We start from the raw sequence: 72,089 nt of genomic DNA on the forward strand, positions 1-72,089 counted from the left end.
TCCAGTACTTTGATTTATGACTAAATACTTGCTAAATCTGGCCTCACTTGTTTTTAGTGCTAATTATCAATATTATGTGAGCATGCTAGTTCTGTATGTACTAAAACTGAGGTTTGGCAGGCCAGTCGCAGTGTCCATAGGGGACTTTATTAAAATGAAAATCCACAATAGTGTTATAATTTTCCTCATATGTATGTTTTATTTGAGTAATAATTACATTCAAATTAAATAATTTAATTTTCATATAACCGTATGGGTATGGGTTATATAATACAATGAAAATGCAATATAAACAATGTTACTTGACATTTTCCCAAAACAATTTGGAAATGAAAATTAAAAAGCATTTGACATTTCATTTTCAAAGACTTTACCTGCTGTACAGATGACATTATTTAAATCTTTATAGAGAGGCAAAGTCTCTCCCCTTTTCCGGTTCACCTCAATTTCCTTATTCACGTTTTTTTATCCAGTTTGGATTGCGCCAATCTAGGTCAATTTATACCCCTCAGGCCAGATTATACACCCATGATATCAGTAGTGTTGAGTAATATACACAAGAATTACTGAATTTTTCAACATTTTATTTGGGGTTGAGCTTTGTCAGGTAAGTTAAGTGAGAAAGCTAACTGACTTACATTTTAAAACTCTAAAACATTGACTTGTATTACTTCAACCAGAAAAACAGAACAAATATTAGACTTCCACAAAGATCAAAGATTACTACGTCCTGAAACTTCAACTTCTAAGACTAGCAAGTCCTTGCTACAGTATAAATGTCCAAAGTTAAACACTGATAACAACACTAAAACATCCACAAAGATCAAAGATTACTACCACACTTAAAAGGAAGCTACTGTTACTGGTAGCGTTGCGCAGAGCAATACACAAGTTGGGATATATTTCTCTGAGCTGCTTTGCATGTATGAAAGAGTTGTCATGCTCTTTGATGGCCAGTAAGGTACATTTTCTAACTCCTGGGCCAGCTTATTTAGTTATTAAGCATTTTGGTGTATTTGGACAGCCTGCAATTTTGTTCATTCCAAGATAGCTGTTGATTAGTTGAATCAGATCTGATTAAACTGTCTAGCTCGCCACACCAATACTAACGTTGTTATTATTAGTCAAATTTCAACTTCATGACACAACGAAAATGACCCAAAAAAATTGTCTGATGACAGTTTTGACTGAATGGCAATAACAAACGTCACACCACACTTCACTGGCTAGCTAACGTTAGCTAACTATCAAGATTACCTGACATTAGATTCAAGATATTTGTATTGTCATATGCACATATTACAGACAGATACTCTGTACAATGAAAAGCTTATTTTCCTGGGTCCTCCCAACACACAGAATTAGAATAAACTTACGGTACAAAATAAATCAATAAACTTAAGGTAAAAAATAAATATAGATAAAGCACAAAATATGATTCAGTATTTCACAATCAGTGTATAAAGTGCACTATGCATTAATACAAATATACACCCTGGGGTATACTCTGGCATGGAGGGGTATAGTATGGCCTAGGCTATTTTACACCCCCGGGTATACTCTGGCCTGGGCCAAAGTATACCCAGGTATACTCTGGGCGGGGGTTCATTTGGCCTGTTACACCGGGATGTATTCACACGAGCAACAGGTCGAGCTCGTTCTTTCACATCCCGGCTGATAAAAAGTCCAGGTGTTGCTGGATGAGATACATTGACCAGATCATTTTACATTTGTGTCTGGAGCTTTGCTAACTTACCCTGCTAGGTTGGTGGTGTTTATTGTGCGACACGAGATGCAGTTCACTGAGAGCTTTCACACGAAACTATACGGTACTACAAACCTAGTGTGACTTTATTGGAAAATACAACTTTGCAAACTTTTGGCTGTGTAGTCTTTTTAATTATGCATTTTCACAGTCTCAAACCTCAAAAGTTTTACGTCAAACTGCAACTTTCTCGATGTGCAAAGCTATCTTTTAAATTAACAAACATCATAATACATGCCACATGCATTTTCCAATAGGTCCCGGAGGGGACATGGGAAAGGGAGGGACTTTGCCTCTATATTCTAATTTCAAAATGAAAAAGCATTTGTCTAACAATTTTAAATTAAAAACTGCAGTTGAAATTTCATTTTCAAAAACCTAACCTGCTGTACAAAGGACAATATTTAAAAACAATAAGCCAAAAAAACGCTAGGAAAGTAACGTGTAACGTTAACTTAGAGTTAGCCTCTCAGAGGCAGCTATATATCAGTGCTGAGTAAAGTCTGAACGACGTTAACAGTGTAGCCTACTGTGATGGAAATAGTCTGTCAAAGACCATATTAATACACTCTATTAGTATTGCGCTGCACATATAAACACGTTCCATCAAGCGATTGTCACACACTGCATACACAACATTTATTGAGTTATTTTATTACTTCATCAGCATTTTGTATTGGCTTCAACACAGTTGCTGCTTCAGTGTTGTAAATGACTAGGACAATGTAAATATATTGTCATGTGTTTTCTTTTATGACCTCACAGGACATCCAGTCCATCAAGGTTTGGCCTGGTGTTGATGAAACAATCCATGACATTGACATCCCAGATTACACAGAGCCACCAGCGGTTGAGGCTCCAGACATTGTAGCACTGAGCTTCCCAACACCACTCCGGCTGGAATGTGAGGAAATGTGCCATCATCCTGTATGAAGGAAGTCTGCGGCTGCTGAAACCATGACCCAACTCCTGAAGGAGCTGAAGATGTGACGAATGTCTGTGCACAGATTGCACCACTCATGGGTAAACACATTATCATTTTCTTGGTAGTCGTTCTAGCTGAGAAACCAGACTTATATAAAAAAAAATGTCAGTGTTTAATTTTTTTTTAAACATTCTCAGGAACTGTGGCTTTGACTCTGACATGTGGTGAACAAGTACAGCTGGGTGCTCAGACGATGAAGCAATGTCACTACAAGACGCTCAAGCAGCTCTCATGAAGGTCAATGGGTCACGAGGCTCGCGCTGACATTGTCATGTACAGACTGTGGTTGACGACTGTACACAAGTACCTGACCTTCCGGTGAGTAAGATAGAAAAGCTTTGTGTTTAAAAAATGTCCCCATCACATAGCTCAGATAGATTGCAACTCAAACTCTTAACTTGTCCCCTTTCCTTCACCAGAATACATTAAGTCATTCAAGGGGAAACAGATGGATTTTCTGTTTACAAAATGTTATTTTCTCCTCAGCATTTCCACATTTTGTATTCAATATGCCTTAATAGCATGATTAAGTTAGAATATTTCAAGTGTATGTTATTGCAGAACACGAGACCCTGGCTGTATGGGTTGTAGCTGCTAAGGTACTGTGCGCATCACAAGTCACATTACGGTGGTTAGCTGCAAGTGAAACCATACCTCGTCTTTTTTTTCTACATCTGGGCACAAAAAGGATCGACTGCAGGTATCGTTTGACTAGTTCCGATACTACCTGGCAATGGGCTATTCAGGTTGATATAGCTGTCTCAACCATCATTTAGCTTGTAGATGACGTGTGGTAATGTGAAATTGTGTGCTGTCTTGTCACAGCGGGTATAATATGCATGGTCTAAAGTTCCTTAATGCTAACAAGCCAAGCTTGAGCAGTTTCCTGTTATAGTGTGTCTTCGTGTGCAACATTGGTGTAACATATTGGAGAAGTAGATTCAGCCTAATATTCATCTATTTGTGTGCTTTAGAGTTTACACTGAATTACAACTGTACATTTTGCAGCAACACATAAACTGAATTAATAACTAGTAGCTAGCATTACAGAAAATCCAAAGGCTTTGTTATGTACTAGTTATACGGAAAATATTCGTCATATTGCCTATTTGTATTGCAGTTCACATGGTGCTTTGTTAGTTGAAATGATTAGCGAGACTGGTCAGCGGGGTATGACTCACGTCAAACAAGCTGTTCAATTCTCATTATAATATGGTCACAGAACAAAGATTGTGAAATTGAAAACGCAAATTTGGTATTTATTTTTATTTTGTACTCAAATAATACTGACATGTTGAAAATTGAAATACAATTATGGAAGTTTACATTATCATTTTTATGAAGTCCCCTATGGGCTTGCACAGTCAGCCATCTTCACCTTACCCACTTTATTCTCTGTCGTCCACTCCGTCACTCTCGATTCCTGCAATATTATAGTGACATCACTTACTACTAAATGTGATAAAAATGGGATTACAACGAGCCATCACTCTCAGCAGCTCTTCATCGGCTGCATCTAACTCATCATCGTCATCCTCACTGTTCTTGTCGGCGTCTTCCTCTCCCAGAAAAGCATCATCATCGACATCCCCTGCCCCACGGATGTCCTGCGTGTTTCCCGAGTTTGCCGAGGGCCTCCTGTCCTGAGACGGACTGCCGGCGTCTGAAGTCCCACCGGGGTCTTCTGATTGCTCTATCTGGTCCAGTGACGTGGAAGGTTGGTCGACCTCTGTGCTTAGATCCATGGATAAACGCTCTGGTGTTACAGGAGGTGAATCAAGGGGAGATGTATCTATGTGTACAAATTTGGCTTTTAAAGGAGCATGCTCGGGGGTGGGTGGGGGCGTGCCTGTTAGCTTGGGGAGGGGTGAGGACAGTAAAGGTGAATACGGTGGTGTCTTCACACGAGGTTTGCGGAAAGGTTTGTCTATTTCTGCTGAAGCAATACGGGTATAACTCCATGGAATACTGCATTGAGAGGAGGGGCTGGTGACAGGGTCCGCAGGGTCATCGTTGGTGTCTGTTTCTGTAGTTTGTGAATCAGGAAAGGTGAACGGTGGAGTGCCAGTGGCATCAGGGGTTGCAGGGCTAGGACTGGTGTTAGGTAGTGCCTCGGAAGGGTCAAGATATGTATCAGTTGGTGAGTCAGGGTTTTCTTCGGGTGGAGCCATATGTGTGGACCTTTCATCCACAGTAGCTGAGTGAAAGTTGAGTGACCAAGAAGAGCTTTTAGTTGGTGTAGAAACATTATTGTTGAAGATCACAGGGCTGAGCGCAGTTTCATTGGGGATGAAGCTGGTGTCGGGTGCAGCAGCCGTTCTGGGTGGAACAGGACCTCGGCATGAAGGGAGGTCTTGGTGGGTGTAGATGCCAGGATTGTCCTGTAAGCTGAAGGAAGGGTTACAGGTTCCATGTTCTTCATTGTTTTTGGGGACTTCCTCTGTGTGTGGCATGCCGCCACGGTGACTCACCTGCAGAGCAACCACAGTGGAAGAAGTAAACCACTATTGTATTGCAGAGAGAAAGTTAGCAAATTACCCTGATCAGTGATGAAAGCTAAGAGATGTAGTCAAAAGCTTCAGAAACAGCTAATTATTTGGACTTTGGAATTGTTTTGTCAAACTGTATGAACTGTAAATTTACTTTAAATAGGATTCGCTTAATGTGCAGACATTAATTAGATAACTATAACTACTCAGGACTAGTGTACTGTTGAAAGTTATTTCAGGTAAGGAAAAGGATGATAACTTCAGTAGTTACTCACCAGTTGGAACCACCGTAAACTCTGTGGGGGAAAATACAGTCAATATTATTTTTAAAACTCACTGACGAACACATTTGAGTAAATATGAATATAGATTCTAGAGCATCTCACCACATTGGGGTGTTTGCCTTGAGCCACACAGCCTCTTTGCAGTGGGTTCCGCTTTCCCTTGTGCTTTTTCTTCAGCCACATCACCAAAGACAGGATACATCCAAGTACAGTCATGAACACCATGCTCAGAAACAAGGCTTTGCCCAGAGTGCAGCTTGTCGGATTTGCATCTCCCAGTGGACTAAGAGGGACTGAGGTGTGAACAGACAGACATACAGATACATGGTTTCAGTCTGCAGGCTCATCAGCAATCAGTAATGCCAGTATGTAAAGGCCTATAGTATACACACAGGAAATACTTGCCGACAAATATTTTACATCCAACTATTCATAGCCATAAGAGTTTGCACTTTTTAAGGAAAAAGTTTGAACAGGTAGAGGACCAACTACCGGGATCCTATTTGAGTTCCCTTTGGGAAACATTTATGCAGTGTGCTGTATATATCCAGGCCTTAGATATATATACAGCACACTGTGTAAATGTGTGTCCTATATTGAAAGGCCTAGATCATAGGGCTGTTATTGTGTAAGGTAAGAACGGCAGGAGTGGATATGGTATGTGCTGCCTTTGTCAAGGCTGAAGTGAGTAATATAATTGCTGTCTTTGGAGCATCCGTGTTGTTGTTTTACTCATAACAAAAATGCTCTATAACAAAGATGATGCATTACAAGCTTCACCAATCGTTTGATATAGTCTGCACTTCCTGTCTCCTATTGTGTGTGGTCATTACATGTTTCATATTCAATGCCCTGTGTGTGAATCATGCCACCGGTGTGTAAAAGCCTTGAGAGAGTGTCCTTACTTGATTGTCCTTCAGATAACACCTCCACCACGACAGTAGCAAAGGTGGCATCTCCCGACTCCTGGTCTCTGGCCATTACCTACAAAGTATTTAGACTTGTTATCACATCTTCAATAATAACTATGTCTTTACTTGTTATGAGATTTTGAGAAAGACAAAGAGGTTGTGCAACAACTGGCTTAACTGCAAGATGTAAAAGTACGTATAATGTTTCATAAGGTTTGAGTTGTTGAAACTGGAAATGTTCATCAAATATCAATGCAGTCTTGTCTTTGATAAGATTTAGCACATACAGGTTGATTTGCATGTTTTAGCCAATTGACTTACATTGATATACTTTACACTACTGCTGATCATTTTCCAAAGCACATCAAACGTTTTTTAGTTTGTTTCCACGAATCTAGTTCCTCTGGGATGGAAACACTGATGATAGCCTGTTGACATTCTTTGTTATTTGTGTAATTATAGTACATAAACACAATACTTCATAGTTATTTTGTTGTAAATGCCAAAACCTTTGTTTTTGTTTTTTTTTGCCCTTATGCCGCCAGCCTAATGAAGGACGTACTATCTCAATCAGCTTTCAGGCAAGTTAGGAAATGTATCGAAACACTTATTGTATTTCAAGGAAAAAAGGCTGATATTTGTAAGCTAACATAATATAAATGTATGGTTACAATTTGTGGTGGTTTAGAATATGAAAAATCGCTTGTATGTTGTTTTCAATGAAATGATCAAAGTGGGTTTTCTCTGAGGCTCACCTCTAGAATGTATTTCTGATTTGGTTGTATCTGATTGGTCCTGGCGATCAGAAGACCCTCCTGTGTGATTTGGTAGATTTCTGTGTGATTGGATGTAGGACTGAAGGTGAAGTGGATCATGGGATTAAAGCCCTGTTTGTGGATAAAAAAATCAGTGATGGGTGACAACATAAATCAAAATACAGATTTGCTTTGAGCATTTTTGGACAGTGGGTATGTATCGTATGTGTGTGGAATAGTTGTGTAATACCTACATGATTAAAGTCTTGATCTTGTACATATAACATCAGTGCTTTGCTGCCATAAGTATTGACCAGAGAGGCAGCGCTCTTTCCAACAGTTACAAAGCCTTGATATTTAGCCATATTAAACTCAGGATAAAACTGGTTCACTGCCAGAACTCGGACCAACACTGAAGCAACAGCATACTTCCTGGGGTCGTCGTCCTGATATGCCTGGGTGCAAGACACACAGAGAGACAGAAAACAGATCAGTACGATTGGTAAGAGTGGATGTCTTTCAAGCCTCCCGTAAACACTGAGAGGGTGAGTCTCACCATGACCTGTAGATGCAGCTCTGGAGTTGTGAGTCTGTCTCCAACCAGGCGAATCAGTTTCACCTCCCCCGTTTCTCTGTCCATCAGGAAACGCCCATCATCGTGTCCTAGCATGAACACAAACACAGTTACAGACATAAGCACAGCACATTATTAATATGAAATTGAGTTGGTGTGTATATGGTACCTGAGAGAATGGCATAGCTAAGTGGAGAGCTAAGTCCTCTGTCTCCATCCACTGCATGAATGGGACCAGGAGAGAAGTCCAACACAACCCCCTGCAACATGACACACATTTGTTGGTCCTAAACCTTGGTTATTAATATCCAAAACACAACCACGTTTTGCAATGTTAAGTTTAGCAAGGTAAATCCAGTGTATATTATATAAACATCATAAATGGACATTCTTGTATAGCACAGGTTATGTGTGTGTGGTGTCATTGAGGGGGGTTAGCATCTGACCTCTTCCACCTCTGTGACATTGACTGTGTACACAGGGCTGGTGCAGATGCGACTGGTCTCGTCCTGGAAAAGCAGCTGGCAGGGCATGAACTGTGGGTACTGGTCATCTCCATCCAGGATGTTGATGGTGATGTTGGTGCTGGTATTGAAGTGCTCAGCAGTGCTCATTTCCTGAGATAACGACACGTTAAGCTTTCTTTAGTAGGACATAAGTCTGGTCGTGAAAGTTTGAAAGAGAAAGAAATTAAATATAGTTCATCTTCTCTATCATGGAATCAAATCTTGGGTGATAGTAATGTAGAGACAGCTTTAATTTAGATGTATGTGTGGATACATTTATATTAAAACAGTTAAAAATTCTCATCTCACAGAGGCATGGATGGTGACAGTAAGCAGGGTTTTGGTCTCATAGTCTAGAGGCTTGGACAGGATCACCTCTCCACTGTTTGGGAGATCGATCTTGAAGTACTCTGCATCCGGCTGAAGAACACACAAACACACATTAACAACGGTTCTTTTGGTGGTGGTGTTTTGCTTCTTTTTTTTTTTTTTTACGAGTGTGAGGAGTAGAACTTACTGATGCCGGGTCAATGGAGTAAATGATCTTGTCATTATCTGCATCTGTGGCCTGAACAGTAAACACCACAGTGTTCACTGGAGTCAGCTGGAAAACACAGGCAGAGAAACACTTTAGCACTTTAGTCTTGTATGTGTTGTGTATGCATGCACCGATTTGTGTTCTTTTATTTGTGTGAGTGTCTCACCTCACTGATGGTAAGAGAATGGACCATGTCCTCTGGAAACACAGGCGAATTATCATTCTCATTGAGAATCTCCACCATGATCCTGTACACACTCTACTCCAGCAAAAAAAGACACATAGAGGTTTGCTGTGTGTAATTTCCTCAAATCCCCTTAAAGTGGGTCTATGCTTGGCTGAGAGAGCAAACAAGCTGAATAGTAGTCCACTATCCTTTTTTCTTTACGTGTTTCTCTGACCTAACAATACTTAGAGTCGACACTAAGATTTATATTCTTCCTGTATTTGTGGCTTTCTCGTGGTTGCATTTTCTACAAGCACAGAGAAGAGAAACGTTGACTCCTTCTAGCAGTATATCTGCCGTAGAGACAACTGCGTGGATCTTGGCCATAATAAATTTTCACCACAATAATCAACATCAGTTATATTTCAAGTGAATTACAGTGTGTGACTAGAGGTTTGAATGTGGGATGAAGAGTAATAGGCAAGATGAAGGTTGATAAAGTGTACCTGAAGTGCGTCGTCCTCATAACATGATAACTCAGCCATTAGAACAGGACCCTGAGCCTAACGGAGAGACAACAACAGATGTGAGGAAACAAAGAAATTATTTATTCAATAGGGGTGACCCCGAATACTCAACTATTCGACAATTGGCTCTGATTTGACTGTCAATCTCACAGTCGAAAGGTCTCAGTGAGAATAAGTGGTAAATATGGAAAATATGGTCACAAAATAAAGGATAATTTATCATTCATAAATAACAAGATAGCTATTTCAAAATCAAAGAATAGGCCTATATGTATTAATCAAAGCACTCCCATGAGAACGTTTAACTCTCAGAGCGCCAGATATATTTTTGCATTTGTGAGCAATTCTCTAAAATCAGGTGGGGAGGCTTGAAATGTTCACTTCACTTTGGATTGCTACAATTTGGAAAATGGAATTAGGGCCGAATGTTCTATTTTTCAACCAGGAAAAGCAAGCTGGAAATAAAACCTGTCTCTCTGTCTACTGATCTCCACTCTGTGTCAGTGCTACAGACAGAGCTGCAACTACACAATACACACACATGCAAACACCCTACACACAACAAACTGCACCGTCCATTTAAAACATCAGCTAAGCGATAGTAATATTTATCTCGGCAAGTAAAGTTGCCAAGTTGTTGTTTTTACCGTTTTTTTTGGAGATACATAAAGCTTTAACATAACCCACATGATTTGACGATAAGTCTACAAAAGGAAAGACTTGACCAATCAGGAACGACTATGTAAATTCTCAGTCTGGTTCATCCCTAATTCAATATATTAAAATATTTTAACACAAATACTAAATTATGATAACCAAAGGGTAACTTTGTGATGAGGCTACTGCCAAGACATTGACACAGGGAAAACTCTCTAATACTCAATTCCATAAACTAAACCCAGGCTTCAAAGCCTTTTGTATTGGTTGTGTACTTTTGCATGTAGAACAAACATTTATGAAATAATAGCATACACACCTCATATAATCCTTATTTTTAAGAAATGCACATCCCAATATTTTATCACAGCATTTCTAGAGGGAGGAATTGATGTCTCTCAAACAGACTGTGTTTAATATTATGAATGTTATGGACCATCTTGATCATATGCCAAGAATACTTGATGAGGATTAAATGTTTTAACTTTTTAGCTGTATTAAATGGTTTTAAGTCCTGAAATATTTCCTTTTTAAGGATATAGAGACAGAAGTAGATTGACAGATAGAGAGAGAGAGAGAGAGAGAGAGAGAGAGAGAGAGAGAGAAAGAGAGAGAGAGAGAGAGAGAGAGAGATTGCTAATCTGGTTGAGCTCTTAGCATCTGCCATGATGTAAGTCAGCTGGCTGGGAAGAGGATGACGGTAAGAGATTGTGTTTGGTCCAAGGACAAGGCTGTAAGGTTCAATCTCTGATAGTTTGCTGTAAATTTAGATACAAGTTCCTCATTGCAGTCAGACTCCATCCATCCATCCATTATCAGCCGCTTATCCGGGGCCGGCAGTCAGACTCGAAATAGCAAAATAGAATTGCACACATAAAATCTGTAATCTTTATACAAGCATTATATGTGTTGGCTTCCTTATTATAAGAAAGTTCCAACACTCAGATCTAGGTTTCAGAGGGCATATCCCGACTCAGGTACCTCTCGGTCAAGGACCTTGTCAGCTGATGTGTTCAGCCGGATGCTTCTTTCATCCAAGAAGAACCAATCAGCATCTTTTCCATCCAGGCTCCAGTGAACCCCCTCCATTGTGGTTTCAGCCACGAGTTCAGCAACAACTTCTCCCGAATGGCTGTTTTCTCTGATCGTTGTGAATACATCCTGACCATCCAAACATCCACCCCACCCCGACATTCCTGTGTCAATGCAAGCACATATGCAGAGTGTAAGAAACCCATTCATTCTGGTGAAGAACCAAACTCCTATACGAACAGATGTGACGTGGCAGTACCCGTGGCTGTGTGCAGACACAGGTGGACCAGCAGTGAGCAGACTAGAGCCTTGGCCTGAAATAAACTCCATTCCAGTTCAATGAAGGCCATCATTGGGCTCAGTAAGGCCTCAGGGACCAGTTCCTCCTGAGGGAAGAGGGAAAAATAACAACCACGATTAGTTAAACACGGTCATCCTTTCCCCTTCTATGGTAAGAATGAGGGGGCTGGACCTATAGCTTTATTCTGTGTCGTGTTGACAACACATCCTAAGAAGCATCATTAGCTTGAGACCTTCTCTTAATGTACAAACAAAAGCACACACACTTGCTCTGTGTAATTTCCTCAAATCCCCTTAAAGTGGGTTTAAGCTTGCCTGAGAGAGCAAACCAGCTGAATAGTGGCCCACTATTCTCCTTCTCTACATGTTTCTCCGACCTAACAACACTTTAGAGTCGAGACTCAGATTTATATTCTTCCGGCATTTGTGGATTTCTGGGGTTGCATTTTCTACAAGCATAGAGAAGAGTAATGTTGAGCCTTGTCTATACGGCAGCATATCTGCCATACAGACAACTGCTTGGAAACTTGGCCATATTTCTTCACCACAATATTCAACTTCTAGAATAAGGGAATTAAGGTGTGTGACTAAATGTCTGTTATACTCTTGTGAGTGACTGGCTGCACTGTTGTGTTTGTGTCAGTGTTTGAATGGGGGTGGGAGGGGTGAGTGGGCTTTTCAGGATCAGGGTTGACATCCTATTGAAACAACTCTGCTTCAAATGGGTAGTAAATGAACACTCAACTGAGGTGTCATGGATATGAACACAGATTGCCTATGCTGTTCAGTGGACTGACCTGTTGTTGTCAAATCCTCTGCAGCGTCTCTGTCAGTCTCCATATCCTCTTGACTTGTGATGGAAGCAACATCTCTGATTCCCAAAGCCCTGAAAAGTCACTAAGCACGACTCAATATAGACAGACTGAGGCTTTTCGGAATAAATAATGTAGACACAACAATAGATAACACCAGCCACACATAAACTAAAAAGCAGACAGCACCTTATGGTGTGTAACCTTGGATCAACGTCAGCTCAGAGGCTAAAGCCCAAGGGCGGGGCTTACCTGGTCAGGGACAAAGACTGAGCCAATCAGATTAAAGATAGCAAGGACCTGATGGTGCGGTCAGAGACTGGGGTCACAAGTGAATTTAAAGGATTTATCTGGGACAAAGACAATTGACCTTCATAAACAGTTTATCATGCAATCAAAGTTGAACAGTCACATGTCCAGTAAAATCTAGTTTAAGCTGTAGTTGCTTTATTACAGAGCATAACAGGACTTGTCATTTTCTTGGCATGTTTATCATACTTCAAATATACATGTTTATGTAAATTGTATTGAACAGGTTTGATCTTGCTAAAGAGTATGAGTTTGTAATTTGTTTACGCAACCTGTTGGATTTGTTCAATTAGCATCGCCGACATGTGACAACTAATGTGGCCTGACAAGGGATTAGCTATCAAACATCGGCTGTTCACCTTCTGAAGATTAACCCACATCCTTTGTCACAGCATGCGTAGACAGACACACACACACACACACACACACACACACACACACACACACACACACACACACACACACACACACACACACACACACATACACTTACAGGAGTGTGTTTGCACATATCTTTAGGGATCCTGCGATGAAAGATATTGTCTGGCTCCACTAGAAATGTTTTGGTTTGTGCAGGGATGTGAGTGGTTTTCATTGTCAGAGAAAAGGAGGGGGAGCAGAAGTGTAAAGTTTGCCTTAGGGAAAGGTGGAACACTGCACAGTCACTGTCAGAGAGTGCAGAGGACAAGCACTTCTCAGATCATATTTCTTGGCCTGAAGCTGGTATTTCACGCAGCATTTAGACTGAGTATACTGGACGAGACAAGCTCTGCAGTTTATTTCGACATAATGACCTTAAATTTACAATAGCTGAGTGGATTAAGATTATATGAACAGTTTCTATTATACTGCTGTGATTGGGCATGGCCACTGGATGTCAGCAGAGATGTGTTAAAAGGATTGTGGGGCGTGGATGATAGATAATAGCTGGCTTTGACAACATCACCTGAACATCTGTTTCCAGAATGTGTGTTTTGCTTTTTCTTGTAATAATGTTACCTGAAATGGCAATTGAGTGAAATGTCTCAATAACTATTAAATAGATTGACATGAAATGTTCCCCCTTAGAATGAATGGTAATTTCATCTACCGCCATAATCAGGTCAATCGTTTGATTTATGACTTAATACCTGCAAAATGTATGACATTTTCATCAGCCGTGGCTCTGTGTATCATGTTAATTACTTAATGTCTGGATGCTAACACGCTAAATAAGATGCTGACTGAACATGGTAAACATTATGTCATTATAAGCATGCTAGTAATATCCACAATGCATGGGTTTAGTGTAGACTTATTTGTCTTTTTCTAAGTTGCACAATTTGTCCTGCACATTGACCCAACATATAGTCTGGGTGTAAAAGGAAGACAAAGTTGCTGTGAGAAAAACATTTTGGTCCTGTAAGAGCTCTTCTGAGAAGAATTTCTTTTTATTGTGAAAATTTGAAATGAATTTACCTTCTCCAGAAAGCTTTATTCTTCATTAAAAAATATATTTTAAAGGTGCAGAATGCAAGATTGGGAGCATTTTGATTGCCTCCCTACAGCTCTCAACGTGGCGACGCCTTAGCCTGTGGCACTACAACAGTGCTGAAAGATCTCACAGTGTTTACCTGAGGGGTAACCTGAGGGTGGGTGCTACACTTTTACAACGAGTTGTCAGTCGGGACAGCGTTATCAGATGTAACTGCTATATGAGAGCAGATCAGAGCTAGCCAGTGGGGCACGCTCACACACACCAACATGTACTAAAATCATGCACCCAGGCCAGCTTTGTAAACAAAGCAAAGAGAAGCTTAGATAACATTACTCCACATTATCTTGACATAGCTAATCGTCTTTCGCTGCTCTATTAGTTGTCAGGATATTGTGTATTGCTCCTTTAACAAAATAATGTTGCATTCTTAAGCTTTTACTGCTTTATCAGTGTCTCTAATCAGCCCTCTCGGCCTGAAAGAGTCATGGCATCCGGGAAGAATTTTGTGTATGTGGAAAAAAACACAGATGCGAATAGAGCAAGCCTTTAAATTGTGATTATTACAGAGTAGCTGGCCTTAGTCACGGAGGGGACGAGGTTTGTTTAGTATGTGGACAGACGGTGGGAAGATCTCACTTAAAGTCATGAGTTCAAAGTAGTGTCTTCTTGAAGCCTCGATCTCCTGCAACAGATATACTCTCAATCTAGTAAACAATCTGGAATGATGAGACTCTCCATTTTGCTGAATCCATTATGAAACACCTGGGTGTCATCATCACACCAAGAACACTTCAAGAAGACAGAGGGGCATATGTCTGTCCTTTTGAGTGGCTGTGTCTGTGTCGTCTCAGAGCTATTGCTTATGAGGGTGCACTCAAAGAAAGGCTCTGAAACAATCAACCCAGCAGAGAAGAGAAGGACAACAACATGAAGGGAAAGCCAAGAGTTGTGAAGACAGAGGTGGGGGGATTGAGATCAGTGGGATGCACACTGGGACCGTTTCCAAAGCAGTGAAACATGACTACTTGTGTTTACTCCCGCCCCTTCTCTCTCTCTCTCTCTCTCTCTCTCTCTCTCTCTCTCTCTCTCTCTCTCTCTCTCTCTCTCTCTCTCCCTCTCTCTGCGCACACACACACACACACATACACAAACACATACATTTTTGGCGGCTTCAGCGTGGATCCCCTCAAGTCCAGGTTTTAGCTGATTACCAAAACGAGGGTCTTTGGGAATCAACACCACTGAGCAGTGTTTGGTGGAGAGGGTTTTTTTTTTTTTTTTTTTTGCCTGACAAAACGAGGGAAAACAAGGGAAGAAAGGACTTCACCCACAGCTATCCTTCTGGGACTGGAAACTGAACAAGACAGACAAGAACCGGTGACCTCATGCGCACTGCTCACCTGTACTTTTCTGCATGTCTGTCTTTTTCCCTATCTCTTGTTTTTAACAAAAACAAGCATCTTGAGCAAGGATAGTAATATTCATCAACCTCTATGCCTTTGTGATCATGGAGTGAAAGTACGTTGTAGATATGGCCCCAGGGGAGAATGTAATTGTGTGACTGCAGAGAAGTGACGCCCTGCCTGCATCCAGATGTTTCATGTTTCCCCTGTGTGCTCTTTGGAAAAGATCTGCTCGCAGTGAAAACAGGAAAATCTTTAACCTACAGTCCAAGGTCCATGTCACCAGATTAAGGTTAAAGAGGCGATGAATACCATGCCTTCTGCATACATTGTTTAAGGATTAATCTAGGCTTAAAATTTTGGTTGCATCTGGAGAATGGAGAGCGGCAAACTGAGGACGCTCCTGCTGCTGGAGATACATTTGCTCTGTATCTTTGCGTCTGTGCAGTGGCACTCCAGTCCAAATCATGAGAGTGGTGAGTACAAAAGCATGCTTGGTTCGCTGGTTAATGTTTTATTACTTTGCATAGTTGTAGTTTTGTTTGTTTGTTTTTTTAATTTTTATATGGATTTTTTTTATTTTGGTAAAAGTAGAAATACGGCAAACTGAAAGTATTCTTAAGGAAAACTAAAGTGCTTCATGCAACATATTCTTAAGTGTCAAAAGTAAGTACTTGTTTTTGCAGTACAGTCGTATCATATATTATTGTATTCAGTTATTACCAATGATTACTTGTGTGCAAGCAACATGGTATAGCTGTTGTGCTGGTGTAGATCACCTCAACTACTTTACATAATGTTGGGTAGATAAATAATTAACCATGCATCAATTTATATTAGCAGATCCTATGTTTCCATGCAAAATATTTATTTACAAACAAGCGTGGCCTATAGCTATTGTAATACTCAATTGCAAGTAATTGTATTACATACTTACTTTGTGTACATGCACTTAGCCACTTTCCACCACTTGGGGAAACTATACATGTTTCCCATTAACCAAAACAAACTTATCAACTTAAGCTTTTAGCAGTGAGTATTTGTCACAAGTCTGTTTTCTCTCTCTCTTAGTGATCGACCTTCTGGCAGCCCTCAACATGTCCCACCACATAAGCGGTGTGGCCAGACTACAAAGTCCTGGCAGTGTGATGTACAAAATACGTTCCAGAGCACCGTACCTAACTCTTCCTCGTGAATATTCCCATTTGCTGTACTCCAGCCTTCAGGGCAGTATGGGGGTGCATTTGGTGGGGCATCAGGCGTCGGATTCCAGTGCCACTCTTTTTTCTATCTCCTCTGCATCCTCTCCCATTCTCCAAATCATCTCCTCCACCCACAACTTTTCTCTGCGTTTGGACTACCAGGTTGGAGGAGAAGCTCAGGGTCATGCCAGCTTTCACTTCCCAAGGAGAAACCCCTTCTCCGGGGAGGAGTGGGTACAGTTGGCTGTGAGCCTGGAGACTGATAGACTGGCATTCTTTGTAGACTGTCAAGAAGCTGTTGTTGTACCGATAAAAAGTGACGAGAGAATCAATCTGGAACTGCCTCAAGATGCTGTGGTCACACTTGCCAGCACAGCAGGCAAGAAAGACAGCAAATTTAGTGTGAGTTTCTTGCACATACTGAATACCTGTACATAATCGAATACTGACATCACCTTCACTGATTTACATACCATTTACAGTACTCTTTTAGTAGATAATTGAGCCCAATTGCAGTTCAACATTATCACAAAAGGATGAAACAAAAACAGCGACATTACAGCAAATTGGAACTGCAGTACTGTATATTCAAAATGTATACAATAAGTCTTCGTAACAGTTACATTCCTTAGTTTCTGCCTCCATTCTATGTGAATTCTGTATACAGAGTAACATTTAGCATGTGTGCATTTCTGTGTTTCTGTATGAATACAGGGATATTTGAAGACAGCTGAGGTTTCAATGAAAGCATACCTAAGAAGGCCGTGGCTCTGTGACAATGTTACAGGTAAAGAAAGATGTTTTTAACATAAAAACTGAATGCAAATACTTTTTCACAGAACAAGGATATATATATAAAAGATAGATACAAAAGAATATTGCAGAAGAGACCCCACAAGCATGCCTTTCAAAATAAACATTTCAAAGCTCACTATGAAGCCCTCCTCAATTATTTATTTTGTAGTCCCCCAAACAGTTTGTTTAATATTCCTCAGTGTGGGTCTTCATTTTGACAGCATTTTCCCAGGATGTTTGTTTGAGCTCAACATTTTTTCTTTTATTAATGCAAGAATTATTCAGGAATCTCTTCACCCAACTTCTGCTGCTTTCTCCTTCCAGATGCTCTGTCTCCGTCTCAGTTCAGAAACGCTGATAGCTCAGATTCTCGGACTGACAGCAGTCGATCGTTCCAGCAGGATGCATCCTCTAGTAAACATCAAACAAGCAGCAGGGCAACAGACCAAACCAACCATTTTCTCCAGGGTGTCCAGAGTGACCAGCTGCAGAGAGGTGTGGTGCTGGGGCCCCCAGGATCTCCTCAAGGAGTGAAGTCTGTTCCACAGGCACAGAAAGATGACAGGCTGAAGAAGCTGGAGAAGAGGCTGGAGGAGCTGGCTCATATGCTGGACATGGTCAAAGCGCAGGTATGTATTGCACTTAGATTGTATGACTTTCAATGAAAGAACAAGTATGTCAAGTGATATAAAGGGACGTGACATGGAGTTTTTGTTTTTCCGTAGAACGCAGACCTACAGTCACGCGTACAGTACCTGGAGGGATGTGAGTGTGTGAGGCGGCAATGTGTGTGGGAGGGGCATGAAGTGGAGGATGGCAGACGCTGGCAGATTGACCTCACCACTGTGTGTGTGTGCACATCTGGAAAGGTCACATGCCAAGCTAAGATTAAAGGTAAAAAGTATTCAGCTTCTGTCAGTTTTCTATTGCTCCTCTTTCCCTCCCTCATTTGGTCACTCGCGTCTCACATTTACAAAAACATAAAATCAAATCTAACTATGATTTAACAAACCTAACACTAACACACATTCAACTGGTGTTAAGTAGCTAGTTTGCAGATGACCATCCCTTTCTCAGACCCATGTCTTTCTAACCCCTGTCAAAATGGAGGCGTATGTTTCGTCTTGACCTCTGACCCAGCTGGGTTTCGCTGCTCCTGTCCCCCCAACACCAAGGGACCAGTGTGTCAGAGACAGCTGAGACAGGTATTGTTATACCAAGATTAGTGGGGTAGAGTAGATTCATAATGTGTTACAAAACAACTAAATGTCTGAGTTGAACCTTTTACTTTTTGTTGTGAAAATGTATCTTAGATACAGCCATTTTAGCCATGCTAGCGGCAATGTCCAGGTGTGACGATGTCAGTCCACTTTGGTAATGTTCCAACTAGTCCTATTGAATGGAAATCTGCTTCAGCTGTATTTTGTGTTTAGTGTGATTCAGAAAATGTCAGCATGCTAGCATGTTAAACTGAGATGGTAAAATGGTATGCCTCACAACAAAACATAAACATGTTAGCATTGTCATTGTGAGCATGTTAGCATGCTGACAGTATTACATGCATTCAGCTCAAAGACCTTCTATGCCTAAGTACAGAATCACAGAGGCTTCTTGTAATGTCGGGCATGTGTGCTTTTCCCAGCTTTGTCTACAGTAGGTGTGTTATTGTTTTAGCTTGGAAGATTTGCTTATTGTATGTTTGGTTACCCGGCAGGTCTCCAGAACTTTTGAAAAGTTTGAGGTGGGTCATAATCACTCATGAAAATTAAGATTTGAACACCTCTTCTGTTAAGTGTGGTGTTATTTTAGTTTTCTTATAGTTTTAGCTTATAGTTTTAACTTATAGTTTTAGTTTTAGCCTACTTACCTGCAACATTTGACACCACAGTTGACTTATAGTGAGGTAGTACATTTTGGGAAATACAATTTATTTTGCAAATTAGATAAGAAGATCAATACAAATCTCATAGTTGCTAAAAGGCAGACTTTTTTTTTTTACTTCACTGAAATGAGCTAGCTTTTCCCCTGTTTCCAGTCTAAGTGCTAAGCTAAGTTCAACGTCTCCAGGCAGTGGCTGTATGTTTAATGGATCGATGTGAGAGTGGTATCAACCTTCTCATCTGACTCTGCAAGAAAAGTAAATGACTGTGTTTCTCCAAATGTCAAATTATTCTAGTTTTTAGATGGCTCTTGTTATTGTCATGTTAATGTTTTAGCTGTAAGACATTACTTGCCCTGCTGCAATGGGTGAGCCCAATAGCAGGCTATACCTTTGTCCATTCTGGCTATGGCATTGCAGTGGGGTTTAAGGCTGGGTAAGAGGCCCTGTGTCCCACCTCCCAACTTCTAGGCATGTTGGGTACCCAAACCAGAGAACAAGTGTGAAGGGATGCAGCCATTTCAATGCCGCTGGGCCTTTAATCCTACCTCAGGCCTCTGTGAGGACTTCCTCTACTGCACTGGACACAGCAGCAACAACTTCTCTTCCTTTAATGCCTGTATGGACCAGTGCACGTTGGGTGCCTGCTGCCTTCGCAAACCAAGGCAGGATCTTCCCACAGGCCACCAGAATCACAGTCAACATGGATACAACATCTCTTCTGTGAATAGGACTCTCTGTGGGTCCGACCTGGGTAATTTAGAGAATGTAATGCAATACGACAATATAGACTTCAACCATATTGAGCTGGAAGATCTTAAAAAAAACATAAAAGTGTAGACTGCCGCGAGGACCTGGATTTCATTTATACCTGTGATTACCTCAATCAAACACAGTGCCAAGCTTTGGTGAGGAACCAAGCTGGAGAAGTACAAGTAATGAGCTTCTCTCCCGGAGTGAAGTGCTCCGATGTGAGATGCTGTGGAGGTTGTGGTTGCTCCTTTCAACAAAAGCTGTGGAGATATGGGGAACGGTTAAGGCAAGGCTGTGAAGAGTGCACATGCACACATAGTGGCAGAGTTGACTGTGTGTGCAAACACCTGATCCAACGTAAAGAGATCAGAGACCTCACATTGACAGAGAGGAGGTTGTACCAACAGGCTATCAGAAAAGTCTACGCCAGGCCAGGTAAAAATGTAAATTTCCCTCAGCTTTTTAAAATTTAAAGTATACCTTTTCATCATTATTATGTGTTTTACTTGTGTCTGTGTTTGTATGTTTGCATGTGGATTTAGCTTTGTGGAAGGGCTTTGCGCTACTGAGAGCTGAGTTCTCCCCTCTGGCCGGTGATTATGCCTTCTTTCTCCCCTGGCACCGCTACTTCCTGCGACTAGTGGAGCGTGAGCTGCAGTCAATGTCATCATGCCAACTGGCACTTCCATATTTTGAGTGGACAGTGGACTCTGGGTCGATGAAGTTCTCAGCTGCGTGGCAGGCTGGATTGTTTGGAGGAGATGGTGAGCCCGGCTCCGGCTCCGTCCCACATCATCCTTTCCAAGGCTTAACTTCCCGTTTCCACTGGTCCCCTTGTCTCAGACGGCGTTTCAACTCCTTGGTTTGTCAAACAGCGTTTATTCATTTGACAGCCCACCTCACTATACTTTCTATACATTGCAAAATTTTGAGCTGTATTATTGGTACCGGGTTCGTCTAACTAATTTCCATTAATCCCTTTAGATGTGGCTGCCAGATGCAGTGACCCTGCAGAGGACCTTAAACCAGAGAGACTTTCAAGTGTTCTCCCGGTCTCTGCAGACCTTTTCTGGCCTCTTTAGGCTTTGGGTAGGGGGTCACATGGCTTCACCTCTGGCTGCTTACGACCCTTTATACATCTCACACATGGCATTCATGGACAAGCTGTGGGCACAGTGGCAAGATAAACATGAGCATGGATCAAAAAGACAAACTTCTAGAGATGATCATGCTCAAAGTGACATCCTTTACCCTACTGCACAGAGGCATGTGAAGATGAAGCCTTTTGATGTTACCCCCGATGATGTGATTTCTTCCCAGAAGCAGATGTGTATTGTGTATGTGCCCATAACCATTGGTGCACCTTGTAATATCACATCATTAGAAACATACCCACAAGGAAGTCTGAAATATCCAATGCATAACTTTGACAAACCCAATTCACATCGCAACAGTTTTGTCATTGGGAGCAGTGGTTTTAACCAACATGGATATGATCGTAATGGCTATGACCGAAGCGGTTGGGACAGTTGGGGCTACGGCAAAGATGGCTTTAATCGGGACTTTATTGATAGGGATGGATATGACGTATTTGGTTTAAACCACTATGGGTTCAACCGTTCTAATATCACTTGGTTTGGTATGCGTAAGGATGGGATGTTTGAGAATGAGAAGAAAAAAGAGGATGACAAGAAAGATGAAAAGGAGAGGGGTGATAATAACACACACCGAGACAAGATGATATCCGAACTTTTCAATGAAAATGGCTACAGTATCTATGGGTTTGATCCATTTGGTTTAGATCGCAGTGGATTTGATGCATTTGGCTTTCGAAGAGATGGTTATGACAAGGACAGCTGCAACTGGTTCTTCAATGGGCCACACTACCTGCGGTTCTACTTCCACACGCAGCAACATTTGATGTCATCCAGTGACCGAGCTTTAAACAGCATCAACCGTACCTGTGCTCCAGTCACCTCCCTGCCCCAGCACTGGGCCATGCAGGACTGGATGGAATTTAATCTGGACAAAAGCAGTGCTCTGAATGGTCAACTAGAGCAGGAATGGATTGGACAAAATAAGACAGAAAATGCAGCAGCTGCTCCAAATAGGAGCAACATAGGGCTTCCAATCACACCAGATCATAGGTATCAGCATTACAATAAGAATAGTGACAATAGTCTTGCAAAGCCAGCCCACAATTTGTTTGATGCTCATTGTTGAATGACACGGCTCAGCTTGGGAGACATCATTTTAAGTATGTTGCACAGTTGAGTAATGGCCTTCTTAACCCTAGACATCAGCATGAGCTCTCATCAATTTGACCTGATTGGACACACACAACATTTGCTAGGCTGCCATTGGTCAATTTCCAATTTCCAATCCATCTAATATCTTCTTCTCAATAACTTTGAGATAAAAACAAGACCATGCAGTTGCAGATCCAAACTTTATTTTACACTTACAACAGCAAGTTCACAGTTGTTCTCAAGTTGCAAAGTTTCTAGAGTGAGACACAATCATCTAAACCTATCCCCAATGCTTTAGCACCCAAATACCACGCTTATCTCAGTCTTTGAAACTAATATGAAGAAAACAGAACTTGATACATAACACCTGGCTTTACAAGACAGTAGTCATATTTTGAATATTAATTACTTTTATCACTTGTTTTTTTTTTAGCATTCTAACCAATGATGCCTGTTCCTTTGAAACACTGTAGGTTTTGTTTCAAGCTCCACTGGTTCAGCGGCTGTCTCCTTGGTTCTGCGCCCATTAGCTGTCCTGACCTCTGCCATCAGACTCGTTGCCATTTGTACCCTGAGGCTGTCAGCCATGTGCGCAATTGTGCTTCCTGTTTCACAGAGTGGCGGGATCCAGCTACTGGAAACCATGTAATATGCCATGGCTGGTAAACACTGGATCATTTCCTAAAAAAATGGAAGAATATAGTGGGCTACTTTTTACAGCAGTGAGAAGAGAATGGACCATTAGCCTGTATTTACATCGTCTCTGTCTGGTCAGAGAAGCTGAAAGCATTTCATGATAAGAATGACTATTGAAAGGACTGATACTGGAATTAAATGGGACAAATACTTTGATACCAATGTTACAATAGCAAAATGTGATTTAAATATTTTATATTCTGACATAAACAAGTAAAATTGGAGCTGGTTAGCAGCAGCCAGCTGCTAAACAGCTGTAAAGTAGGAAACACATTTTATTTCTCTGTTCATGTTGTCAAACACTTAACAATCTGAGCCTGAAAGTGGCAAAAACAATCACTTTTAGTGGATGTAAATTACTTGCTCAATACTGGACCAATTGAAAAATGTTTTGTCCCTTGTAGTCACTTGGAAACAAAAACATGGGGAAATAGGGTTCAGGTAAAAAAAAAGGTGACCCTTTATCTCTGTAATGTTTTCTTAATCTGCTCTATATACATAGTATGTATTTGTTTTGTATATTACATAAAAGCATTTATATTTTCTTACTTACCTCTAGTGATATCTAGCCATGGAGATAATTAATAATAATGACTTGATAATAATCAGTAATGTCTCCATTAGTCTTGATGATCCATAGACTACATTGTCAGGAGTTGGTTGGAGTTATTTGATCAATAATTCTGTTGAAAGAAGTGCCCTGTTGACAGAAAGCTATGTAGGTTATATAGTATCAGGGACATTGTTTCTGGAAAGTGATATTATTGTTGAATTATTTGTAAGGCATTTTTTTCATGCTTTGAGCAGCAGAAACAAAATTCCCTTAACCCTAAATGTATTTGACAGGTGGACTTTCTGCTGAGGTAGATACCACCGAAGGTCACACTTATCAATATGTTTTTATCTTTAGGATGTAACACATAAATACGTGTAATGGGAAGGGAGTTGCTTTTAGTGAGGAACCCACTGAGAACTATCACCCAGCGCTGCAGTTCTCCTCAACTTTATGGAGTATTTCAACGTTTAGTCAGCTGACTGTTTTGGTTTGTACCACTCACAACTTTCCTGTTCAAGTTTACAGTGACCGCTCTCATCATCAAACTGCAGCAGACAGCAATGTTTTGGCTAAACAAACCTTTATCAGACAGTGGACAGATATGGTGCAGCAATTAGCTACGAAAGAGCCAGATATTTCCCTCAGGGTTGGGTAGAGACAAAAAACAGAGCTAAAAGAGACTAACATTTTTTGGGTGTCCAGAAACATGACTTGTATCTGCTGGATGTCTAAAAATGCAACTGTCTCCTAAGATGCTGACCATATCTTCTTTATAAGGGGACCATTTGACACTTTGTTTTATATTACTACCAATGCATACTTTAAGTTTTAGAGTATGTTGCCATTGTTTGGTAATACAGTTGTACTCAACTTCCTGGTTTGACCATTTGAGGTAACTGTGAAACAAACATTTGGGACTTCAGTTGAATTTGGACTGGCCTCACGAAGGACTCTACTATTCTCTGTCTCTCTTTGTCTCTTTCTTCCTTAGTCCACTCCCACAGAGTTATATAAACTGTGTTCTGTCCTGCTTATTGTTCACATTTTACCGTCTATGTAATACACATGTGCCCAAACAATCCACTGTCCCTTCTCTCACCCCTCTTGACTACTCGCTCTGTCACTGTCTCCGCCTGTTTCCATCCTGCCCTTAATTGTTTCTGCATGTTGGCCAGAAGACTCCAATGGCACCCAGTTGACACAGACTCGCAGAATCCCACACACACACACACACAAACACACACACACACACACACACACACACACACACACACACACACACACACACACACACACACACATACACACACACACACACTTTGATCTCATGCATGCTTGGCTTGCTAGAGGAAATGCTTGTTGGCTGCTGGCACAGTAGGCAGCCTCACTAGCCTCTCTCACACTCTGTGATTATTGCCCTCTCTCACACACAAACACATTGTCTCTGTCCTTTGGAGAGTTGTCATTAAAATAATTATCTGCTGAAATGTCCAAGCTAGGCAAAATAAATATTTCATGAGCTCTCTGAAAGCCTTTGATGGAACAAATTGAGCGACTTTGCTCTTCACAGTGTTTAGTATGTGCTTTACAGTAAACAACGTTCTTTTTCATCAAAATAACATAAACAGTCAAAGAATGGGGGAAGTTGTTGCAGTGATCTATTACTCCTACAGTAAATCTCTTCCAGTGTTAATAGACTGGCTTTAGATCTTTAGCGCCTAGAAGGCTGTGGGCATTTGTGGTTATAGATGCGGCCCATAAAATATAGTATGTGTGAGAGCAAGCACATATATAAGGTGAAATAAATCTGCATAGATAGACAAAGAGGGACAACCAATGCTCAAACTTACTTCCACATTCCTCCTTTCTTACTTAAACTACCAGGATACACTCTTTATCTCCGGGGATATTTCCGACACACCCACAAGCTCGGAAATGTTTATCCACTTAAACTTCTGTCTCACTTTCAGGCTGTGAGCTGGATGGTACAGTTCATAATGTGTCCTACAGTAAAGATGGCTGTCAGACATGTACGTGTAAGGTGAGTATCTTTGTTTTAACATTCACATACACTAAAACAAACATATTCGAGCCTAACCAATTGCTCTGGTGTTCCCTGTTCATCATTTTCTCTCACCTTTTTTTATGTAAACAGGAGGGTAACAGGGAATGCTATCATCAACCCTGCCCTTCACTCGACTGCACACAAAAGGAGACTGTACCTGGAGACTGCTGCCAGCGATGCAGAGGTAAGGACAGAGCAAAAACACAAATCTGTCCTCAACAATCTTTATTAGAGAAAAAAACTGAAGCAAAGCTTCAGCCTCAGTTCACTACATGAAACACTTTTATGAAGAACCTAACTTTTTTTTTTAAATGCCCAAAAGCATAGATCCTTCTTTGTATAAATTCATTTTGGAATACATCCAAACTCTGAACTGCCGTCACAGTTTATCAGGTTCTTTCCAAAATGTAATTTGTCTAACTGTCTCACAAAGGTTTTAAGAAAATATCCCCAAGATTTGGTTCGCAAGATCTTAACAAGTCCTTAGGCAGACATTAAATGGGATGAGCATTCACCTATATTTGGAAAAAACAGTAATAGTTAGTATGGCACCACAAAATCATTGTTACTCTGATATTGTATTAATAGAATACATTGGTAGTTTAAAAATGGTCAGAAAGCACCACTTCCAGACAGCAGGGGGTGCAAATTTGCTTGCAGATTTGAGGGGTGATATAAGTCCATGCAACAGATAAGATTGTTCTTAATGCAAATGGTTGAAAGAGACATTTTTATTTCCTATGTGTTCATTTCAACACCAGTTAAGCTATGTAAAAATGTGCTTGCAGGCTGCATTCATTCTGGTGTCCAGTATGATCATAGAGCCGAGTGGAGGCCGGTGGGGAATCCTTGTGATGTCTGCTACTGTTTGGTGGGTTTGATACTGATTGGCAATTTAACCTTCTTATCTTCTTTATCACCTTCATCTGTTTTGATATTGTTCTCTCACCAGGAGGGTCACGTCCGCTGTGAGAAGGAACAGTGTAACACACCATGCAAAAACCCAGCTGCCCCCTCACCCAATACCTGCTGTCCAGTTTGTCAAGGTTGGTTTCTTCAATTAACTGGAGCTGTGTGTGTGTGTGTGTGTGTGTATGTGTGTGTGTGTGTGTGTGTGTGTGTGTGTGTGTGTGTGTGTGTGTGTGTGTGTGTATGTGTGTGTGTGTGTGTGTGTGTGTGTGTGTGTGTGTGTGTGTGTGTGTGTGTGTGTGTGTGTGGGGCTTCAGTAAACTGTAGAGACACAGCGTGTGTTTGTGGATGTCTTTTAGGCTGTGGTGTGAAGGGTCATGACTTCTCTAACGGAGCTGTGATCCCGACTGGAGACCATTGTCAAGAGTGCACATGTTTGGTATGGAATTTATTAGCACATTCATCACTACATTTCTATTTTTGTGTGTATAAATCAAGTTTATCTTTATTATATCTTTCTCCTCCAGAATGGAAATGTGGCTTGTTCACCCCTTTCCTGTCCTGTCTTAACTTGTCGAAACCCTGTGCATCGTGCTGGAGACTGTTGCCCACGGTAACCTACCTGTCTAACCTCATCCATATCACTTCAAAGCCTGCCTCAATCCACCTCATTCAACTCCTACTTTTCCAGACAACTGAAACATTTCCAGAAGTTTTACATGTTTACGGTGTGTGTGACCTGTAGGTGTGAGCAGTGTGAATATGAATCCAAGGTGTATGTGGATGGACAGAAGTTCCCCTCCAGGAGAGACCCCTGCCTCCACTGCCGCTGTTCTGTAAGTTCATTTTGACCACGTTGTTTTATTCATTATGTTCATGTGACTGGATGATGTGTTGGCATGTATTCAAGACCCAGGGGTTCAAAGAAAACCTGGCAACATTACAAGAGTAAAGGCAAATGGAATTAAATATGAACATGAAGCTGTTTCCTTTCTTGAAAAAATAGTGTATATATATATAGATATGGGTTATCTGCAATAACCCATATAGCTATATCTGTATCTGACTATCTATGTCTCTCGTGTCTACCTGTTAGGCAGGAGAAGTGTCTTGTGAGCGTATGGATTCATCATGTCCTCCGCCACACTGCAGTCATCCAGCTATGCGCAAAGGAGAGTGTTGTCCCACATGCAATGGTCAGCAGACTGCATCTGTATATTTGTCAAAAAATATGCCATTTCCTCATGTCTTTGTCAAGTTTGTTTTGCATATTGCATGCCATCCTCCAATTCTAATGTTACTGTTCAAGCATATTACAAGTTTATTGTATTTGTTCCCACAGAATGTGAGTATGACAGGAGGGTGTATGCTGAAGGAAAAGTGTTTATCCCTGCTGGAAGTGGACCCTGCCTGCAGTGCCGGTGTAAGGCAAGTCCAGGCAGTATATTCAAAAAGAACGGGGTTAAACTTGAGGAATTTTGTATTGAACCATGTTCGTTTATACCATTCAAAACCTTTGATACAACTCTAGTTACCTGATCGAGCAAGCCCATAATAGCTATTATTGTTCTGTATGATCTTTTAAACCGTAACACACTATCACAACGTTTTCATACTCTTTAATCTGTTTTAGGGTGGGAATGTAAGTTGCCGTGACGAGAAGTGCCCTTCTGTCCAGTGCTCCAACCCCATTATAGATCCACAACTCTGCTGTCCAATCTGCAAAGGTTATAACACACACACACACACACACACACACACACACACACACACACACACACCTACACACACAAACACACACACACACACACACACACACACCACACACACACACAGGTGCAACTCATCAATTAATATATGACTCCTCTTTTTCATTGTAGCGTGTGTGTTGGAGGGGGTAGAATATGAGGAAGGCTCCAATTGGCACCCTGAGGGTCCCTGCTCCAGCTGCACCTGTGTGAATGGAGAGACGATGTGTACACACACACAGTGCCCCCCGACCGCTTGCCTACATCCCAGCAAGACTACTGGTAAGACTGTGTGTCTAAGCTTTGTTTATATACAGGTGACAGTGTAACATCAGTACACTCTTTTTCCTTTCCTCAGGCTCATGTTGTGCATTGTGTGAAAGCTGCACCTACAACCATCGTATCTATAGCAATGGTCAAAGGTTTACGACTCCTGACCACCCTTGCCACATCTGCACATGTCAGGTGAGCACATCTCCATTCTAAAAAAACACACACACACAATACATTTGTTTGCCTTCAAACGTGCTGATACAGCCCTCCCTTCTCCTCAGCATGGCAGCGTAGAATGTGAGAGAAGATCTTGTCCCGCACTCAACTGTTCTAACTCATACACACCACCTGGAGAGTGCTGCCCAAAATGTCCAGGTACCCAAACTCATAACTAGATTTGGTCGTGAATAAAGTAGTAGGTGTTTTGTTTGAATTTTCTATTACTTTATTTTCAGTCAGCTCACTATAGTGTCTATGTGTTTGCATCTCTCACAGACTGCTCCTTTGAAAACCGCATATTTGTGGATGGAGAAGCTTTTGCCAACCCTGTGAGTGTGTGTGAGGAGTGTAAGTGTGTGAGCGGCCAGATTGACTGCAAGCAAGCCCAATGCCCTCATCCTCACTGTAACGCGCCTCTACACGGATCCTGCTGTCAAAACAACTGCAATGGTGAGGAAACATACATTTTTTATAAATAATATAAATGAATCTAACTAATTTAAATTTTCACAACATTCCTCGATATCAGGCTGCAGCTATGCTGGGAAAGAGTATCCCAATGGACAGGAGTTTCCCCATCCTACTGACACATGCAGGACATGCAGCTGCATAGTAAGAATAATGAGCATCACAGCATGATTAACCCTGCTGTGTTGATCACCTGCAGGTTTTTTTTTATTTCAATCTGTGTCGTGTTTCTTGTAGAATGGGAATGTCCAGTGTCTGATGAAGAGGTGTCCACTGTTGCCATGCTCCAACCCAAATGTGCTGCCTGGAGACTGCTGCCCCCAGTGTCCTGGTAAGGATGTGCAAGAGAGAAAAGAAAGTGCTCTGAAATAGACGCGAGGTTAGTTATTGTATGGGCACATCATTTTGCTCATATCTCAACACAGTAGGCAGTTGGAGCTCAATGAGGCAATTAGTTTTACCATTAGCGCTCGATTACCACAATTTGCATAAAAAAGCGTACTTGCTTTGGCATAAATCACACAGACACAATACGCATATTTTTATATCTCTTTTTTTCTTGCATGATAATTCATTTGGCATACATTTAATGAAACAAAGCTAACTAACTGAGTCCATGGCAACATTTACCTCCCAAAAATGTACACTTTTTTACACTCTTATTGGTAGTGAGCAGCTATTATTTCCTTTTCGTTCCTGTTTTAAATTGGTATTTTATGTTTTTATATGAAATGATGTCTTCATATCGACTTCATCTGATCCTTATTTTGAAAAGAGAAAGCTTAAGAGAGACTATTATAATAATCCTGAAACCATGTGTTACTGGTAGTTTTCCTTTCAGACTAACGCTACACCTCCTAATTAGATTGGCTGGGTTGGTACATCTTCTATGGTTGAGTTTGTTTCCTGGCTCATGATGGTTGAACATAACAGAGATTATGAAGTTGTATAGTGGAGACACACAGTTGATTTTTTTCACTGATATTCCCTCAGCTCCTCCATCAGACTGTGTGTATGAACAGCAACCCTACAGGCACACCGAGCGTTTCTACCACCCAACCGACAACTGTCGATCATGTGCTTGCACCAATGGGATTGTTCACTGTCAGCGCAAGCCCTGCCCCTTTGCTCCATGTTCTCATCCCATCACACAGCAGTGCTGCCGGACATGCGAAGGTACACTTTCATATCTCTGCCAAGATATTGTAACACAAAGATAAAGCAGTTTGTATATTTTGATCAATCACTTTATGTCATCAGTTTCAACAAAAGACCCCAGCAAGTGTGACGCAGCACTTTTTATGGTTTAATCATTTTTCTCTGTCTCATTTCCCTTGCAGGCTGCTTATACGAGAGCCGAGAGCGAGCTAATGGGGAGACTTGGGATGATGCATCTGATCAATGTGCAGTATGTGTTTGCCGTGAGGGCTCCGTCCGATGCGAGAGGAAGCACTGTCCACCGTCCAACTGTAACCACCCAGTCCAGAGACAGTGCTGCATGTCCTGTGATGGTCAGTGAAATGTTATTCGCAAATGTTCCAGTTACTGAAGACACAGACATTTCTGTCAACAGCTTTAATTGGGAACTGTATTCCCAAGGTTGTTTTTAAAAAATATCTTAATAATCCAGTGTTCTACTTGCAGGCTGCATGTTTCATGGTAAAGAATACCCGGATGGCACAGAGTTTGCTGATGACAAAGACCCTTGTGGCGTATGTTACTGTTACGGAGGCGAGGTCATCTGCACCAAGATACCTTGCTATGGAGAGTGCAGTCACCCTTACAAACCACCCGGACAATGCTGTGGAGAATGTGAACGTATGTAAAGTCAAAATCAAACTCTGCCCACATTCCAGGTTTAGGATCATTCATTTTAAACTTTCTTTGTTCATCTTTCCCATGATTACAAAATGGCAAAATATACTTGTCTTTATTTGACAGGCTGTTTCTATAACAGTGCAGTCCTTGCAGATGGGCAGTCAATCCCTGACCCAGGAAACCTCTGCGCTGAATGCACCTGCCAGGTAGTATAAACATACATTCGGGTTCACATTCCTGCTCGTTAATCTCTTCTAGACAATGTGTGATGCTTCTTCTCTTACAGAGTGGTTCAGTGCGGTGTGTGAAGATGTCATGTCCAGCCGCACGTTGTCCTCACCCGGTCACCAACCCTTGTGGCTGCCCTGTCTGTGACGGTAACCAGCTTACAACAGATCACAGTTCATGTTATATAGAGTAAGTCATTAATTGATGTTTAACTTTGTGTATAGGTTGTCAATTCCAAGGTGTGACATACGTTGATGGACAGATCCTTCCAGGAGGAGAGGGAGGGTGCCAGGACTGCACATGCTCAGTGAGAGGGAGAAGGGCTGCATTTAGTTTGGAGGTCTCTCTGCACCCTCACAGCTACTGTACATATTATCTTTTTTCCCCATAGAGAGGTGACGTGGTGTGTACACAGAGAAGATGCCCTGCTGTGTCATGCCCACATCCAGCTCTGGATGGCTGTGCATGTGGAGTCTGTGATGGATGCAACTTCAACGGACGAGGCTGTTTCAACGGAGAGCGATTCCCACACCATGCAGACCACTGCCAGCTCTGCTCCTGTCTGGTACTACCACTCACGTATTTTAATTTCAAATACTTGCCTCTTGTAGGCTCTGAATAGTTTGCTTCTTCCCATAGGATGGCAGCTGCAATGTCCCAGAGTTACACCAAAAACAAGTGTCAAAACATATTGACGTCAGTTTGCAGCGTAATCCACATTTTCCTGTTTAGTATGTTACAAACAATCATTGCTTAAAAATGATATATACGTCTCAAAGACTTTTAATGGAGTATCAATGGAGCATCCCTTCCAACAGGATGATTCTGGGAAGAGTCATTTTTTGCACATGGTGCATGAATACGCCTAGCTATATCTACTTCATCTTTTTTATCTTTAGTTCTACGGACTATAATGAATATACAAAAGTAACATTGTCAACCTCAATGTGTGTGTTTTTCTCTATAGAATGGTGGTGTGGTGTGTATGCATGTGTCTTGTCCAAGAGTGACCTGTGCACGTCCATTGACCCCTCCTGGGGAATGCTGCCCTGTCTGCACAGGGATTTGTCTTCATCGGGGTAAAGAATATCAGTCCGGCTCCTCCTTCACTTCTCCCTCTGATTCCTGCTCTTCATGCTCTTGTCTGGTCAGTCTGATAATCCTTAATGGATGAAAATGAAACTGTACTTGATGAAGTCAAATTACTTCATCAAAAAACTTTTTCTTTCTTTCCAACTTGTTCCTTCATCCCCTTCTCTAATCAGAATGAGGTTGTGAACTGTCAGAAGAGACCTTGTCCAGTCCGGTGCTCCCACCCGGTCCCTTCAGATACCTGCTGCCCCGTCTGTGACTCCTGTCTGTATGAGAGTGTCGTCCACTCTCACAGTCAAACCTTCAAATCCTCCTCCAACCCCTGTCAGCGCTGCACTTGTGTCAGAGGCACTGTTACCTGTGTGCCCCTGGTCTGCCCACCAACACCCTGTGTCCGACCAGTTACCAAGCCAGGACAGTGCTGTCCGGAGTGCACAGGTACTTCCTGAACTGTTTGAGTAAATGGTATGAGAAGGCTACTACTGTAGCAAATATGTGGCCTCAATGTTTAATCTAAATGAACCCCGAAGCAACAATTTGAAGACATTTTTTTAATAATTTTCTCACTCACAATTTGTCATCATGAGATGGACAACATATTGGGGCTGCTTTTTGCTTTCTGTTTTACAGCCAAGTTGCATCTTCCATGCATGATACTTTCAAGCCTTGGCCTATATACTGAAATAGAACAAAACTATTTTTAAAACAACAAAGAATGTATATTAAATTATACATATTATTATTTGACCATTGATCATTTGGTTTTAACTTTTACCAGTTCCTGAAATTTTACTTTAGAAAGCAACTAAAAGTATTTACGGGAATTGATTAAAGCCACCGCAAATTCAAGGAAATCCCAAATCACACATGCATGAACTTGCAGACATGCAAACAAGCTATATCTCTCTAAAAGAGACTTAATTGAAACCTGTCTTTGTCCCTTGTCTGTCTGTGGTCTCAGTGTGTATGCTTGATGGGCAGGAGTTCAGTGACGGGATGACATGGACCCTGAGTTCAAACCAGTGCTCCACCTGCACTTGCCAGGTCTGAGTTCTCATCTCTGTATTTTTCCTCCATATTTTCCCTTTCTATGAGTTTGATTGTTAATCTATCTGAGTTTTGCAGACAGGTGAGGTGCATTGTGCGTCTCCTGAGTGTCCCAAGCTGCCTTGCATGCATCAGGTTACCGATCCAGGCGCCTGCTGTCCTCGCTGTAGAGGTAAATAGATTTCTGAAAATTGTAATCGCAGAAGGAAATAGTTTTTACCAGTGATTTCATTTTCCTTCTCAGGTTGTGTGTATGGAGGAGAGGAGCATACAGAGGGCAGCAGCTGGTTTGCAGACTCCACCCCCTGTATGACGTGTATGTGTGTGGACGGGGTGACCACCTGCTCTGAAGTACGCTGTTTATCTCCCTGCATCAACTTCATCAGCGTGCCTGGGGAGTGTTGCCCTGTGTGTGCTGGTAAGCACATGAGGATCTAAGTCACATAAGCTTCATGGTTCATATTTGATTTTAGTTTCGTTTTGGTGCTTGGTAATCTTATATTATTGTTTTCCGCGTAGACTGTGTATTTGAGGGCAGAGTGTATGGTCCAGGTGACAGTTTCCATCCAGCCGATGACCCCTGTCAGATCTGCACTTGTGAGGTACGATACATACACACCTGACAACTGGAAACTTGATTGTGACAGTTTTTTTTTCGAGAGGAAATTATTAAAGCAGCAAATCTTCAGCCTTGAGAAGCTGGAATTACATGATATTTGCCATTGTTTTTAAATAGATGAATTAAATTATGAATTAATTGTCTCTGATTATCTTCTATCAATTTATAGATGAATCAACTAATTGTTTCAGCTGTCCTTGAAGTAGTTGAAATAGAAGGACTGTTAGTAATAGTGGTCATTGTAATCCGACCTGTGTGTGTGTCCCAGGTGATGCCGGATGGAGAGCAACACCTGAGGTGTTACCGAAAGCAGTGTCCCAGTCTGGTCGACTGTCCTAAGAGCAACATCTTGTTCTCTGGGCCAGACTCCTGCTGTCCTGTCTGTGCACGTCAGTACCAAACTGCTTTTGTGACACAATGTTTGTTATCTCTGCATTGTCACTGAGCTCTGTAACATTTGTGTTTGTGTTTAGAGCCTCTCAGTAACTGCACCGCTGCACTGATTGGCAACGAGGTCTTGGCAACAGATGACCCTTGTTTTACCTGCCACTGCAAGGTACCGCAGTAACAACACTTTTCCTAGGCTCTATTATGAAGACAGTACGTCAAAAATAATAAGCATTACATGATGTATGACTCAATCTGAAGCGAAGTAAGAGAATGACGCTGATACAGCGTGTTATAGCCTGTTATGGATACATGTATGTAACACATTTTCACAGTTTAACAAACAAGTGATGTAATTAGCATATTTGTTGGAACGATTTGAGTGAGTTTTAGTTTGACACCGCTGCACTTTGACATCTAAATTGTTGGTAGTGATCAAACTTCTATCAACTTTCCATGTGATTTTGAGCAGTACAGTGATCCTGTGTTTGTGATTTAGGACCTGACATGGACCTGCTTACACCAAAACTGCCTCCCAGTCACTTGCCCTCATGATGAACAGTTCAACTCTCCAAACTCATGCTGCCCTGCTTGTAAAGGTGAGATAACTTTTGCTTTCCTCCCGTTTGTCTAATTGCTGTCCATACCTTTTTTTTTAAGAAGTCTCATTGGCATTACAACATACATTTTTGTCATGATTCTCCTGTGTTTCATGCAGATTGTGTGATTGAGGGCCAGAACAGACGGGTGGCCAACGGCAGCAGCTGGACAGACAGCGATGACGACTGCGTCACATGTACCTGTAACGTGAGTCGAACAGAAATTCTTACACCGCTCATGCAATGCTTCAACTTATGATCGTAGCATTTCCAACCACCATTTAAAACAATGTTCAAATACAAGATAATATGGCAGAGCAAGTATTAACATAGGTTTAGGTTATAATAAACAAGACTAGAGGACAATTACTAAACAAATAAAAGGCATTTGAAGAAGTTTTGAAGAAAGAAATTAAGACAGCAAAAGATGGGTCTGGCCATAGGATCTATCTTCAAGGTCTTGCATTGAAGAGTTGAATGGTGAAAATGTAAAAAGAAGTCATACAACCAAGGTGCATATGCTGAAGAAGTTATGATTGCACAACATTTCTCAGAATCCTAGTTACACCGAAATAAAGACCTCACACCTAACATTAGAAAACATTTCCTAAACAAGAACAAGATCTTAACAAGATCAGCTTTTATAAACTGATCTTAAGTATTATATGTCAAATATGAATTTGAAAAGTAACTAGTAACTTCATCTGTCAGAGTAAAAAGTGCAAATGTGTCTCCGAAATGTCATGATGGCAGAGTAAAAAGCATCATAAATTAGAAATACTCAAGTACCTCAAGATCATACTTTAGTACAGTACATGAATAAATGTACTTAATTACTTTCCACCTCTGAACCCAAGATTGTTAATCTTGTATCTTTTCATACTATCTACTTTTAAAGTAATCTGTTCTGTCTGTTTCATCCTTAGCTGGGCTATATTGAGTGCAGCATTGAAGAGTGTGTACATGCAGTTTGTCTAAATGGCCAGAAACAAGTGAAGATTCCAGGGAAATGCTGCTACGAATGCCAAGGTACTGAAACTATCCAACACAGTGAACTTCCACAACTTTAGTGTTCTGCCTCACAAGTTTAATGTGTGTGTATTTGTGTCTCTGTCTGTGCGTTGTAGAATCAGGGGCGTCGTGCTTGTACCAAGGAACAGTGTATCACTCTCACAAACAGTGGGAGGTGGATGAGTGCACCAGCTGTACATGTGTGTTTGGAGACGTACACTGTCACAGTGAACGCTGCCCTCCCCTAACCTGTGCAACAGTCAGTAAAACAAACACACACACACACACACACACACACACACACACACACACACACACACACACACACACACACACACACACACACACACACACACACACAGTCTTTGTTGGTGTTTCATCATTAAACATTAATAAACACACACACAATTAAATATCTGACATTTATCATCAGTGTTAACACTCGCTGGCGTGTGTGTGTGTGTGTGTGTGTGTGTGTGTGATGTGTGTGTGTGTGTGTGTGTGTGTGTGTGTGTGTGCGTGCGTGCGTGTGTGTGTTTGCAGGATGAGATGCCCGCCATTGTCCCAGGTTTGTGTTGTCCTCATTGTCTTCCTCGTCCAGCCACCTGCATTGCCTTTGGCGACCCTCATTATCGCACCTTCGATGGTCGCATGCTGCACTTTCAGGGAGCGTGCACATACGTCCTGGCACAGGACTGTGAGAGTGGAGACTTCAGGTGAGTGGGTCACCACGGTTACCCAAGCAAGTGTTGCATGTTTTGTTTTGCCTACTACTGCTCTTTTTGTTTGCCTTGTAAAAATCATTCAAATTAAACAATCTTAGAAGGAACAACACTCTTTGGTTGAACTGCTCACAACTCACATCCATAACCAGTGATGAGCGGTCAGAAGTAGATGTTGTGAACATTTTGATACATTTAATAAATTAGAAATATCTGATAGCACAGTGATTTATTCTCACTGGTTTGAAGTTGGCAGGGGACTTACGTTTTGTCACATAATTATATCTAGCAATATTTAGTCATATTTAAATCAAAAGGTTATGACAGCTGATCGAACTCACACAGTCCTGATGAAGCAAATTATCCGCTTTTTAGTGTTAACTTTTAAATAAATAATAAACAACTGAATTTTAACCTTGATTGTTGTATATTTACTTTACAGAAATACTTTTTTAAACCAATTTCTCAGGGGCAACAAGCCAAAAAGGTTGGGAGCTATTGTCCGACACATATTTTGCCTGTAAATTATCTGACACACGCTAGTTTGCAAAAACATCCAGTTTTCAAGATGCTTTGCTTTTGAAACCTGAGTTCATACATTTAGAACAGGAATCGGCCACTTTTAAATTCAAGTCTTTCATGGCGTTAAGAAAATATCAATAAAAGAAATCGACAATCAAAATGCCATTTCACGCCCAATGACTCCTCCTTGTTTGTACAGTGTTCATGCCACTAATGATGACCGTGGGCGTAAAGGAGTGTCCTGGACCAAAGAGGTGACTGTGTTTATCGGAAACATCACAGTGCAGCTACTCCAGGACTGGGTTGTGAAGGTCTGTGTGTACAAATGCTTGAGATAATTTTTTTGCACAGTCATGTTTGTGATATGCATCCACACAGCTGTTTTTGTACTCTTCAGGTGAATGATGAGGTTGTGACTTTGCCGTTCCTCAGTGAACCGTATATCTACGTAGAGCGACAAACAAACACCATCCTACTGAACACTAACATCGGGCTGAAGGTACGGTCTTTTTATCTCTCATTTGTGATTAACGTACAGTAAGGCCTTTCAGCTTCTGTCACACACGTATTCACCAACTGGTTCACCTTTAGGTATTGTGGAGTGGTCGCTCACATCTGGAAGTGAGTGTGCCCGGCTCCTATAAGGGCCACACCTGTGGGCTCTGTGGAAACTTCAATAACTACTACCAGGATGACCTCCGAATGCCCAACGGACGGCTCAGCCTGTCAGAGTCTGACTTTGGAAACAGCTGGAGGGTAAAATAAATAAATAGAACAACACAGAATACACAGAGTAAAAGTGAAATCGCCATACAAAAACAAGTAATTTAACTGCATGCAAATCAAAGACCTGTCTGTCATTTTAGGTCACGAACAGTAGCCATTCCCTGTCATCCTGTCGCCCCGGGGAGAATGTTGATCCCTGTAAAGACGCAGGCTACCAGGCCAAAAAGGGGGCTAACGCTCGCTGTAAGGTCCTGAAGTCTGCTGCCTTCAAGTCCTGCCATCGCGTGGTGCCTCCTGACCCGTGGTACGGAGCCTGTGTGTACGACCTCTGTGCCTGCGGGGCCAACACTGATGAGTGTCTGTGTGACACACTGGAGGCCTATGCCAGTCAGTGCCGAGCGGCTGGAGTCGTCTTGCAATGGAGGAGCCCATCGCTGTGTGGTGAGTAAGACACACACTTAAAGGTTCTGTTAATATATTTTCTGAAGCAACCCCTTTGCTGGATGAGCATGTGGTATGATGGAAATAATCAGCCAAAGTTAGAGCAGTTTTTGTAATTTCACATGAGAGATTTCTGTATTTCTGTTTGTCTCTGTGCTTTCACTCACATATTTGCTCCGTTGGAAAAGGGTGATACAGACATACCTCTGTGTAGCAATCAGATTTGAGCAACATTTTAATCAAAATACTTTGACATTTTGGGGTTGTTTGCATATGTTGCCAAATCACTGTTAATCAAATCCGATCAAACCTCACCCCTACTGTCCTGATGAAACAGACTACAGTACCTTGCTGTTTCTGAAATGACTCACTCGTTCACTACTTTATATGATAGTCGGGTTTCCAGGTTCTGTCATGGAGAGATGAGGGCCCATGTGGAGGGAAGGCAACGGACCAGAATGACAGAGAGCGTATGACAAGATCGTCATGTGATGTTTTTGTTCCTGCAACTGCAAAAATTGCAAAAGTAATGGGTGCAAAATATTTAATATCCCAAGTAGGACACCTCCCAGTTTGCTCAGAGTGCATTCGTTGCTATTGAGGTGAAACAGCTCATGCTGTTACGCTGCATTTATGTTTATTCAACATTCTTAACATTTGTCAGGCTGTATGATCAACTCTCAGGTTATCATTTTTACGTGTGTTTAGAGTTTCAATGTGGGAGTCGGCTTTAAATGGAAAAATCATGTTTTTTGTGTCAGATGAGAGTGATAAGAGATCATTATACTGAACTACAGTGCAAATTGGCCATATTATATTTGTCACCGCTTTCAGTAAAAAAAAAAAAAAATGTCTCATAACAGATTTTTGTATTTTTAGCTCTCAAAAAGGTCTCTATGAGTCATGTTCTGTTTTCAATCAAAAACTCACCCAAAGCCACCTGCTCCTGCTTTAAACTGCTCAGTGGTCCTTTACAGTGCTAGAAGCAAAATTAGCCTCAAAATGAAAATTAAAAACTTTTGGAAAAAGTGATCTTATTGTTGACAACTGCTTACCCACTGCCCCCCTTTGAAGCCATAGTGTTGACAGTGTTCTCAGTCTCTCATTGTGTTCTCTCTATTGCTGTCTGCTACAGCTGTCGGCTGTCCAGTGGAGAGGGGCTTTGTGTTTGACGAGTGCGGACCCCCGTGTCCCGTCACCTGCTTCAACGTGAACGTACCACTGGGGGTGATAGAGAGCCACTGCTTCAAGCCCTGCGTCCCAGGCTGCCAGTGTCCTGCTGGTCTGGTTCTACACAACAACTACTGCATACAGCCAGAAAAGTGTCCCAAGATCATTCATGGCAACCCCCCATGATTCCTTGGTCTGTTCACTTTCGAGTGAACACATATGCACTGCCACCTCTAACAATCTTCAATCCACTCAAGGACTGCTAAAGCCTTCTGTTACTATATACACTTTGAATACAAAAACAACTGTGGATTTAACAAATTGACAGAAGTGAAATATTGCATTTTAATGTTTTTATTAGCATTGTTTTACTTGTATATGTAGCACTGAATATTTATACAACACAAGGATTTTGTCATTTTTTTGTCACATGTTCATTGGTATTGTCCTACCTGTTTTGTTTTACACATTTATGATTATATTTTCCACAGACTTTAGATTATTTTAACAGTATTATTTGCTTCCAAAAGAGCATTTGTTTACTGTTTTTTAGCACTGTGCAATGTGTGACTATATTTAAAGGAAGCCACATAATCTCAGGTACTCTTTTTTTGTTGCTCTCCATCATACAAATAAACAAAGTCTTCACTAATGTCATATATGTGGTATTTCGTTGTCATCAAGACGTGTTTATGATCTTGGTAACACTTTATTTTACAGGTTTTCATTTCTTTATTTTTCCAAGAATAAAATATGTTAATGTCTAATTGAAATGTTTTGAATGAATTTCAACTGCTTTTATTGAATGCTCAGCGGGTCAGCTGAATATGCAAAATGTGAATAACTTAACAATTCAACATATATGGAATTTACTTAATATTTGATGTAGCTTCTTTCAGCTGAATTCATCTCAGTTAACAACTGCTGATAAACTACAAGAACAGTCTCAGAAATGTTTGATATTTTTTTTATAATTAGCACTATATGGTTCTTTTGAGGAATCTTCCTAGAAAACTAGGAGGAAATTACAAACCTAAAAAAAAAGGGTTACCTCTTTCTTACCAGTGGATGTTTTATAAGATTCATGGATACATATCAGAATCGGAATCAGAACCATTTATTTGCCAGGTATGTTACAGATATGAGGATTTTTTCTTGGCGGGTGGTGCATACATTAGACAAACAACAACAGTCAACACAGTGCAAGAAATAGAAACATATTACATTTACAATAGAATATAAAACATACAATAAAGTGCACAGACAAACAGATAACATTACTATAAACAAGTGTACTGTGTACAGTACACTTGTTTATAATATGTGTATGTGAAAGTGTAATGTTAAAGTGACATGAGGTATGAAGGGCAGTGCAGTGGAGTTCTGTCAATGAGCCCGACTGCCTAGGGAAACTATTTAGTTTAGTGTGGCGTGAGGTCTTGGTCCTGATGGACCGCAGCCTCCTTCCAGATGGAAAGGACACAAACAGTTTGTGTCCAGGGTGCGAGGGGTCAGCTACACTCTTTCTTGCTCGCTTCAGGGTCCTGAAGGCGAACAAGTCCTGGAGGGACATATAATGTATGAGAAAAGCATCATAATATACAATTTACACATTTGGAGCCACCAACTTTCCCTCATGGTTTTCATGGCCTTGTATCACATTTCTCCCTCTGACAGATACACTGTCACTTTTGTTGCTCGGTAATCTGATCCAGCTGTTTTGCAGAGGACTGCTGTAACCATAGTAACAGCATGTATAATTTATCAGTTTCCACGGTGGTGAAAACATGGAGCAGGTAAGATGTTGTGTATTAGTTTTCGTGTGTATGTGTAAATTACAGCTAACGTCTTTACATCTTCCTTCAGGAGTGCATCACCGGTCTGTACCGATCCCTGGGTAAATCTGTTGGAGCGGATCTTTCCTCTGAAGATGTGAGTCTCATCTACCACAAAGTGTTTCATGTTTCCTCCCACACAGATGAAGCACATGTGGCCATGAAGAAGGTAAAAGACATTTTAAACAACAAAGCCGCTATATGATCCAATCTTCATTCGTCACGATGAGATACTCCTGTGTACCCGTGTCTGTGTCAGATTGCAGGAGGTGACAACAGTTGGTCATGTGTTGGTGAAAATGTGTTGGAGGTTCTCCTGGAAATGGAAAGGGAGAAGGAAAAGAAGGAAAAGGTAGTGAATGCAATGCTTTTTTCTTTTCTCTGCATTTCATAAAACGGCGTCTGAGAAATCCAGTGACCAAAATATTATTTTGTAATCACTATTAAGAGTCAATATTGTTACCTGCAGCTCTACTGGGATCTCCAGCTGCTAAATGTTGGCAATCTCAGCACTCTCTATGTGATGGACAAACAAGGTAGTGTCGATCCTCACGTGCTGAACGGCCTCCACCAAAGCACAGACCCAAATACTTTCAAACAAGTGGTGAGGGGGAAAGAGCTGTATGGGAGTGTGAGAGGTGTGAAAAGGCTCAAGAAGGCTGCCCGGCAGTGCTGGGCCAGGTGAGCATCTTACCTCTTAGAAGTCAAAATGTTACTCAAATACAATTCTACAGGTGCTCACTCTATCAGAGTACAGAGGGAAATATTATTGTGTTTTACCCCATTACTTAATGCTTGCATAGGATTGACTTTCTTGTTGCCTTGCGGATTGAGGCAATACCTGCTAAACATACAGTTAGATAAGCTCAAAATCTATTTATTTGATTTAAAACGAGCCTGTGCAACTTCTGCGGAACAGCGGCCACCGTGACAATTATGGAATTGTTAATGTTGAGTAAAAAAAAAAAAGGGAACTGAATCAGTAATAACTGTGATGCATAGATCCACCAAACGTCTGCTAACATAAGCCATCATACAATACTGGTCATACTGGTGAAGTAAGGCTGAAGCAGCAAAACCCCTGACTGTATTGATTTGAGCAACAATACATTCTATTGCAAATTAATTTACCTTTGAATTTGTTTGAGGGAGAATGTGTTATTTCTTCTTTCAAAAGCCACATAGTATATCACTTTAACTAAGTATTAACACATGCAGTATTGATCCTTTAAGGATTATAATTGTTGACATCAAGAAACAATTAAAACCTTTATTTAATTTGACACAACAATCATTCAGCATTGAATTGCATGTTAACTATAATCATGATATTGATACATGTTTTTATTTATCTTCTTAGATTGGCATCAGAGAGTGTGCAGAGTATATTACCCTCTCCCTGGCAGGGCCAATGCGTAGGGGTCAGAGGTCAGGCCTGGGGCTGTGTCTCCCTGTCGGACGTCCTCCTCCTGCTGGAAGTGAAGTACGACGCGGTGGCCCACCTACTTTATACCGAAATGCTTCAGGAGCACTACAGTAAGGAAACGTAGCAATAAAACACAAAGAGAAATCTCCTCACTCAAAGTATAACTTAGAGCTTGGCCAAGGTGCTTCACATTCACAATGTTTCCCCCACTTCCTCTTCTTTATTGGTCATACCACAGCTCTGAGTATCTGGGAGACCCTGTTGCCCTGGCAACAACATGAGGAAGAGGAGGGTCTGGGGGATCTTGCAGATGAGGCTTTGGAATCAGGTGACATGCTTCGTTTGGCTGAGCTGCCAGGAGCCTTGAGGGGATACAGGTAACACACAATAACAAGGTTATTATTACGCATCTAGGATGGATAGAAAACTAAATATACTGAAATGTCCTAAACCGAAAAGAAAACAATGAAGAAACTGCAATACAGCAACATTTCCTGGTTCCAAAACTAAAAAAGTTAAGGAAAAATACAGTGCACAGTTGAGAGAGCAGTAATGTATGTTATGATTAAAACAAGGTCACAGATAGTGCACTTTATCAAAATTCACGTAAACACTGTAAATAACTTTCCATGTCCCTTCAATGGGCGTCAGACAAAAGCACGATAACAGAAGTTACTCTCCTGCAGGGCCTTCCTGAGAAGCCGTCCTGAGTGCAGAGAGCAGTGTTGGTCTGCTGCTTCGCTCCTGTATGAGTTAAGCACATGTCGTCAACAAGAAAGGGACACGCTAACAGTCCTGGGTGAGAGGTAAATACTTTGGAAATGTTAACCTGCTGGGAGTAAGTCTGCTCTTACGTTGCACGGCAGCTGGATTCTCGTCATGAGATCAGGTTAAATCTACACATAAAACAAATCTAAATAATCCCACATATATCCAAATTGACTTTAGATGTATTTATGTAATTCCTGTGTGATTTTGCTCATCTTGTACCCAACGCAAGTTAACACCTACATGGCTCTTACCAGGTACATAATGAGTTGATTCATTAATCTCTTCCAGGCTGGACAGGGAGAGCCTGAGGCTGCTGTGCCTATACATCAGATTGGCAACTCTCAGAGCTCAGAGAGAAAACACGTCTTACAGCGCTCTACTGGCAGCTAGGCAGTCCTGGGAGACATGGTGAGCCAAAACGAGAAGTAAAAATACAAATTCAACACTGAAAAGAAATATGTACTCACAATCTTCAGGTCTTGCTGTATGCCATATGCACACTCTGTTTCAGCTACATTATATGATGTCTGCCCCACATGTATCTGTTCAGGCCACATGTGAAGAGCCCCTGCAGAGCAGAGCAGGCAGCACTGTGGCTACATGGGGAAGAGGAGGAGCAAAAGAAAGACTTTATCTCAGTATCACCACAGCAGGTATAGCAAATCTGCATACACTGAATCTGAGAGAAAGGCAGCACATTACATAACTTAATTTAAAAAAATGTGTGAGTAAGATGTTTCTCGAGTAATGGCTTAAAGGAAAACACTACAGTCGTAGTATCAGCAGCAGATGAAAAACGTTGGCCCTGTTACAGCAGGCAGTGCTGCAGTTGCTGGTGCTGACTCAGGAGCAGGAGAGGAAGCACCTGGTCAACTTGGCAAATGGGGTCAACATAGAGGATTTGCAAGAGCCAGGTTCCACCGTGCCTCCAAAAGAGGGTATATCTATATATTCTTTCTTTTTCTGCTGCCTGCATGCTTCAATTCCTTTTCTTTTATATTCCCTTAATTTGTATATCCCATGTTTCTTGTTTTCTGTTTCTTATGCAGATTCTCATCAGCAAGCTGCTTTAAGAAATGGCTGTAAAAAAAGACTTAGAGAAATCCATGCTGACCTGCAGACACGCAATGACACCCAAACCCCCTTAAAGCAAACACACCTTCAGCCACAACTCCAGCCCAACATAAGCAGTGAACCGGCAATGTGGTCCCAACACCATCTGGAGGATTGTTCCCTGCTTCTTTTGACCCATCTGATGGAGCTCCAGGAAGTCCAAGCATCTGCGTTACTGCCCGCGCTGATGGACAAGGTGAGTCAAGACAAACCACAACATTCAATTCTAAAATTCAACAGTTACAGCAGGTCTTTTAATAAAGCACAGACTGTTCAAATAATGATCTGTGTCTGTTAGAGTGCACAGTGTGTCCAAGCTCTGCGAGACGCATATGAATCAGAACTTCAAGCACAACTCTCCACCAACCTGCTCCAACTGCTATCAGATGCCCCCCTTACTTCAGGTTCTATACTTGAAAATAGCATCAATGAGCAAATCACAGCTCTGTCCTGCCGCAGCGGACTGGTCGATGCTCAAAGCAGCAGTGGTGGACTAGCTGAAGCCCCAATGGTGGATTCAATCAGAAGGGCCAGCAGAGAACTAAATGAGATGCAAGCTGCAGAATTGACTGAGAGAGAGGACGCCTGTAAAGGTACTGCAAACACAGGCAAACTTGGACCAAACACTTAAAGCTGCAATAACAACATGTTGCTTTCTCCCAGGTTGTGGAGCGGTCATGGAGGAGCTGCCCTACTTGGAGATCTTGTGTGTATCAGATGCAACAAGTCAGAGTGCCGCCGCAGACAGAGGAGCCCAGGAGAAAGAAGTGGGCAGTGCAACAAAGAGCCCCCACAGTTATGAGAAACAGGGCTCACTGATCACCCTTGCTTGGAGCAAACCAACAGAGGATGACACAGAGTATGAGGAAGGGGCTGCAGTCAGAGGCACAGGACAGAGCCAGGATGTACAGCCAAATGATGCAAGCAGTACAGCTGAACACCCACCGTGGAATGAGACTACTGGAGAGAGTGACAGAGAAGAGATGAAGCACACCCTGTTCCACTCTGATTCCACAGGTCATCCTAACGCACCGTCTGCAGAGCAGCAGTGCAGCACAGTAGGACATGTACATATGATTTGTTAAGTAGACCATACAACATTGTATCACTATGTCATGTATCTGATTTTGTTTTACCCCTTTTATATCCTCATCAGCTGACCTTGGTGGAGAGCGCACTAGCTGATCAACCAGGGAAAGGAGAATCTGAATGTGACCTGCAAACACATGCGTTGGCAGCAGAGACCCTGCAGGCTGCACAAGCACATCTCATGGTTGACCCTCCTGAGATTAAGTGGCATGGTGGTGATATCTGCTCTGAACTGATGAAAGAGACAGCTGATGTGGACAGAGAAGTGCTTGAGGTAGAAATGTGTCCCACTGCAACAGAGTCAGAGCTGTGGGACCTGAGAGGGCCTGAACCCGCTCATGCTGAGGACCAGAAGTATAATACACAAGCCACAGTAAGTTTGTTGATACATGGTTGTGCAACCAATATCTGTGCTGTAATTTCCACATTATTCACTCATCTGCTGTTTCCTCTTGTACAGTTTGACAGTAGCACTGCAGAGAAGGATGCAATGAGGGAATCCACACTGATGGAGAGAGAGCGAGCAAGAGAACCGGTCTCGGAAATGGAGAGAGAAATAACAATGCAAAACCTGGTGGACATGCAAAGAAAGGTCGAACAGCGGCAGCAGCGAGATAGAGAGAGACAACTCCTGAGGGTGAGTGAAAGGTGGAGAAACGGAGTAGAACTTTCACCCACTAGTATTCGGATCGTTGTTTGTGGGAGGCTGAGGTGACATGTCACTCTGACACGGTTTGTCCTTCAGGTTCAGGAGCGTCTGTCGATCATACAGAACAGAAAGGCAGAGGAAGACCTGCTTGGCCTGAAGCACACAGACAGGCTACGGCACCTCACAAAAGATCTACCACAGGTAAAACACTGTATTGAGTTCAGTCTACATAGTTGTATATATATGATTGTTTTACCATTCCTATTGTGTTTTAGGAGGATAAGAACCAGCAGAAGACAGTTGTCAGAGAGCGACTCGACCAGCTGAGAAGAGAGAGATCCTATGTCATGCAGTCCAAACGAGACAGGTAAGGAAGACCACTTTAAATGAAACAGGATAGTAAGGTTTACCACCACTTCTTATGTTTCCTTATTATCTTCTAGGAATACTGCAGGATTTAAGGAGCTTCTGGGTCCAGTAGCGCTCAACAGCAGTGAAACAGAAGAGGGAGCAGACTGAGAAACTACAGATGCTTAAAATCTGCCACATTGCTTATCAGATAAGATTCTGATGAGTTCAAGTATATTGCTTATCACATTGGCCCTTTTGTTTATAGTCATACATATATATATATATATACACATATACATACATATATATATATATATATATATATATATATATATATATATATATATATATATATATATATAAGCTCACATAATAAAAACAATTGTGAATGCAGTTAGACATCTCAAATTTTAATTGACTGTTTATTATACAGTTATCATCTTGACAAACGTAAGCATCAACATTAACGTCATTTATCAATGACCCCCTTTAGTTGTGTACACATGATCCCCGTGGCCTTAATTACATACACAATAAGTCGCAGAGGTGCATGTTAACGGTCTACAGAGGTTCCATCAACTCCTTCATGTGAACATAACATATATATTGGCGCTGTTGGCCATTACTCACTTGTAAAAGAAATAATGTGACAGATGAAAGACACCGCTGTAGACTTAGAATGCACCTGTGGACTGGGGCTATATTTATTTACAGATCTAGAGGGATAGGAATATTGTAACATGTCAAAGAATGTAAATTTGGCTAACAACTCTACGATGGGAGGATATGTATAATACAGAGGTTTGCTGCGGGCCCAGTGGTTTTCCTGCAAGAGAAGATCTCCTGGTTCTGGTAGTAGGAGTAGAGGGAAAATGTCTACATGGGACAAATTCTCAACAAATAAACATTCTGTTTTTCCCTCTTAAATTGCTCCTATTTAGTGTCCACTAACACTGCAGTCCAACACAAAGCAGGAATATCTATCACGCTAATAAGCCAGAACATTCCACAGCAGCTCACACACGGAGCCACTGCATTACACACATACAGTACATACAAAGTACAAGTGTGTCCTCAATTCAAATGACGAGTATGCAACTCAGGTTCAAGTTCTGTGGTCTCGAACACACTAGATTCAAACCAACAAAGACAAACAAGTTTAAATTTCAAACTAAGAAAACATGGTGCCTGGCTGACAGGTGTTTTACTCAGGGCTTTAATATTTTAGCAATGTGACAGCTGGGAACTTAACAGAAACAGTCACATTTTCAAAATATGACTGTTCACCTTAGAGGATGACGTGGATTAAACGTGCGGTTCTCAGCAGGCTGTGCAGAGGACACACTTAGAAGGCTGTAATTAGGTCAGCTCTCTTGATAGCAGGGCACTTCGATAGCAGTGACACACTGAAATTTAAACAGTTGTGGTGTCCGATTTCTCTGTAGTGTCCTATCCGGACCCTGGATCTACATGTGCAAGATCGTCAGCAAGAAAGCAGCATGCGCTTGTGTGTGATAGACTAAACTACACCGTATACAAGAAAGTCAACAATATTTGCATTTTATACACTAGACTGGTGTTTCCCACAGTGAAAGGTAAAAGCAGAGGATGAAAACAGGGCGGTCCAAGTCAAGTTCATTCAGTGAACCTTCTTGCTGGAGGCTTTGATGAGCACTACGTCCATAAACACAAAATGGTCCAGCATATCTCTGACTTGTGGGCACCATGGAACTGAGGAGAATTGATATATTTGTATATGTATTTGTGTAAATCTCTTTTTCATGTGAATCATAAAAAGAGATAAATCAACATGTATGTGTGTCAAGTCTTGAATGGTGTTAGCAATGGGACTCAAGAGATGTTCATGTACTTATGCGTTTGTGTGTGCATGTTTTTATGTATGAGTCTTTCTATTGGTGTGCACACTGCACCCCTGGGCCATGATGGCCCCCTTCCTCATCAGAACTATCATTGTAGGCCTCTCTCCTGGCTCCACCTCCTGACCCTTGACTCTTGTCAAATTCTGTCAGGTCAACTTCCTCTGCATCTGCTGCAATGACAGGATTCTCAGCACGAGCAGGCAGTAAGCACTCGAGTTCCTGCAAGAAAAGAATTGAGTAAAAAAAAAAAACGACACCATAATCATTCAAGCTTACTGGAGCTAAAATTGTGCAAGGCGGGATGTTTAACAATTTCAACTCACATTCAGTTTTTCGGGGCTAATCCAATTGTTTTCGGGGAACTGAACGTCAAACTTGATGTAAAGGTCTCCCTTCTCAAATGGGTTTCTGTACTGAGGCATTCCCTCTCCCTTCACCATTCGAATAGAACCTAACACACAACCACACACCAACAAGATGGTGAAACAGCGTGCAGATGCAACAGGAATCCTTAACCTCACAATTTACAAGCTATGTACTCTATATTGTGATATAAGCCGAACAGAACTGTCAAATAAAACTATGCTTTGAATATGTGCATCACTCTGCTTTTGACATATTATGATGTGTTACAACAGTTTAAAATCCTTGGAATTTGTTTTATACCGAGTTATTAAGAAAACAAGTATTATATTATACTTTCTCATGTTTTAACTGTCATGAAAATGTATGTGTAGATCTGAAGTAAAATAATAAATAAGAATTGTGCATGAACCTTCAATGGTGTATTAGACACACAAAAAAAAATAACAGGAGTTTTTTTTTTTTTAAATGAATGTGGTTTGAAGACTTGTTTACCTGGCTCGATGACCTTGCCAGGTGGATATTTGACAAGCAACTGACGTTCATCAAGGTGTGCGACGGTCATCTGGAAGCCACACAGAGCCTCAACCAGACCAATACGTTGGACCATGTGAAGGTCACTGCCATCACGGCGGAATTCCTGATTTTGATTGACATCCAAATGTGTTAAGTGTCAGAACATGTACAACAAATAAATGTAGAAATATCATCTTCCTAGCCATGATAATAAAATAAATACTGCTAAACAATCAATATAAGAAGTCAATTGTTTTCTTTACCTCATGTTCTTTCTCTTGCAGCACCAGGACTATATCTCCTGGTTCAACTCCTGGTGCTTGGTCAGCTTCCCCAGAGAATGTGATCTTCTGCCCATGTCTCATGCCTTTGTCCACATGCACCTCAAGAAGCTTAGTCTCCTTACACACCTTATGACCCTCACACTTTCTGCAGCGGTCTTTCTCATTTATCACCTCACCTGCACAAGCACACATGGAGAGATTGGACAATTTCAGAGTGCCAGTGTGGTCTTTGTTGTACAATATCAATATTTTAAAAGCACAGTCAATGTGTGGGTTTTCACAGACATAATACCTTCTCCATTGCAGTCTGTGCAGACTGACTGCATCTGTTGGACCATCCCAGGGGCCAGCTGTCTAATCATGATTCTCATACCGCGTCCTCTGCATGCCACACACTTCTGCACTGCTCCTGCCTTACCCCCCTGACTAAAAGGCAAACAGTAAAGCGTCATAATTGTTAACAGGAACGTATATCCAATAAAAATGATTCTAATGTCATTCTATTTCCTGTTAGGTCTTTGAAAATATTGATTCTTTTTTAAATGATTAAAATGAAACATTCAAAGTAAACTCACCCATTACAGGCAGCACACAGCACATTCTTACTGAGTTGCAGTTTGGTGGTTTTGCCATTGTAGACGTCTTCAAGAGAAACTCTGCACGAAAAGAGATATACAAGATGTGTGCAACCTCATAATATATTTGAAGCACTTATTGAAGCACCAAACAGTATGTATGTAACACACTTACTTCAGAGGATGTATCATATCATCTCCTCTCCTCCTGCCTCCATTGCGCCCTCTGCCCTGTCCCCCCATGAACCCAAATAGTCCACCGCCAAAAATGTGAGAGAAGATATCGTCCATGCCTGGCCCACCGCCTCCTCCCTCCCGTAGGCCCTGTTCTCCATAGCGATCATAAAGCTCCTTCTTTTCTGGGTTTGTCAGCACCTCATAAGCAAAGCTGATCTCTTTAAACTGGAAAATGAAAAAGGGCACAATCAGACAGCTTGACACAGTTTCAAACAACTCAGAACATCACAGCAAAAAGGGCCAACTGTGTGTGTTTCTGATGAGTCCCTCAAACAAAGTAAAAAGAAACAAGAAGACAGTCTAGTCTTTTGTGTCACATTGCAGAATCTGAGAAATTAAGTCATAAAACAGTATGAATCAAACACTGGTGCGCATTTCGCGAGGAAAAAAAAGCTGTTTCATATTCTGATCTGTAACTCACCTCTAAATCCTCAAAGAGTTGGGCTGTGTGATCATAATAAACTAAGTTGACATCATTTCTTGGTCCCAATTGTTGAATAATTGAGCTATTGTCGTTTGTACTGTTGCTAACTATGGTGTTGCTGCTGTTACCATGCTTTGGTGCATCATACCTTGTCTCCAGCATCAGGGTTCTTGTCAGGATGGTACTCTTTGGCCAATTTTCGGTAGGACTGTAATAAACCAAAAATCAAGAAATTAACAGAGCTGTGTTTGTGCCCTGAAGACAGACACCAACTGTGTCAAAAACCACTGCTATCAAATCACGAAGTGTATTAACTATCCTTATTAGCCAAGGGCTTGACTTGTGGGCCTGCTGTCAAAAACATACAGGCCCACAAGTCCTGTAAAGCGATGCTCTTCACCTCAGACACTCGAGAGTAAAAACGTCAGATGTATGATCTTCCGGTAAATCAAAAAGCACTTTTTTGCAAATGAATCCCACTGTCGCTTGTTGCCACCACCCAGTGTGTTTAGTAGGAATAACAACTGGGACGACAGGCGATTGCTTAACATTACGTTAACGTTGGTTGCTTTACGTCACAGAATGTAAAACGAATATCTAGGCGGTCGAAACACATACACATCGGTTTTTTTATTTATTATTGTTTCAACAATTCCTAACGGTCTGGTGTTATAATTGAGTTTGGGGTTACATGAACGTTACACAGAGACGTACGTTACATATACACTAGGTATACAGTAGCGTTAGCTCACAATACACGACATAAACCACCACACAAGTGTAGCGTTATAAACCTCAACTCACGATACATTCCTCTTAATGTTTAGCGATACAATATGTTTCACCAACGCCACTAACACACATTTTTCTCGGTACTGTTTTCCCCTATATGTGCTATTTAGTTTGCACTTGCTTCCTCAGAGCGTTTCGGTGGCGGCTATTTGCTGGAATGTATCACGTAACGTCAATAGCCCGGCAAGCTATCGCACTCGTGGTCAACAGTGTATTTCTTGGTTTTCGGAAAGGCTAATTCCATGCTTCAGATTTATGTCACGATAGAAACGATCCCAGTCATTGCTGATAATTTACAAACACCAATGAGTAGCTTTAATTGCCATCAAAAAAATGCCGCGGAGTGTCGAACAGTTATTTAGCTCGCTTAGCTCACTTGCTAACCTAACTCTCAAGCCGCTGCCGAGAATCCTTAGCTAGTTAGCTCACGTTGCTCGTTTCTAGGCCACCATTCACTGATGACCTCTCTCTCTTGTTTCGTTCCGTTCTTACTAAACACAGTTCGTTTGACAGAGTAACTCGTGTACCTTCTTCAACTCAGTTTCAGAGGCAGACGGTGAAACTCCGAGGATGTCGTATAGCTTCGTATCCACAACGTTCGACATGATGCTAACCGGCTACCCAGAAAGACCTTCTGCGGAGCTTCAGCTGAGAGAGGAACCGACGCAGGAATCACCGGCTGGGCTGTCCGGGGTTGCCAGATACTACGACAAACACCCACTCGGAAACAGATGTCACCAAACGGCATCCAGATTATTACAGAAACAGTATCGGGGCTTGTGTAATTGCGTGTGCAGTGGTATTATCTTCTTATGTAGTGAACCAAGTGGTACGGTTAATAACAATTCGGCGCGTTATATTATGACTGATATTAACGCGTTATGCCCGGAAGCGAGTGTCTACATGATGTGGAAATGGCTTTAAAAAATGTACTTTTAGTCTGATTGAATAGAAGTAATGCAGATAAACACCTAACATGTGTTCAAATGTGTCCACTGACCAACCGAACTTACATTTGCATCTAGATAGTGTGGGGTAAGTGGGTGGGTAGGAAGGTTGCGCTACAATGTCAGACTTTTAAAGATTTCCTATGTAATTGGGCTTTTTCAATATATCCCCAAATCTGCAGCATTTAGCTGAAGTGGATAAATCCGAAAGTCCCTGAAGGTCTATGTTTTAGGACATTTTAAGCATCACTGGATATTTTCCATCAGAAAATTGTGACCAACTTTAGGTTATATCTGGTGTCAGTCAGTGTCTTAAGGTACATCACAACCCCTTCTGTGATCAAGATTCAATATATTTGAATTGGCATATGCACACAGATAACAGACAGTTACTCCGTACAATGAAAAGCTTATTTTGCTAGGTCTTCAATTACAATAAATGTAAGGTAACAAAGAATTAGAATTAAGAATACAAACAAACATTGCTATAAATGCTAATAGTATAAGAAAATATATAAAATAAGGCACACAAATATGACAACAGTATTGCACAATCAGTTTCCCTGAGTGTAAAAAGCGCACTATGCATTGTTACAAATATATCAAGTATAGTTGTGACATGAGGTCACAGCAGCAGCTGTTCACAGTTCAAGACCATGAAGCTCCTGTTTTCTTGTGAATTTACAATTTTAAGCTCTGCAATTTCTAACTACTAGTTAACTATATAGCTTATGCATTGTCTATGTATATAGCAACCTTTCCCTGAGGGGAATAGGAGTCATTAGCTGTTTTATAAAAAACGCCTGAAGGTTATACTGCAACAGATTGTTAAATAGCACCTTTGTCTAAGGATGAACACTTTTCTGCCAAAATTGAAGGGAAAAGGAAATACATCATCCTAACGCAGTGGGTGAAAAGTAATCAAATTCATTGACTCAAATTCTATTTAAAGTACTTGTACTTTAATTGAGTATTTAATGAGACTTTATACCTCTACTCCACCATATTCCCGAGAAAATATTGCACTTTTTACTCCACAGCATCTATTCCAAAGCTAAGTAGTTACTTTTCATATTAGATTTTACACATAAGATCAGTGTAGAAAATATGATGCATTATTTTAGATTAAACTACCTCAAAGTATTAAAAGCTGTTAGAATTATATACACTTCAACCAACAACAATACAAAAGTACTGCTTAAATGTCTAGAGGGTGTTTTTACCTTTGATACGTTAAGTGCATTATGTTGTCAATCATTTTGTTATTCCACTTGTTCTTCAATATTTCAACATTGTGGGATTGGCTATTTATCTGAATACTTCCACCATTTACCAATATGGAGACATATATATATATATATATATATATATATATATATATATATATATATATATATATATATATATATATATATATATATGTAATTTAAAACTGATTAGTTTTTTTTTTTTGCCTGAAAGGGATTATTAGCACTACATCTAATATTCTGTAGAGCTTCCACAGTGAAGCTGCAGATGCACATATGGTAAAAAATAATAGACGTGCAGACCTGTAATTGGACAGGGCAAAGTCCTGGTCAGCGTCAGTATGGGGGATCAGAGCCACTACACAGGGGATCTTATGTGCACCAGGTGATGAACAAGTTACAGCATTTTTTTTTTAAAGTTATTATTTTTTGGCGTTCATTTAAAGCTTACTTGAGTGGCAGATGTTTATTATCTGCCAAGTTGGTTTCATGTTGCAAGTAAATATTCAACATACGCTCCCTAGGCTTTCCAGCAAAAAGCTGAGGTCAGAAAGTGAGAGACAGTCCCTAAACACAGGTGTCCATGGCATGGCCAGAGACCAATGCAATAATAATATTGTAATAGTGAAATTAATTTATTATTTTGATCTCATTGCACCTTCTTATTGATTTGAGAGTTTTGAATGGGAATATTTTTGCTGCATATTTGCTGTATCACCCAGCTCCTGAGAGCAATTTGTTTCAGGATGACCGCAAATAAATACCGAGTAGGTCTTCTGTTTACACACTTGATAGACAGCTGAACTTTTCATCCGCCATTTTGATTTCCAATTCTGACAGATTTATTTTTGTGTTGCCTGTCAGCTGATATGTCATTTGGACAGTGTCGATACCACAGGTCAACACAGACGCTCGGCGGGCCACGCTCCGTACAGCGGCCGCATAAATGACATTGCAACCGTGGGAAAGGAGAGCATCTTCACGATAACATAATCTCTGGGCCTCTGGGTGACCTGAAAACCAAACTCGCCGATTTTTGCCGTTCAACTTTTAGAGGACGACTGATATAATGATGGATACGTGGTAATAAAACATCTAACGGGAACCTATAACGGAAACCCTGTGCGAGTGCTGGGAAGAAGGATGGCGACGCCAGGTGACGCCGTCAGTCACTGAGAGACGTTAGCATCCGAGCTACCGTTTGCCACCGGTAACGTTGCCGTATTAACATAGTTTGGTAACGTTAGCAACAAGATTAAGACATTGCTAGCGGGCTGGTTTACGACCTGGTTTGCAAGGTAAGTGAACGGCACCGTCGTTAAACACTGTGAACACACTGATAGAGATTGGGAACAGGGGATGACATAACTCGGCATGGCGTTAAAATAGATGTCGGGATAAGATTAGTGACGCTAAATGAACCATCATATACACAACGTGCCACACTGTCCGCTGATAGCCAGTTAGCTGTTACCAGCTGATCTCAGGACGGGAGCAGAGGCCCGTCCTACAGCTGATCGTGGTGATGACATTCAAAATCCGTTTCAGGTTTAGCTTCGTGGTAAAGACGGATTTCTGAAGTTCTTACTCTTAGCAAAAACACCTGCTTGTTAAGCCTCGTTTATTGTTGTTGTTTATAGCCGACATGTTTTTCGAATGAATTCCCACATTAGGCAGCGAACTCAGTAGATTGTTATTGTAATGCAGTCAATTTTAACGGTGCGTGGAAATTAGCAAGTTGTATTAAAACCTCATTTCACAATGTAAATATATTACACATTTACTGTGTGAATGCTGACTTTGCGTAATCCGAACGTATCCATTTTCCTTAGCCACAATTGTGCGTCACGCGTGTTTATAACGATAATCGACTGTTTTGTCCAATGGATGATGGCTTGAATCAGGCTATTCAGATTGATTATTTACGGTATACATGGTCTGCTTTGAATCAGGGGGCTGTAAGTTGAAGATCCCCTTTAAAGGCATTGGCCAGTGACATCAACTGTCGGCCTCAAACAGAGTTCAACTGTCACTATCACCACATCTTATCTCAAATGTGCACTTTGTAGTAACAGAGATGTCAGCTAATGCAAGACTCAATAATCCTCACCCAACATTTCTATCACACACTAAAGTGAAATGTCTTCCTGCAAGGGATCTGTTTTGGCCAGCATTAGTCTTACTCTAGTTATTATTGACTCATGTGACTATATGTGTGAGGACATTCTCAAAGCAAGCTGGGTAATGTCAATTCTCAGTTGTGCAGCACTAACTCAATTACAGATGCATTGCTTCCTGCTCCCTCCAGAGAGGAGTGCAAGCCTGCGAGCCTCACGGCACTTACGCTGACTTAAATTCTTCTTCCGACTGTAAGGAAGGTAAGGTAACTCCTCCCGGAAATGATTCTGTAACATTTGTTTCTTATTTTCTTATTACCAGGTTAATGCCAATCAGTTTGTGTGTCTGACTGAAGTGGGTGTGTTTGCGTCTTCATTGTGTGATTTTGCTGATGCTGATGGATGTCCAGGCTATGCAATGTCAACGAGGCAAATTGCTGTTTAGCAAGATCTGACTGAGGATACTGCTCCTTGTCCATATGTAAGTGCATGCATTATATTCTATCACAAAATGTATTGTTCAGCACACAATTCAAAATAGTGTCATTGATTTGTGTATGTTTGGTGCATGATCACCATGTCTCATCCTCTTTTGGCCAACAGCTAAGTGTATGTGCCGGTGACGTCAGCCATGTTTTGGAAATTTGACTTGCACACATCTTCTCACCTGGAGGCTTTACTGAACAAGGAGGATGTCACGCTCATTGAGCTCATGAACGAGGAAGATGTGTTGCAGGAATGCAAGGCCCAGAACAGGAGGTCTGTAAATTGTCCATTGGTGTGTTTTTATATGCTGCATATTATGATACTATTGCATTTCATTGTCCAATAAATCCGTTGGATGCTAACTGGTGCTTCTTTTCTGATCATTATGGATTTGTAGACTCCTCCTGTTTGTGTGCCAGGACCAGTGCATGCAGGACCTGGTCCATATGATTACTACAGAGCCCCCTACTGGTGTAGAGGAGACAAAGCGCTTCAAGTAGGTGGTTGTGCAGAATATGCTGATGTAGCGTACTGTATCCAGGAAAAGATGTATGCTGCTGGTTCTGCGATACATCATATCTTACCTGCCATTTTTTTTAAAGTAAAGATGAAAGTTTAATTGGGCTTAGCTTTGTGAAAATAAATGGTTCTTAATCCAGTTATTTAACCAAACTATTGATTATGCATTGTATATGTAAAACTACTTAATTGCCTGGAGAACAATCTGTGAAATCAGGACAACCCTGTTCCTGTTTTTTTTCTTCAGTTATTTTAGCACTACTAGGGTAGACAATATAAATAGTTTTAGTTTCTGCTTGATTTTACTGCAAGGTGTGTTCTCTTTATTATTACAGATATCCAAATATAGCATGTGAGCTTTTGACATGTGATGTGGGAGTGATCAATGATAAGCTGGGTAATGAGGAGCCTCTGCTGGAAACTCTGTATGCCTTCCTGGAGCAGCCGTCTCCACTTAACCCCCTCCTGGCATCTTTCTTTAGCAAGACAATTGGGAACCTCATCACACGGAAGACTGAGCAGGTAACACACACAAACACACTTATACAGCTAAATCAATGGGCATACTCAGAGAAGATGACATCTATGTTGTTTTGTGTTGTCGTGATATAATTCACAAAGTCTAATGATAATAAAAACTCCTCACATTGAGAATTACTCTCAACCATGATAGTTGTAAAGTTGTATTTATTTTGAAATGAAAATAGGCAGATGTTCCAACACATAACGCAGTGCACAAAGTTCAGATATTACCTTGTTAGTGGGAGACACTTGGGGTGTCAAGGTCAGTTGGCCTGTCCATCTGACAAGCTGGTTGGAACTGACTTGGTTATTTATGTTCCAGAGGGATGGTTTGAAATTAATGGTATAAAATTATTCTGTTGACATGGACCATCACTTTGTCCATGATACTTAACTCAAAAACAAATCGCTGGATTGAACAAATGTTCGGTGGATATCATTAACATTTATACTCAGTTCATCAAATAAAAAAATTAACCCATATTTTCTCACTTCCCGCTACTACTAGGGATATTTTCATATGCAAAGGTATTGGACCTAAAAGTCCACACTGCACACATGTGTACATATGTATTCTTGCAAATGGATAGGAGTTGTATGGATATGTAATGTTTGCATTATCTATAGTTTGTGATTATGTGTGCAAAAGGCTCAACCCTGAAGCTAAAACGTCTGTGCCGTGCACAGAAACTAACAGGGCAGAATTAAAAGAGCATTTGTACGATGTTTTGAAATATCTACCTCTGTACATATGCCGCCCCAATATGTTATATTCTTTGCTGCTCAAATCCCTGAAAATTTGCATTTAAAAATACTGTACAGCATGTTGTTGTTATTTTGCAGAAACAATATCCCACTTACTCAAGATATATTTGTTTTTCTATTTTAGAAATAAGCACAAGGTTGCATGTGTCCTCTTTCTTAATTTAAACTGAACACCAATTTTCAGTTTAGTATAATTTTTGTATCATGATATTTCCTCCCTTTAGGTGATTAGTTTCCTGCGACGGAAGGAGGGATTCCTTTCCTTGGTATTGAAGCATATTGACACATCAGCCATGATGGATGTGCTCCTAAGGCTTATCAGCTGCGTTGAGCCACCTCCTCTCAGGCTCGAGACACTTATTGTATGAGACAAACCCACATTCATACCATACTTTTACACACGACACACTGATATTGTTTGCATTTACAATGTGATATTTTACCAACAGTGGCTGAATGAAGAGAAGCTGGCCCAGAGACTTATAGAGCTCATTCACCCTGAGAGAGACGAAGAGGTAGAAGGGCTTTTCAATATTTGTATATTAATAATGAACTAATATCTTTGCTAAAACATACTATTACTAGCACACAGACTCTTGAATAGACAATTTACAGGACATAATGTTCATGTGTGTATTTGTGTTTTTTTTTTTCTCCCAGAGGCAGTCCAATGCATCTCAAACTCTGTGCGACATCATTCGTCTGAGCAGAGACCAGGCCAATCAGCTCCAGGAGATTTCACAGCCTGACCCTTTGCTGACTGTGCTGGAGTCGTACGTCAGACAGATTTACGCACGCACGCACACACACACACACACACACACACACACACACGTTTGCACTCTTTTTACAGGAGGTGGAGGTGATGACATACTCCATTCTGTTTCCACAGGCAGGAGTGCGTGGAGCAGTTGCTGCAGAATATGTTCTCAGCCGAAAGTACAGAGAGCTGTATCATCAATGGAATTCAAGTTATTCTCACATTGCTGGAAATCAGGAGGCCTGTGTGAGAGTTTTAAGCAATTTTTAACTGTTTATGAATAATACATTACTATCTGGTATTTACAATCTATACAATGTAAGGATCCCTAATGTCATTTTTCATTTGGCCACTCACTAGGGGAAGTTAGTGACCTCTCTTTACCATTTATTTCATGTTCTATCCATCTGTTACCTGTTTTCATACATTTGGTCTGTTTATTTATCAGGGTGGATGGTGTAATGGATGCCCAGGGATTTGAGAGAAGTTACACCGTTAACAGCAGCATTTTGTTGGCCATCCAACCACACCTGATACATTTCCACCAGCTACTTCTGGAGCCACCCAAGGTACGTAAACAAAGATATAATCATTGATCGGTCCTTCATTTTTTGCTTTTGTAGTATGAGAACACATGCTACTCATAATAAACACGTCTTTTTCGACTACACCTTGAATAAGGAAGGTAGCACCGTAGTAGCACTTTACTAGCACTTAAATGGCACTTACTGATAGCACTTTGTAGTTTGACTTCATTGAAGAAATTGTACTTTCTTGATTCTTGTTGATCTGAATTTGTACTCATGGTTGAATGCACTTATTGAAAGTCGCTTTGGATAAAAGCGTCAGCTAAATGAAATGTAAATATAATTATGGCTATCAATAGAAAAATCCGAGATCCCTTGCACAGCAGTAGAATTCAGTCGCAGGCACTATGGAAATGAATCAAGCTCTTTCACTTGCCCCTTTCTTAAAACGTTATGTTTGATGCTCTGCCATTTAGATTACATTTAGCAACAGTAGTTGCACCTGTATAACACAACTCTGCTAAACCTTTAAACTTTTGTTCCCCCCCCTATTCCGCTATGCCCTCCATCTGTGTGCTTTTAGCGGAATCCCATGCTGACTTCTCTGGGTGTGCTCGAGGAACCATTAGGGAACACACGTCTGCACGTAGCCAGACTGATGGCCTCTCTGCTGTATACCAGCTCTGCTAGCCACGCAGTAGTAGCACAGGAACTCTGCCGACTCAATACAATGGACCTGCTTCTGGTGAGATGAGCAAACATGCTGCATTTTTAACCCAATGATGAGAAAGTAATGCATGTTAAAATGTAAAAAAAAAAAAAATCCTTTTTTTCAGGACTTGTTCTTCAAGTATACATGGAACAACTTCCTGCACCTGCAAGTGGAGCTTTGTGTTGCTGCCATCCTCCGGCCCTGTGCCCATGAAATGAGACTTCAGCCTGGTTTAGGATCCCAGGAAAAATCCAGTCCTCATCAGGATGGCTCACAGGAGCAGGCTTTGATTGATATCCCTTCTGAACCTTCAGCCACCCCTGAAAACTCTGCACATAATCTAATGGTGACTCATGTAGGTGTCTCTACTTGTGTTTGAAGCTAGAGGCTTAAATTACATTTTATCTGCTGGAACGTAGATTTAAAACAATTGATTAACTCTCTATTTTTGTCTCTTTAAAAGTTGTTTCAGCACTGCCATCTTGTCCAGAGGATTCTGGAGGCTTGGGAAGAGAATGATAAAATTCAGTAAGGATCTGAATGGCATAATGTTGTTCTTGCTAACAGGCAGCAGCTGCCTATAATCGGGTGTGGGTGTGTTCAGGTTAGGAGGTGGTATGAGAAGAGGGTACATGGGACATCTGACCAGAATTGCCAACACAGTAGTCCACAACCTGGAGAAGGGCCCAGTTCACACACAGATTAGTAGTCTAATTACAGGTGAGTGTAGACACTTTCCTATGTGAAAGAAAGAAGGAATTTAGACAATTGCCAGTCGACTGGAATAATACTTTCTTAATGCTGCTGTTCTTGTGTTTTTGGATGTAGATTTGCCAAAGGACTACAGAGGGCGCTGGGAAACCTTTGTGGACCAGACCCTGTCGGAAACTAATAGAAAGAACACCATAGACCTGGTAAAGACACACACATGCTCATCTACAGTACATAATAGCTGTCTGTAATTCTGCACACACTCAAACTTCAAATGTGTTTTTTCTATATCCAGATTGGCTCTGGAAATCCACGTCCTTCCTCAGAGGATGATATGGAGAGCCCCTTCCCTAAAGAACTGACACTACAGCAGGTAGACAAACATAAGCACATACACAAAACATATTGAGGGCGTCTGTTATTAAAAATGTTATTCTAATTCAAATTGTAATGTGTGTTTTAGGCCTTTTCAGACTACCAGATCCAGCAGATGACGGCTAACTTTGTGGATCAGTTTGGCTTCAATGACGAGGAGTTTACTGATCATGACGACAGCATTGGGTAAATTAAATTACATTCTTCTCTTTATGACAGTGAGCTACTGTTTTTGTGTGTCAATTGAGCGATTTCTACTGTTTCGGCAGAGCAACGTTTGACCGTATTGCAGAGATCAATATCAACATTGATGCAGGACAGGACAATGTGAGTTCTTTTATGTAATTCACACAAATGTATTCACACATTTGTTTTATAAAGTAGTATTTCTGTAATGCTTTTGGGCTGTAAATGTCTTTGTTAATTCTTCAAGATGCATTAATGAATTGTATGGACACTAGGAGCCAAAAAAGAATCACAACAACTTACATACACGCAGCCCCACAATTTAGGTTTAAGGTTTAGCCTTACCTTCGCATTTTTTATGATGCATTATGAATCTTGATGTCCACTGATTACACTAAAAACATGTGCTGTGTCTGCCTGTTCTTTGCAGGCTAATACAGCTGTGTTTGAGACGTGTTCCAAGGAGAGGATTCAGCCCTTTGACGATGATGAAGAGGACATTTGGGAGGAGAAAGAGATCAAATTTGCAACACAAACCAAGTCCCGTAACAGGTAGACACACAGCAATGAATACTGATTATCAATGCGCTGAATTTCAGCATTATGCTTGAAATTATGTATGTGAATTAATTGTCCTTGCTCAGTCAAACATACAAAAATGTTTTGTGTGATTCAAGGTTTGGTGGGTCACGATCATCCCAGAGCCCAGCAGCCAGTAAAGATGGTGATAGGACAGCAGCTTCTGGCACTGAGGACTCTGACAGAGCAGCAGACTCTGACTCAGAGGAGGGAGAGAATCCCAAAGATGACCTGGACCCTTTCTCAAGCCAGGGCCAGACCGATGGAACAAAGAGTGAGACATATTATGTTCTGTAGTGATGCAAAATGGTTTTGTCCATATGTAAAAGCTAAAGCAGGGTTTGAGCATGTGTCTCATGGCATTCAGGCACTGGCTGGGTAGCAGACTTCGGGGAGGTGAACTCGAAGGCTCCTGCAGCAGGAGTGGGCTTTTCTGCCTGGGACACTCCAGACTCCAAACCAGCTGCCACAGAGGCAGAGGAGAAAGGATGGGCCAAGTTCACTGACTTCCAGCCTTTCTGTTGGTGAGTCTGAGTGTGGTCTGAATATGAGGAGCTTATTTCAAAGCTTTGTTTTGATAAAAACTATTGTGATGAAATACTATTAATAAGTTTGCATCACCATTTCAATTTTTTACAAAATGACACATTGAGGCAAAATAAAGAAATTGTGGTAATGGTTAAATGACAAAATAGTTGCACAGATACCATAGATACACACTATAATGGGGACAATATTGTCTGAACTGCATTTTATGCAGGTTTTCTTATCCGTATTCTACATATCCACAGCTCTGAAACAGGCCCAAGATGCAGCTCTCCTGTGGACTCGGAGGTCAGCGGATCAGGAAACGCAAAAACGAATCAGAACCGTAAGTTGCCGCAGCATGGAAAGTGACTTCAGTGACTTGCTTATTTATAAAAAAAAAATAGTTTTGGACAATTACAAATTGTATACCATATTATCCATATTGGATAACCCTCTGCACCACTTACTGCAGGGACAGCACAGCACTTTATCCAACAGACTCATCCAGTTCCACTGTCTTACTTGTATGTATAAATGCTGCTGTAGCAACACAATTTCTCCTTGCGGGATTAATACAGTAACTATCTATCTATAATTAGCTATTTTTTCCATTAATAGAATTAATACAGTCAAGTACTTTTAATTGGCATATTGCTGAGATAAAGTGACGAAAAGGCTCATAAGCCTTGTTCAGACTTGGCTTTAACATGCGTCTTGGCTGATCCAATCACAAAAAACATAACATTTTAAAACTTAAACTTTATTATAACATCCTAAGCATTTAGGAACACAAGACAAGGCTTGGTCTTCATTGACTCTCTCAAGCATACTTGGACATCGAACCAATCTTGTGGACAACCTGTTCTACCTGCTGAGCCACATCGCCCTCAAGTGGACAGCTCTATATATGTCAGTTCAGACCTTGCATTAAAATGCTTCTTGTGATTGGATCTCACTACCCTGACCTTTATCACGTACCATTCTCTTTATCTTTCATGACATGTGCTTTAGGGATAAGTGCTTAAAAAAATGTAAATGAACGTCAACCAGATCATGTGAACTGTGAACAATTCCATTTCCTCACTTGGAGAAGAAAAGTGGCAGAGCGTCATTCCAGTGCGCTCCAGCAGCACAACACCTTTGAACACACACACACACATACACATACACATACACATACACACACACACGTCAGTCAAGTAGGGCGTTCCTTCAGGGTGGACCAGGACATATTTGCATACCTACTGCTATAAGAATGTGCCCATATGTGGCCGAGAACACCTCTGAATATGATCTGAGCGATCGGATATCGATGTGTCTTCAAGGTGTCTTGGGTGCATTCACACCTGTACACTGAAAAAAATGTGGAGTTTCATTTACTTAAAAAAAGCTTGGTAACAATTTCCACACAGAAATTCTAAGTAATTTTTACTCAGACAATTTTTAAGTTAAGTTTACTTACTAATAATATTTTTTTTTCATCCGAAATGGTCAAGTAAATTTTACTTGAAAATTACTTCCTGAGACATAACATTTACTCAGTCTTTGATAGTAAAATCTTTACTCAGCATTTGATAGTAATCTTTATACATAAAGATTTCATATACCGTCATATAGCCGTAACAACCTTTTTTTTTATTTTTTTTATTGAGTCTAGTACATGGTAACAACAGTTGTTGCTCTTCAGCAGGCAGTAAAATGTATTTTTCACAGCTCACCGCTGAGGGAGCTAGTTGCTGCTGTCAGAGCTAGTTGTAGTACTTGTATGGAAACTGAGTCATGGTTTCTAACTTTATAACAACAATTAATAACCCACAACTAACGTTCAACTAACAGGGTAAAACATCACGACACAACAGTTTGTGACACATACACAATTTGTAACACTAATAATTGTACATTTATAAAATTACACTGCTGAATTGCATACTGGGTACAACTCGCCCACTTTCACATCGCAGGAAGAGACAGACTCTTCCGGTCTGTCTCTTCCTGCGGCGGAGTTTCCCTGGGTCCTAAGTCCCTCCAGGTTTAGCTTCCTAACACCAAATGTACCAACGTAAAAACAGCTGTTCACCACTTGCATCAGCTTTGCGGTCCTTTTCGGTATCAATGAATTAATGTTTTTATTCGAAAAAAATACTGTGATATACCGTGAAACCGCCAGAATCTTACAAAATACCGTGATATGAATGTTTGGCCACCGCCCAGCCCTAGTTGCCAGGTTTACTTGTATCCCCCAAGTAAATTTTACTTGTGTCAGGTTGTACAGTCATTCCAGTAGTTTAGTTAATATTACTTGGTGTGAATATCACATTTACTTATCCAAAATAAGGATTCATAATTACTAACAAACACAAAGTAACACATTAAATAAAAGGTGACCTTTTAAAGTAAAAGGACTGAAATAATAATTTATTATATAATTTACACATATAATCAAGGTAATAATTACATGGCCAAAAAGTCTTTTTTTCAGTGTACTTATGCTGTCCACTTGTGTTCGATCACCCAAGATGCATGTTAATGCCAGGTCTGAACAGGGCCTTATAGTTATATGACTCAAACCTATATGTACTGTATGTGGCAGCTCATTACTACTGCCTCTCAACTTCTTATCTCTGAGTTGATCTCTCCAGGGAAATGAGTGTACACTCATTTCCCTGGAGAGGTCAACTCTGGTCATGATCAGAATTTACAAAGAAATGATCAGAATTTACAATAGATGTAAATTTATTGTAAATTCTGATCATTTCTTCTTCTTCACTCTCTGCAGCGTGTGTGTGGAGTGTGTGTGTGGCGAGAAAAGCTCCACTGGTAGCGTCGGACAGCTCTTCCTCCAGCAGCTCAGGCAGTGATGAGGAAGAGGGAAAGACGAGGTCTTCAACCAGTGAGACGATCACCACAGAAACCATCACCACTGGGGCTGGAAAGGAGACAATTCGGCTCACCGTGGACGCCAAAAATGAACGGGCAGTCTTCAGCAGGTAGACACACTTTGCACACAAGTGACGTGCAGCTGCTCTATCTTGATTGGTGCAGCGTATCCTCCTTCTGCGAGTGTACTTTCAAGTGTTTTATAGAGCCTCCCCCCTCATCCCGAATTCTTTTTCCGCACAATTGTACTTCCTCCTTCTCTGTTTTTCTTCTGATTTTGCCCTCCCCTTGTCTGTTCCCTCCTTTCTGATCTCCCCTTGACTCCAGAGTATTCAGACCAGCAGTCAGACGGTATGTTGTGCTTGAGGTCATTTGCTCTGGAGTTTTCCTGAAGTTGTATGACGGATTTAAAAGACCATCACAAGCACATATGTGCCACGTTTTTTTTTTGCTTGTTGCATTTAACAGGATGTGATGTAACAATTACTTACCATAATTCAGGACCAGCCTAATTCATCACAAGAATATACTAACTCCCAACTGGTGGCTTGTAGAGAACCTACAGGACTTCTGTCCCTATGCAAGGCTCATCCCATATTCTCAACATAACAGTTCCTGATGATGACCCCGAGCACGCAACAGTCCACTCAACATTAAGAAAAATCAAACGGTGGCCTGTTATCCTATGAAATTAAACCAATAGATGAGATCAGTGTTTGATAACGCTGTGGTTTTATGATGCAGATTATTCTGGTCTCAGTCATAACATAAATGGAGGTTTATATGATTTGTTTTCTTTCAGAGCACCCACACTACTAACAGTATGTCAGATAGCATGCTATGAATACAAGTTGCTACCAATCAAGCACATCAGCATTCTAACAAAACAATCAACAAGACATTAGTAAGTTACTAACAAACAGTGCACCTACAAGCATGCTACAATTAAATATCTGAGATAGAATCTGAGGTTAATTACCTTCACACAAACCTTAGCCACTGTGTGCCCAACTCCCTTTGATGTTGATCCGCCACATCCAGCTATATGTTGGCAGTTACAGACGAGTGGATTCACACGTTGCTGTACGCGCTGGGCATGGTAATGGCCGGTGTGGACAGCTGATGGCAGCAACTCTGGGGAAATCTTGCCAATAGCAGTCATCTGCAGTTTGTTCCTTACGTTATGAGTTCAGGTCCCTGGCTATGCCCCGAGTTAGTTATAGCTTCATTTGTTGTTATTGCAGCGAAGCAGTGAAGGTGCCAGTAGAAGGACTCCCCATCAAAGACGAGGGGATAGGCGATGAGAAAGAAAGCAAAAAGGGAAAGAAACATGGAGACTGTCCCAACCCAACTACCGCCACTCCAGCTAACCAGTCGGCTGCTGGCACACAGTAAGTGTGTGTGTGTGACTGTGTGTATGACTGTAATAACACCACTTTATGTAATAACTTGACAAAATGTAATACATTTCACTTTTCAAGTTTCTCTTCATAATGTAATAACAACTGCATTGTAATAAATGATTACCCATTGCAGTGGTTATTACAAAATGTGAGTTAACATGTATTTTTTAATGAAAATGTAATAATACATGTGTTGCACTTTCTTTAAGGATTAATTTATTCTTCATTTTCTTACTGCAAACTGAACATAATTAAAACAATAATCAAAGCTTTTCAATAAATACAACACTAAGTGTCACATACTAAATCATCTTTGTATTCTCCGCTATGTACAATGTATCATATTCCTGCAAGTATTTCTATTCCACTAGCCCTTAACGTGACTTTTTATAAAAGGATAACAATAAATATAACAGTAAAGGGAAAAGTCTGCACCTTTTTTTTACGTGGATGTCCAATCAGTGCTGAGGGTCAATGTTCACTGAAGAAATAAATTCCCCAATGTGTGACCAAAAAAGCTTATTTCTCCTGCTGTGGAGATGTGCAGCTGTGCCTACATGTACCAAGATGCATTACATCAAAATGCCAACAAAATGCTAATGAAGAAAATATTGTAGTACCTTAACATAAAAATACAACTGTACACCTTCTGAGTTCAAGTTTCTCTCTTCCATCAAACTAAGACAGGCTTAATTGCCTTTTTAACTCATTGTAAAATAAACTTCATTCATCAAGACAGAAACAAAGTGAAACTCACCAAACACATCATGGTTAGACTTTCCATTTATCCAACAATCAGTAACTCTGTGAATTAAGGATTTATTTAGACAACTAGAGTAAGATGTGAAATTATGCCGGCTCTAGATGCTTTGTTTCCCTGCTGTTTCTCTCTGTCGTGCCTGCTTCCCACCGAGTAGCTGCCCTGCTGTATTGAACCTCCTGGAGCCCATTTCCTCCCTGCTTTGGCTGCAGCCTCAATAGGTCGCTCTCTGGCTAAATACAGCTGGAAATATTCCTCTCCCTATCATTTTTGCTGTTGTTTTGAATGGCATAGCGCCCCATATCTACCAAAGTTGAAGTATCACTTTGTATCCCTTTCTTGCCTCCAACAACGTCATTCATGTCACTAGATGCAGGAAGAACAACAGAATGTTGAAGTTGGGCCCCAAAGACAAAAAGAACATCTGCAAGAACAGCAGTTCTTTCTATGGTTTTATGCCTCCACACCAAAGACAGCTGTGACGGGAGGCATTATGGGTTTTCATTCCATTCTATTCTTGAGAATACAATATCTCAAGTATGCCTTGAGCAAATTTTCCACAAATGTCTACTTTGACTCGAGGATGAACTGATGACAAAATTAACAGATGTGGATGTAAGCGACAACTTGCCTGTATGGAGACATACAAATGTGATGCAGTAATCCTAGTTTCCCTGCCTTTAAAAGAGTTGTTGCTGGTTTGTTTAACTGTAACATGTTTGTACTTTGAAAGCTGTAACCTAAATTATGTTCACCTGCATTGTATAAGTGTGGTGCCAGAATTGCGGTAGATAAAGTATATATATATATATATATATATATATATATATATATATATATATATATATATATATATATATATATATATATATATATATATATATATATATATATAATATCTCTATATCTACCGGTATTTATCTTTCTAAAAATCTTAGCCGATAAAACCAAACTTCTCTTAATTTACCTTTCTGTCTTTTTTAAATAATATTCATAATGTTGTGTTTTTTGTTTTGTTTTTTACTTGCAGAGAGATGCAGCCATCTGCTAATGGACCGGCCTAATGATGACGCAAAGGCGCACACACACATGCGCACACGCACACACACACACACACACACACATACATGCGCACAAACATGCGCGCACACACACACACACACGCACGCACACATGCACACATGCTTCATACCTGTCCATTCAACACACAGCAATGCCAGCTTTGCTTCATGTTAGCAGCCCTCGTTTTCCCTTTTTGTGTCCAAAGAATGGTAGCTGCTCAGTGTTGAGGTCAAACAGCCCTAAACAGTATGAATGCTGGGTAACGCATATAGTAAACATAGGTACATTGATCTCTCCTGCACCTTCATGACTAAATTATAACTGAACCACTTCAAAGAGGAATGTATGTCTTACAGAACCTTTCATTGTACTAGACACTCAAAGCCAAATTATGTAACCTCTTTTTTTCCTTGATTTCCAGAGAATTTCAACACTTTTACCTGTTTTTAATGAGCAGAGGTCACACTGAGTGTTTAAGAAAACAAATAACTAAGTCTAAAATGTTATTAAATTCAGCATCAAATTTCTGATTGTTTGAGCAAGTCTGCTCTCTGGGCATTAAATCACAGCCCAGAGTTGTATCTATTCGAGAATTTGACGGTTTACACTCTAGTAAAGAAAACTAAATTAAAATAATTTGCCAAGATTACAGAGGATGCTTGCAAAACTAGCTGCCATTTTCTCTTCAGCATTTCATGCCAGGAAGAAATTTTATTAGTACAAATGTGCGAGTGATAATTTGGCTTTTTTATACATGCTACTAAAATCATTTCCTGAAGTAAGATTTCTTTGCTTTGATCATGCAGAACATTAACGCTCTTTTTTACATTTTCATTTGGAGCCTCAGATTTGGGAGCATCATGTGTCTCTTCCTCCATGTTGAAAAGTGTGTGTGTGCTATTGTATCCATGTGTGGAGGCATGTGTGTGTATGTGTGTTTGAGCTCTGTCTGAGGTACAGAGTGCATTCTCAGGTCAAAGGAGAGTTATGCGGCTACAAAGAAAGCACACCTGTGTAACACACACACATACATACAGTGCTGCACACACATGTATACACAATTAAATCCTTACACGCGTGCAAATAAACAGTGACGTTCACATACCAATTCATATCACCCTCTGAGCTGTTTAAATGTAATATTGTGAAATTTGAACATGTATTAGGTTGTGGCTATTCTTGGTAATATGTAAACGTAATATAAATATAAACAGTATATATAAACATTATATCTATTTTTGGAATAAATCCAATGTATGGAAAGGCAGTTGTTTGCAGGTTGCAACGTGTGTATTGTATGTGTGTGTTGTACTGTTGAAATGAGGCAATAATGATGTATGTGTTTCAGTTAATACCCCAGCATCAGTTCCTGTTCCTCTGCTACTTGCTTCCTACATAGAGGTCGCCTGAGAGTGTGCGTGGATATGAGTTGGTAGTCTGTGGTTTGTCCTCCTCATTATTTTCTTAAAGCATAATACTGGTTTAGAGCTTGGGTCTTATCATTCAGTTTTAACAAAATACCAGGTTAACCAATCTTATTATGAAGAGGAAATGCTGGTGGACATTGAAATAATACCCAAACTACTGCTTCAACCTATATTATGGTTATTGTTATTATCATCATTATTATTATTATTATTTGTGTGCACATACTTTTCCTCTGTAATGATGGATTATTATCAACTCGAGCTAAGCAAGTGTGTTGTTCAATGTAATAGTTGATCAGCAGAAAAATATTGGGCAACAATTTTGCTAATCAATTAGTCATTAGTAATTTTTCAGGCAAAATGTCAAACATGACATAATTTCAGTTTCCCATTTTGCAGCTTTTCTTTGCCTCATATTCTAGTTAACCGAATGGCTTTAGATTTTGGACGGTTGGTCAGACAGAAGAAACAATTTGATGATGTCTCTTTGGGCTTTAAGAAATTATGATGGATATTTTTCACTTTTTCCTGACCAATCATTGAATCAATTTAACCAGTGAAACACTCGGCAGATTACTCTATAATGGAAGTAAGTGTACGAGGCAGCCATGCTATCAACACTTTAAGTGAGCACACATTCATATTTCCCACAAAGTAAAGTTGTTTATATAATCCCACTCAACTGTTCGCTGGTTTAAAACCAGTTGGATTGCTGATCGTCTTTCTTCATTGTATTAACATAGTTGAGTACAATCTAATCATAACCGATAGAAATCATGGCAAAAACAAGACCCAAGTGGATATAAACCAGAATTATTCTTCGGCTTTGCGTGTGCCAGACAGTTATGCTTTACTTTATCTTTCTCCTTGTCTCTCTCTTTCTCAGGGCAGGAGTTGACTTTAATTGCATATATGCCTATGGAACGATTTCTATAGATTGTTGTATTTATTTAAAAAGCACTTTTTCAAGAAGCACTTTTGGTTTGTATTTGGTGGTGCCATCACCTTATTCCCCACTCAAAGAGATGGGACTGTTTAACTTGAACGAGTGAATAATGTACAGTAGATACTTTAGAATACCTTTTCTCAATGCTTTCTGCCAAAGTGTGTCTTCCCACCAGTGTTACAACTGGCTTTCATATGTGTGAAATAGCCTCCTTTCTTGCAATGGTGTCACTGGTGTAGATTAATCTAAACCAGTCTTTGTTTGATCCCTCATTTTTTTTGTCATGTGATGGAGTATGCCACATGACAAAGAAAGACTTGGAAGATTCATCTTAGACCACAGATATTTTGCTTGTATCTGTTCAAGCATTTTGCTGTGTTTGAAGTGAAGCTGTGTAGAATAAGCATTGGTTTAAGTCAGGGTTAGTGGAGAAAAACAGGGCTTTTATTTTGTCAGGCCGGGCACAGGTTCGGATTTTCATCCTTCGCCAAACCTAAGCAAGACCCTTGCGTTGTGTTCTGGTGTGTGTCTGTGTGTCTCCTTCACCTTGAGTGGGCTGCGTGTGCAGTGTAGCTACGGGTGTGGTGTGATGTTATGCATAATGGCATGAGGTACAATACAGTCATCTTGAAGTGCCATTAAGT

General features: G+C 40.8%; 5 protein-coding genes across 5 annotated transcripts; 3 read left to right on the forward strand and 2 right to left on the reverse strand.

Moving 5' to 3' along the window:
* Positions 1 to 4,192: 4,192 nt before the first annotated feature.
* LOC306741059 (uncharacterized protein) lies at positions 4,193 to 11,539 on the reverse strand (the record flags this gene model as incomplete). The annotated part of the gene is made up of 15 exons (XM_079223312.1): positions 4,193 to 5,221; positions 5,515 to 5,535; positions 5,626 to 5,816; positions 6,429 to 6,507; positions 7,190 to 7,321; positions 7,444 to 7,644; positions 7,746 to 7,852; positions 7,933 to 8,023; positions 8,210 to 8,380; positions 8,579 to 8,689; positions 8,787 to 8,873; positions 8,974 to 9,066; positions 9,480 to 9,536; positions 11,139 to 11,353; positions 11,449 to 11,539. The coding sequence occupies 15 exons, from the start codon at positions 11,537 to 11,539 to the stop codon at positions 4,193 to 4,195; spliced, it is 2,676 nt and encodes an 891-aa protein (XP_079079438.1).
* Positions 11,540 to 15,866: 4,327 nt separating this feature from the next.
* On the forward strand, positions 15,867 to 40,451 carry kcp (kielin cysteine rich BMP regulator; the record flags this gene model as incomplete). The annotated part of the gene is made up of 46 exons (XM_079223313.1): positions 15,867 to 15,966; positions 16,562 to 17,094; positions 17,407 to 17,479; positions 17,812 to 18,116; positions 18,213 to 18,381; positions 25,591 to 25,661; positions 25,776 to 25,869; positions 26,474 to 26,556; positions 26,638 to 26,731; positions 26,954 to 27,033; positions 27,122 to 27,207; positions 27,340 to 27,430; positions 27,691 to 27,790; positions 27,937 to 28,022; positions 28,228 to 28,321; positions 28,475 to 28,624; positions 28,701 to 28,807; positions 28,897 to 28,990; positions 29,111 to 29,284; positions 29,364 to 29,446; positions 29,540 to 29,633; positions 30,296 to 30,478; positions 30,643 to 30,813; positions 30,947 to 31,120; positions 31,244 to 31,326; positions 31,407 to 31,497; positions 31,573 to 31,655; positions 31,740 to 31,913; positions 32,316 to 32,495; positions 32,614 to 32,878; positions 33,402 to 33,484; positions 33,566 to 33,659; positions 33,732 to 33,905; positions 34,007 to 34,089; positions 34,375 to 34,495; positions 34,580 to 34,662; positions 34,993 to 35,092; positions 35,212 to 35,300; positions 36,019 to 36,121; positions 36,220 to 36,362; positions 36,647 to 36,819; positions 37,547 to 37,658; positions 37,745 to 37,846; positions 37,939 to 38,103; positions 38,214 to 38,514; positions 39,650 to 40,451. 46 exons carry the CDS (start codon positions 15,867 to 15,869, stop codon positions 39,868 to 39,870), a joined length of 6,312 nt encoding a protein of 2,103 aa, XP_079079439.1. The 3' UTR covers positions 39,871 to 40,451.
* Positions 20,305 to 21,212, forward strand: LOC306741696 (uncharacterized protein; the record flags this gene model as incomplete). Its single annotated transcript, XM_079224011.1, has 3 exons — positions 20,305 to 20,554; positions 20,662 to 20,883; positions 21,202 to 21,212. 3 exons carry the CDS (start codon positions 20,305 to 20,307, stop codon positions 21,210 to 21,212), a joined length of 483 nt encoding a protein of 160 aa, XP_079080137.1.
* Positions 40,452 to 47,318: 6,867 nt separating the features above from the next.
* On the reverse strand, positions 47,319 to 50,781 carry dnaja2b (DnaJ heat shock protein family (Hsp40) member A2b). Its single transcript, XM_079223543.1, has 7 exons — positions 50,712 to 50,781; positions 50,537 to 50,617; positions 50,254 to 50,387; positions 49,941 to 50,137; positions 49,657 to 49,801; positions 49,122 to 49,249; positions 47,319 to 49,017 (listed from the first exon to the last, which is right to left on the reverse strand). The coding sequence occupies exons 1-7, from the start codon at positions 50,777 to 50,779 to the stop codon at positions 48,829 to 48,831; spliced, it is 942 nt and encodes a 313-aa protein (XP_079079669.1). The 5' UTR covers positions 50,780 to 50,781; the 3' UTR covers positions 47,319 to 48,828.
* A 6,150-nt stretch (positions 50,782 to 56,931) lies between these two features.
* ppp6r2b (protein phosphatase 6, regulatory subunit 2b) lies at positions 56,932 to 69,074 on the forward strand (the record flags this gene model as incomplete). Its single annotated transcript, XM_079223728.1, has 24 exons — positions 56,932 to 57,059; positions 57,184 to 57,282; positions 57,641 to 57,827; positions 58,817 to 58,954; positions 59,042 to 59,107; positions 59,253 to 59,365; positions 59,485 to 59,598; positions 59,801 to 59,921; positions 60,463 to 60,624; positions 60,716 to 60,946; positions 61,055 to 61,119; positions 61,196 to 61,311; positions 61,420 to 61,505; positions 61,598 to 61,675; positions 61,766 to 61,863; positions 61,947 to 62,004; positions 62,294 to 62,415; positions 62,541 to 62,716; positions 62,810 to 62,966; positions 63,234 to 63,313; positions 65,747 to 65,957; positions 66,175 to 66,198; positions 67,092 to 67,238; positions 69,041 to 69,074. 24 exons carry the CDS (start codon positions 56,932 to 56,934, stop codon positions 69,072 to 69,074), a joined length of 2,811 nt encoding a protein of 936 aa, XP_079079854.1.
* Between the last annotated feature and the right edge of the window lie 3,015 nt (positions 69,075 to 72,089).

The sequence above is a fragment of the Taurulus bubalis genome (genome assembly GCF_910589615.1).
Source record: "Taurulus bubalis genome assembly, chromosome: 9".
Classification (NCBI taxonomy): Eukaryota; Metazoa; Chordata; class Actinopteri; order Perciformes; family Cottidae; genus Taurulus; species Taurulus bubalis.

Bases quoted from the DNA above. Each gene is read 5' to 3' on its own strand.
- dnaja2b (XM_079223543.1), bottom strand. From the start codon at position 50,779: ATGGGGGGACAGGGCAGAGGGCGCAATGGAGGCAGGAGGAGAGGAGAT. The intron at 50,388-50,536 runs GTGAGTTTACTT...TTTGCCTTTTAG, and splicing joins CTGTGTGCTGCCTGTAATGG to TCAGGGGGGTAAGGCAGGAG. The intron at 50,138-50,253 runs GTATTATGTCTG...GTGCTTGTGCAG, and splicing joins CACAGACTGCAATGGAGAAG to GTGAGGTGATAAATGAGAAA.